General features: G+C 39.6%; 4 protein-coding genes across 4 annotated transcripts; 1 reads left to right on the forward strand and 3 right to left on the reverse strand.

Annotated features, from left to right (window-relative positions):
* Positions 1 to 13,671: 13,671 nt before the first annotated feature.
* On the reverse strand, positions 13,672 to 26,796 carry LOC125374200 (suppressor protein SRP40-like). Its single transcript, XM_048385105.1, has 6 exons — positions 26,635 to 26,796; positions 23,839 to 23,901; positions 23,375 to 23,422; positions 21,247 to 23,039; positions 15,515 to 15,555; positions 13,672 to 15,376 (listed from the first exon to the last, which is right to left on the reverse strand). The coding sequence occupies exons 4-6, from the start codon at positions 21,365 to 21,367 to the stop codon at positions 14,315 to 14,317; spliced, it is 1,224 nt and encodes a 407-aa protein (XP_048241062.1). The 5' UTR covers positions 21,368 to 23,039; positions 23,375 to 23,422; positions 23,839 to 23,901; positions 26,635 to 26,796; the 3' UTR covers positions 13,672 to 14,314.
* A 3,306-nt stretch (positions 26,797 to 30,102) lies between these two features.
* Positions 30,103 to 30,822, forward strand: LOC125374160 (probable inactive 2-oxoglutarate-dependent dioxygenase AOP2). The gene has a single exon (XM_048384989.1). It carries the CDS (start codon positions 30,103 to 30,105, stop codon positions 30,820 to 30,822), a length of 720 nt encoding a protein of 239 aa, XP_048240946.1.
* Positions 30,823 to 38,001: 7,179 nt separating this feature from the next.
* Positions 38,002 to 44,467, reverse strand: LOC124119544. Its single transcript, XM_048385107.1, has 3 exons — positions 44,234 to 44,467; positions 39,073 to 39,195; positions 38,002 to 38,435 (listed from the first exon to the last, which is right to left on the reverse strand). Exons 1-3 carry the CDS (start codon positions 44,262 to 44,264, stop codon positions 38,149 to 38,151), a joined length of 441 nt encoding a protein of 146 aa, XP_048241064.1. The 5' UTR covers positions 44,265 to 44,467; the 3' UTR covers positions 38,002 to 38,148.
* Positions 44,468 to 66,661: 22,194 nt separating this feature from the next.
* LOC124119549 lies at positions 66,662 to 67,845 on the reverse strand. The gene is made up of 2 exons (XM_048385110.1): positions 67,723 to 67,845; positions 66,662 to 67,086 (listed from the first exon to the last, which is right to left on the reverse strand). Exons 1-2 carry the CDS (start codon positions 67,841 to 67,843, stop codon positions 66,845 to 66,847), a joined length of 363 nt encoding a protein of 120 aa, XP_048241067.1. The 5' UTR covers positions 67,844 to 67,845; the 3' UTR covers positions 66,662 to 66,844.
* Positions 67,846 to 72,089: the final 4,244 nt, after the last annotated feature.

Here is a 72,089-nt window from a genome sequence, read left to right on the forward strand (position 1 = left end):
AACTAGTAGAGTGACTTTCTTTCATCAGCGTGGAAGGATTACCCACACATATACCCTTAATCCTTTGTCAAACAGAAAGAAGTCATATAGATATCATATCTAACTGGTACTAAAAGTTCACTATCAATCTCCTCTGATAACAAACTTACATTTAATATCCCCAAGCTACAATACCAAGCATGCTCATGGAGTAATTATGAGAAACCCGAATGATATCCTGTCTACGTGGTCACACCCGGTGATTGTTAAGACATTCAGACAATATGGCAGTCTGTATTCATTTCTTATATCCCAAAAGTCCCCACCAAGCTTCCTTTTATTAACATTGGGATGAGGGGAGATATACATATTGTATTAAATAATACATCAATACATCAATACATCAAAACAGAACAAAAAAGATAGGTCAACAGTGCGGTTGATGGAAAGGGGTTTGCTAAGAAAAGTTATTTAACTCTTTAATACTTAATACGTGTCTCAAAGTATGTATTAAGTCTTACTACTAGTTATTATATATGTGCAAATCCACCCGAACGTCGGATGTACATGGCCGATTTCAAAATAGCTAAATTAGGCACTGTTCAAATTGTTTCCAATAAACCACTGATTAGAAACTCACTTAACCTTTAGAATAGAATCGTTTCTAAATATATTGTAGTTGGGGCATGTGTAAAAATTAATGCAGTGTACCATTGTGACAGCCACAAGAGCATGCATGATGTGTTATCTGAGATGTGTTTTTTAAGCCGATGGAAGTTTAAAGTGACAAAATCTGGTATCATGGCTTAACTGAATATAACATTGTCTAAGTTTAATAATCCTCTTTTTCGGGTGACTATTCCAATTATTAATGGTATCAGGTAGGAATGACTTGTATTCAGTTCTACAACGTATAGCCTGTGAATTGGTTAGATTTCTTTATATGTAATCACTAACAGCAAAGATGTTTTCCATCTTGTAAAAAGGTGTAATGGCTACGTTGGTCTCACTCTACATTTTCACGTGGCTTGTACCTCTTATTGGCCCACAAATAGTCCGTAATCAGTGAGTGGGCGAGGTAAAAATTAACGTCTCATCGGCATTATTTCAGCGTCCGTAATGAATTAATGTGTAGACATTCTAGGATTAATTCTTTTTCTTTGGTACAATTATCCAAAACATGGGAGCAAAATATTGGCAATATATATATGCTTGTTCATGACTTATGTAAAAGGGGTTATTTATCTGAGTGATTGAGTATGGTTCACGGCGGTGGACACCAGAAAGGTATTTAAGACAATTAATCATAGGGCTTACCTCGTTAACTCGCCAATATCATAATCTGACTGAAATATTAATACCAAAGTCCTTTCATTTTAAGATTAGGTTTTGCACTTGGGCACACTTTGACGTGATATTGAACAGTTTTCTTTTTCCCTGGATTAAGTTTTACTTGCATTCATTCATTTGGTAATTTTCTCCAAATTGGCATTAATATTTTATGCAGTAGTATTTGGAACTGTCCATTTTGGGAATAGGGTTGACCCCACCGCAAGCACAGTAAACAGAAATTCCAAGGTGAATAATATGTACTATAGTTTGTTGGCTCGACATGCAAGACTCCATAATTTTAGCTATAAATTCATAGTAATATTAAATTATTTTTTTTTTATAAAGAATTCATTGATGTATTTGACATGAGACGTAGCGACACTCATGTATTTTATAATAATGTACAATTTCAATGCCTTAAATCTGTTGCATTAAACAAATTCTTTGATTTGATGTTGTCATATTGTGACTCAATTTGTGTCTAGTCTTCCAAATGTTCTATTGCGAATACATATAGTGTCAGCGCTCATGATCGCCATATCTATGAATGGATGAAAATATCATCATTAATAAACTTACCTGAGCTAAAAAGTGTTCTGAAGACAAATCGCTGTAAAGCATCTTGCACGGCTTCGTTCACCCTCAAATGTACGAAAGGAAAATCTGCAACTGTGCGTGTTCAATGTTCGTTTGCATTTTTGTGACAGGCGGTCGTTATTTTCATTAAGATTCCACAAATTCATAAATCACAACTGATGTAGCTGCCTTGGTTAACTGGAGTCAGGATATAACTAATTACAAACTCTGTTCTAATTATGCTAATCGAGGAAGTGCATTATACTGGATGACAAACTTAGTAATCCTTTCACACTAATCCTTGTTTACAATGAACGCATGTCAAATGACTAAATAAACATCCTTTTTTATTTTCTTAAGTAGAAGTATCACAATGGGCGGTGAACACAACTGTTTGTAGAATGATAGTTTCAGAAAGGAATACAAATACAAATATACAGAAAGGGGTTTAAAATGCATCCATGTTTCTTTGCATCCACGCATTGTTGTTGTGGATGCGGTTATTTGCTGTCGGAATTGTTTTTGCAATTCAATTAGTTAATTACATATCACATGACAACTGCATGTCACGGGGGCCTGGACATAAATCACGTGGTGCACTATTAGGCCTATAATAACCCCCAACCTTGATTCTGCATCAGCACATTCAGTTCGCTTGCCCGATGGTCAGTCAGTATTCACGGCTGAATTGGAGGCAATTCATCATGCACTCAAACTCATACCGGAACTCCCGGAAGCAAAGGCAGTCGTCCTATCAGACTCGCTAAGTGCACTTCAGGCCATCAGTGGAAGAAACTCAAACTCCAGGCCAAACACAGTCAACAATATTCTATACGAATATACAAAACTATCGGACCAAGGGCAACAGGTGGAGCTGTGTTGGATCCCCTCTCACATAGATATTCATGGAAATGAAAAAGCAGACTCACTGGCGAAGCTAGCTCTAGTCAAAGCGGATATACAGCCTATTCCCTTTAGTAAACTAGAGATAAAAAGCAAAATCAAAGCCTCCATAGCAAAAAGATGGCAAACCCAATGGGACGCAAGTAAGATCGGCAGATGGCTATACAAAATTCAACCCAAGGTCCAACAAAAGCCAAACTCATACTCAAATGAAAGGAAAATTGAAACTGCTATCTCACGCCTCAGACTTGGTCACAAAAAGCACTATGACAAGGTTTGTTCATCTTGCAATCAGGCTGAAACCATTGACCACCTGTTACTAGAATGTCAAGACCATGCCCCAGCCCGGGCTCGGTTAAAACAAGAATTGCAGTTAGATCCGCTATCTGTCATAGATCTCCTAAAGCCAAGAGATGCAATAGCGAAGGCCAAACTAACTCTATTTCTGAGAGATGGACAGCTGCTCGAACGTATATAAACAGAGCAGCCAAGGATAAAAATGAAATCATATCAATATAAGAAAATAGAAATCATATCAATGCAAAAACAGAAATTATGTGAACACCGAACTCACAATAGATATGTGAACCCTTCTCACACACAGGAGTCCCAAAGAGGGACAGGTCAGCCGAAATTGCCTAGGCAGAAGGCGACCTCTTAAACACCTAATGCAACAACAACATCTGCATCAATTCAAAAACTCCTGAATCCTCATCGACTCCTGAACACTTAGATTTTGACGTTGTCATCTTGATCATCAGAACCATCAAAGGCGGCAAAATACAGTAAGCAACTTTTCTCCCACTTTTCAATTCAGATGTAGACAAGTACAACACGTTTAGTAATGATTTAAAAAATTGTACGAGTTTCTTAGTGTCAATAATTAGTAGAACAGACGTAAAACAGACATACGAATGGACACGTTATAGACAACAATCCTATATATTTTAGTAACAATGATTAGTTGGAGTGACCAGTATATATTTGCAAAAAATAGATTTATAAAAGTTCAGCTTATTAAGTACAATACACCCATCAAATAGAGCTGCATGTGTCAGGGACCCAATCTAGATAGCGCCAACATCTAGAACCGCTGCGCCGGAAGTAGGTAACGTTTCTAGCTCTTACGTCGAGTAAAATCAGAAATGATTCGCGTGATACATATATGATGTACATATATGTGAACAGCCTCTCGTTATTAATGCCCTTTATTTGTAGTCATCTTACTATTTGATCGTTTGTGCCACACAAAGCTATAAGTTCCGTAATAAAAATACGGAAAAATGAACAGATTAATCTCATGGACATATATTCAAAAATGGTAGCATAACGAATGAAGTAATGTTTTAATTTCCGTTCCCATAATACTGTTTAGATGAAACAGCAACTTGAATGGGAATAAACAGTGGTAGCTGTCACTAGCCAAAGGATACTAGACTATACAAGAACAGTTTTAGCATCTCACACCGTCCCGACAGGCGCCAACCTCTCAAATATTGCACAACATATATTGATGGCGTAGTATGATATTAATATTACATTGTTTCTTGAATACTGTGCGAAGAATATTTTGTACGATGGCAAGATTCAAAACAAGTATCATTATCTTCTTTGCGAGGAATTTAGAAGTTGGAGTATTGAGAGAGGATAAGATCTGTGGATGAACAACATCACTTGCTTGATAATGGTGTTACAACATACACCTAAGCGTCGCTCCTAACTGTAATAAAGACGTTGTTCATCAATATATCTTATCTCTACTCAGTTTTCATTATCGCTAAAATTAGACAAAACTGTAAAAATGGTTTAACATGTGTGGTAGCACAGCTAGTCCCTGTAAAATTTTCATTTAAAAAAAATAAATAAAAAATCACAGCGCACAGGGAAATTGAGCGAGGCTCAATTCGAACGGTATTCCCATGTTATGTTATGTTTTTCTGAAAATGTACATGAAGCGGATTGGTCAAGAAGTTTATATGAAGACCACTCCGGAATACAATGATTCAAAAATGCATACATGATATTGTAAATATATCTAGATTTTTAGACAGGATAATGCATAGATAATATTCCAACAGTCAGATTAACCAGATTAAACAGATTCCTCTACGCTGGGCAAACACTGGTCTATGTAGAATCATCGTTATCTGGGACTACGGGTTGACGAGCATCTAGATATGTGAAACTGTGAAAGAGTTGTACAATTCTGCCAGCCATGCTTTGTCTTATTCTGTTGGGTGTATGTCTTATGATGTTTTTTATGAAACTCTTTGAAAGTCTTGTTGAGCCGGTAATGATCTATGGCTCTGGTATATGAGGATAAAACATTAATCTAATCCACAATAGAGCCGGTAAATTATTTCTTGGTGTTAGTAACGGTACCTCCATGTATAGCCACTAATGGAGACATGGGTCTCTCCTCCCCGTTTGTTACATTACATGCTAATGTTTTTAGACTACCCCAAGATTTAATAACAGTACTTGTAACGCTTTGATGAAGAAAATGGTTACTATGTAAAAGTTCATGGAGTACTAAAGTTGTTAAAATTGCCTGTAATCTTAATATTTATGATGTTATGAATATTATGACTGCTCCAATGTCCCGAAAGAAGAAAATTGCCCATATTAAAAACGTTCTCGTAAACAAAGATGAACTGAGCTGGAGAACAGAGCTTTGGAACGATAAACATAACGTTAAGGGCAATACATTAAGAACTTTCATGATCGTAACGTTGTTGCTCCTTATGTTTTAAATACAGGGACCACCGTCGCATTTTAGCTAGTTTGAGATCTGGATCGAAACAGGACCATTTACACCCCCCCCCCCCCCTCCCCCCCCCAAACCTTTTAGAAAATAGAATCTGCCCGCACTGTTTTAAAATTGTTCATAAAAGTTTGTCGAAACTGAATTTCACTTTATTAAATGTCCTTTATGATCTTAGAAGTATTTTACTTAGATAATGGTCATCTCTTTTGAAACACGTGACGCATTCATAAAATAACTTCCTCTGTAAGGTTCACACCCAATTGTCAGACATCCCATTTGGCAGGTGACCGAATCATCAGACAGACCAGTCAAGTGTGACCAGTGTATTCGCCTGGTCTAAACTACTAATTACTGTGCTGCTCTGGACTGTGGGCAGAGTAAGCTATTCACCACTCGTTAAGTGATACAGATTAACCGGATTCCTCTTCGCTGGGCAAACACTGGTCTATGTAGAATCATATCGTTATCTGGGACTACGGGTTGACGAGCATCTAGATATGTGAAACTGTGAAAGAGTTGTACAATTCTGCCAGCCATGCTTTGTCTTATTCTGTTGGGTGTATGTCTTATGATGTTTTTTATGAAACTGTATGAAAGTCTTGTTGAGCCGGTAATGATCTATGGCTCTGGTATATGAGGATAAAACATTAATCTAATCCACAATAGAGCCGGTAAATTATTTCTTGGTGTTAGTAACGGTACCTCCATGTATAGCCACTAATGGAGACATGGGTCTCTCCTCCCCGTTTGTTACATTACATGCTAATGTTTTTAGACTACCCCAAGATTTAATAACAGTACTTGTAACGCTTTGATGAAGAAAATGGTTACTATGTAAAAGTTCATGGAGTACTAAAGTTGTTAAAATTGCCTGTAATCTTAATATTTATGATGTTATGAATATGACGACTGCTCCAATGTCCCGAAAGAAGAAATTTGCCCATATTAAAAACATTCTCGTAAACAAAGATGAACTGAGCTGGAGAACAAAGCTTTGGAACGATAAACATAACGTTAAGGGCAGTACATTAAGAACTTTCATGATCGTAACGTTGTTGCTCCTTATGTTTTAAATACAGGGATCACCGTCGCATTTTAGCTAGTTTGAGATCTGGATCGAAACAGGACGATTTACACCCCCCCAAACCTTTTAGAAAATAGAATCTGCCCGCACTGTTTTAAATTGTTCATAAAAGTTTGTCGAAACTGAATTTCACTTTATTAAATGTCCTTTATGATCTTAGAAGTATTTTACTTAGATAATGGTCATCTCTTTTGAAACACGTGACGCATTCATAAAATAACTTCCTCTGTAAGGTTCACACCCAATTGTCAGACATCCCATTTGGCAGGTGACCGAATCATCAGACAGACCAGTCAAGTGTGACCAGTGTATTCGCCTGGTCTAAACTACTAATTACTGTGCTGCTCTCTACTGTGGGCAGAGTAAGCTATTCACCACTCGTTAAGTGATACAGATTAACCAGATTCCTCTACGCTGGGCAAACACTGGTCTATGTAGAATCATATCGTTATCTGGGACTACGGGTTGACGAGCATCTAGATATGTGAAACTGTGAAAGAGTTGTACAATTCTGCCAGCCATGCTTTGTCTTATTCTGTTGGGTGTATGTCTTATGATGTTTTTTTATATTACTGTATGAAAGTCTTGTTGAGCCGGTAATGTTCTATGGCTCTGGTATATGAGGATAAAACGTTAATCTAATCCAAAATAGAGCCGGTAAATTATTTCTTGGTGTTAGTAACGGTACCTCCATGTATAGCCACTAATGGAGACATGGGTCTCTCCTCCCCGTTTGTTACATTACATGCTAATGTTTTTAGACTACCCCAAGATTTAATAACAGTACTTGTAACGCTTTGATGAAGAAAATGGTTACTATGTAAAAGTTCATGGAGTACTAAAGTTGTTAAAATTGCCTGTAATCTTAATATTTATGATGTTATGAATATTATGACTGCTCCAATGTCCCGAAAGAAGAAAATTGCCCATATTAAAAACGTTCTCGTAAACAAAGATGAACTGAGCTGGAGAACAGAGCTTTGGAACGATAAACATAACGTAAGGGCAATACATTAAGAACTTTCATGATCGTAACGTTGTTGCTCCTTATGTTTTAAATACAGGGACCACCGTCGCATTTTAGCTAGTTTGAGATCTGGATCGAAACAGGACGATTTACAACCCCCAAACCTTTTAGAAAATAGAATCTGCCCGCACTGTTTTAAAATTGTTCATAAAAGTTTGTCGAAAATGAATTTCACTTTATTAAATGTTATGTCCTTTATGATCTTAGAAGTATTTCACTTAGATAATGGTCATCTCTTTTGAAACACGTGACGCATTCATAAAATAACTTCCTCTGTAAGGTTCACACCCAATTGTCAGACATCCCATTTGGCAGGTGACCGAATCATCAGACAGACCAGTCAAGTGTGACCAGTGTATTCGCCTGGTCTAAACTACTAATTACTGTGCTGCTCTGGACTGTGGGCAGAGTAAGCTATTCAAACTCGTTAAGTGATACAGATTAACCAGATTCCTCTACGCTGGGCAAACACTGGTCTATGTAGAATCATATCGTTATCTGGGACTACGGGTTGACGAGCATCTAGATATGTGCAACTGTGAAAGAGTTGTACAATTCTGCCAGCCATGCTTTGTCCGATTCTGTTGGGTGTATGTCTTATGATGTTTTTTATGAAACTGTATGAAAGTCTTGTTGAGCCGGTAATGTTCTATGGCTCTGGTATATGAGGATAAAACGTTAATCTAATCCAAAATAGAGCCGGTAAATTATTTCTTGGTGTTAGTAACGGTACCTCCATGTATAGCCACTAATGGAGACATGGGTCTCTCCTCCCCGTTTGTTACATTACATGCTAATGTTTTTAGACTACCCCAAGATTTAATAACAGTACTTGTAACGCTTTGATGAAGAAAATGGTTACTATGTAAAAGTTCATGGAGTACTAAAGTTGTTAAAATTGCCTGTAATCTTAATATTTATGATGTTATGAATATTATGACTGCTCCAATGTCCCGAAAGAAGAAAATTGCCCATATTAAAAACGTTCTCGTAAACAAAGATGAACTGAGCTGGAGAACAGAGCTTTGGAACGATAAACATCAATGTTTAAAACTACTTTCAACTACTTGTTGCTGGCGTACGCATTTTATATTGATCAAACTGTTATTAAGATCTGTAAAACATAACGAAATACAAATTATTTCATAACATCATATAGTTGTCATAATGAAAATAGTATTAAAGCATTATTGTCACATGCAATGATTATACTGTTCGGTATCATTAGTAAACTTTGCAACCACATTATGTGAAACATTCTATAAGAGGTGAGGAAATTGAATGAAGCAGTGGTAAAATCTAACCATATATACAAAATTGTATATTTTGGAAATACCAACTATACAAAATTGTATATTTTGGAAATATCAAATATACAAAATTGTATATTTTGTATATATGGGTATTTTTTCTTGTGTTAGTAATGAATTAGCTACATGTAACTATAGCACATGGAACTCGTGGGATTCAACTCTTTGCAGACATAGTAGAAGTATTAATGTTGTTATTTGCTGATGATGTAATTAACGTTTCTGATACTATCTGTGGTTATATGAACAGCGTCAGATAAATATTCTAGATTCATATGCAGATAAGTGGGGAAGGACTGTTAACAAATGTTGTTGTTTTCAGATATATATTAAAAAGTGTGGCACTAAAGGGGGCACGTTTTAGAGGTTGTTAATACTAACAGATATCCAGATGAGCCTTCATTTGTAGGTATAGTCTAAGTAAATCTGTTGCTTATCTAGCTCTACGTGCCAAAAGATCTTTACTTGAGTTACTTACATCAACTAGAAGCATATCTATTGCTGCCCCAAAAGTGTTCTGCAAGTTACTAGATTATCAGATTAGTCCGATTCTGAAATTTTGGGGATCAATAGATTTAAGAGTATAGAGAAAATCAAGCTACTAGCTTGTTAAAACTTTTTACAGACAGGAAAACAAACACGATATGCTATAGTTTATGGTAAAGGTGGCCGACATCCACCTATTACCTACCATCAATAACAGTTCAGGATAAAACCTTTATAGAGAATATAAAAATGTGTTAGAACCAGAAATGTATCTTTATGCAATTTGCGAATTAAAGCTTCGAAATATTTCACTGAAATTGAGAGGGGGACTATTACGGTTAAGAAATACTGTATTGAAGGTTAGGGCAAAGAAAATCGATATATGCTGTCCTTTATATAATCGAGGTGTAGAGGACGCATATCATTTTCTACTTGTATGTGCTACTTTTGATGCGATTTGAATTAAATATCTATCAAAGACATGTATTACTAAAGTAAATATGCATACATTTAAAACGATAATTGCCAACTGATAAGGAACAAGTACAATCACTATGCCTGTTTTTTATCATGCGTATGAAAGAAGAAAGTATTTGTTAAACACTGTTTAAAATTAGAACTATGTATTTAGTCACTACCATACTCGTAAACTGTTATTTGAATATGGACCTATGGCCTTCACACTGAATAAAGTATGACTGATATACAACATGAACAAATCAATACAAATTACTGCACAGAAGTTACAATGGCAACACACAATAGAGTGGTGGTACATAATATAGAGACTTACAAAATTCAATGGCAATATCAAATGTGGAAACAGTGATCAGTATCAAATTCACAAACATTGGTGACAGCAAAATTCAGTGATGATAATACATTTACCCACCAGCGAAAGTGATCAAGCCTCTGAGAAAGGCCGAGACTGAATACCCAGAGTGAAATGTTATCCTCACTAAAAGCTGGCCTTTATGTGAAGTCAGATGAAATAAGAGATGAAATAGTCACGCCTTCGTCCTCTTATTTCACCCAAACACCCAAACGCCAAGAATATTCTTTTACACTCCACACCAGTCCACGCTGTTCCGGATGTTTACACATCACTCCGGAATATAAATATAGTAACTTCCTCAACGCTACTTAAATATATAGTACTACATTCCTGACAACTAATCATTGTCCAATGCAATGCAATGAGCTTCTACTGAATCTTAACATAAACAATGTAACATCATTACAACACTGTCTAACAATAGTGAGTGAGTGAGTGAGTATGGTTTTATGCCGCTTTTAGCAATATTCCAGCAATATCACGGCGGGGGACACCACAAATGGGCTTCACACATTGTACCCATGTCGGGAATCGAACCCTGGTCTTCGTCGTGACGAGCTAATCTAACAATAAATTACACTGTCATGTAACAATATTCATATGCACACAACATATATGTAGTGATAGTTACTAAATAAAAAAATGCACAATGCAAATTGAAAGCGAAAACAAGAAGAAAAAGTCAACGGTAGCCCCCGCCTTTCTAAGTATGTGCATAATAAAAGCAACAAAATCCTGTGCATAGAATTTAAAATAATCATAGCCTCTGTTCCAAGATGTACAGCAAGAGGGATGGTTTCGACTTTTCAATCGTGAACTTGCCCTTCATGTTGAGCACCAAATCATCAGCTCCAGTTAATGGCGTCTACATTTCTTAAATTGTTAGATACTTCAGAGCATGTACATGTTATTCACATTTAACGGAAAGACACAAATAAGACATCTATTGTACGAATCGACTGTATCATGAGCTTGCGTTTATGAATCACTATCAGATAGTGATGATACGAGGTGTTCTCGAAAACGTGAGCCTATCCTGCCACACCAGTGGCACCCATCACAAACACAAACAAAGGCAAGTCAATGTTAACCTGAAAAGAAAATCGGAAACATAGCGTACAAGTCAAAATAGGGAATTGCATCGGACATAATTTTTTGTCACTGATGCATCAAATTTGGAAATGTCTTCACATGTCGGCCATAAAACCTTTTGAATGCTTTTGGTCAAAGAGCTTCTGAGCAGGAGTCAAAAGACGCTCTTTGAAATCTTCGTAGAAAGAGCATGCTCGATTGTACCTCAAAAGTTGCGAAAGACTGGAGCTGCTGGAATATTGCTCGACATAAAGGGGAAGTGTACCATTGGGACGTCATCCCTGTTGTCATACAGGCTTGTGGAGAGTGTTTTGTCACTCTGAGTCTTTATGCATAGCTCTAAATATGAAACGGGTGAGACTGTCTCAATGGTCTCCGTTATTTCTAGTTCAGGTGGGAAAATAAATGGAAGTGAATTGGTTATTTGATGGTTGTTGAACGATATCAGATCATCGATATACCTGAAGATGAAGTTAAACTTCAGATTCAGAAACTTGGCTAGATTACCTGCCAATCCGAGCAAAAATTCCGATTTGTATGCATAAAGAAACAGATCCAAAAGAAGGGGAGCAAAACTTGTGCCAATTGGGATGCCTCCTTCTTGCCTAGATATCTTACGCCTAACTTTTACTTGGATGTTATCAAAGAGGAAGTCCAGCATTTCACATATTGTTTTCTCAGTAAATATTAGATGTTATTTACTTTCATTTTAGACGAATTGTCCTGAACCTTTGAAGATAGATATGTAACTGTATCTATGATCACGACTTTTAGTAACAAAAGGCTCATAGATCAAGGAAAAACGTCAAGCACATCCTTTGAGTTTTGAGAATCCGTTCCACTTGTTTGAAATACTTTCTGTGAATATAAAGAAAGTCCATCCTTGATTGTATTAAGGATTATGGTTATTCTTTGAGACAGAGATTTTGTGGTACATGTGCTGGACCCAGCAATATATCTCTCTTTCTATGGATATGTTTTGAATTCAGTTCAGTCAAAAGATTTCTTCCTCAGTTCATTGTAGCCTTATATTTAACATCATTTAATATGTCACTTATACCAAGTTCTTTGATCCAACTGTTAATAGAGCGATATACTTATATATAATGGTTATGTTATTTGAGGCCTTGTCAGTGGGAACAACTACAAACTTTTCATGTAGGGAAGTCAGACTTTGGATGACATCTGGATGGGACAAAACGGGTTTATTCAAATTCTCTGTTTCCTCTATTATCAAATCATGACAAATGTATGTCATATATCTCATTATACCAAAACGGTTACTCCTAAAGGTTGTGAGTACATCTGACAATTAACCAAATGATTCCTTATATCCCTTAAATTGTTTCTATACTTCCTATATTTTCAACGACGGGAATAATAATGGTACTTTTTAGTAGAAAGAGCTTTTGATTTGATAGCAATGCTTCATAGTATATTTTCAAAACTCTAAATCCATAGCAAAATAGCAAAATAATTAAGCGATTCCCGAATTGGTGTATGATGCTTGTTTTAACACAGCATTATAAGCAACGTCCCACGCTGTCAGGGGACAATGTAAGAGAATCAACCAAGTCACGCCATGTCTGACCACCCGATCAATTTAGACGCCTCTCTAAGCATGCCAAGATTTACAGGGGACCTATTTTAACCCGCATTTCCAACAGTGTTGTAAAAGGTATACTATCTAATGCGCTTACAAAGAAATATTGAATATTATGAGTTATGCTTCGCAAAATGTAACCCTCATTTGAACCAAAAAATGTAAGTCGAACTTATTGCCCTAGAAACGCAAAAAAAAGAAAACAATCCTGAATATCAAAAGCACCTGTACAGGGATTACCTGATGAGCATAGATAGTTTCACAAGAAATATTGTAAGTTAATGAGTTAAACTACGGACACGAATCCTAGCTTCATTTCAACCCATGTCCAATTTGTTGCCTTGGAAACGCAAAATATACCTGAATACAAAAATCCTGAATTGCAAAGTACAATGCATGACTGATGGGTCATGAAGACAATAATGAATGGTTTATGATTTTTTCTCCCGAAACGACCCCTATATGCCCGTTTCAACCTACGCTCCATTTATTGTCTGGGAACGCATAAACCAACAGAAAGGGAAGCATAAACCAACAGAAAGATAAAGCTTGACTTCACGAAGATAGATTTTTCTGTTCATACCTGTATTACTGAAATTTGTTTGCAGCACGATCGTTACATAAATAATGAACTTTGTAAGAAATACTAACAGTCGAAACATGTGCACAAATTCTCTGTGGATTATTTTTTCAACTAAGACTAGTTAATTATCAAAATCAAAATATTACTCTGAATACTAAGTATTTCTAAAGCCATTGTATTTGGGAGAATCATCTACTGGAAATACATTGCATGTCAGCATTCACTGTATTTAGCCAATCATGTTATCTGAAATACATTCCAAAAATGGCCAAACTCACAGACACTGCAATGACTTCAATACATGTCAACGTTAGAAGCAAATATACATGGACAGCTTTGCAGGGTTGTAACGGTCCTCCATAACTGGCAAATATTATTTAAGCATAACCAAAGAAGGTCAAGGGCCTGGGGGTTTCCATTTAAGAGACACTTACATGAATTTGTTTCGCTCCAATAGTGAAGATCATGTCACATAAGGTATCAAATATACAGCGCTGTCGTCAATTATCTCCAATCACGAATGATCCAGGTTCATCATCTCTGGTGAGAACGTACGTCTTTTTAAAGCAGACTAAATGATTCATTTTGCACAATGCATCTACATGTCAGACATTTTGCTTAATGATTGACTTATGTTTTATGAGATGATGATAAGATTCACACTGTCATTGATAACGTTACGTTAGCTGATATACCAGTTCTCCAGTTTTCCAGTTCTCTATTTTCAAGTAATCCTGTTAAGCCCAGAAAATCCTAGCTAATGTCTGAGAGGGCGCTTCTACATGTACTAACACTCCTCCACCAATGTTACCTAATGCTGAAACTGCATTGGCAACCTGAGCGTTGAATCTTTCCTTTATCGTCCTCCTTGGTTCCTTTTCTTGCCCGCATCTCGTGCCAACCTCTCGTGGCATATCATTGTCGATGTGGATTGGTAAATGTTTGTTGAGTGCTTCACGTTTATCCTTCTCTTTGAATCTCAATGAAGTTATGGATACCTGGTCCTTTGCCTCCCTTCCAGTTATACTTGTTGACACACTTTGCAATTTGCTTGTGTCACTATCATGGTCGCCCAACAGACTGCTTGTGTCATTACCCACGTCGCTGTTGGAAGAAGTTACAGATGTCTGGCTCCATTCTTCTCTGACAATTTTTTTTATTTTCACCTGCAGCCTGCTTGAGTCACTATCGAGGTCGTTCCAAATACTTCTTGTTTCATTACCCAAGCCACTGTCTGCAGAAACTACAGATGCACAGTCTCTTGCTTCCCTGTCAAGAAAACTTGTCAAACGCCGCTGAATGTTTGTGGCCCTGTCAGCAGAAGGTATAGGTGCCTGGTTCCCTGCCTTTCTGTCGGAAATCTGTTTTGTCACAAGCTGTTGAATGCGTGTGTCAATTCTAAAGTCCCTCTCCTCTCTGCCAGCAGTGCTTGTTCTCCCGCTTGACAGTCTGCTTGTATCACTACCATGTGCACTGTCAGTTGTAGCTATAGATGACCCCTCCCGCGCATCGCCGCTAGAAAACCTTGTCATTCTCAATTGGCTGTTTGTGTCAATGCCCAATCCACTGTCAGTTGTAGCTATAGATGACCGTTTCCGCGCTTCTCCGGTAGAAAACCTTGACATTCTTGAATGTCTGTTTGTGTCAATGCCCAATCCACTGTCAACTGTAGCTATTGATGACTGCTCCCGCGCATCTCCGCTAGAAAACATTGTCATTCCCGAATGGCTGTTTGTGTCAATACCCAATCGACTGTCAGCTGTAGCTACAGATGTCCTGGTCCATGACTTCGTTTGCAGCTGCATATAAACATATTAGATATATACACAAGTTGTTATATAGTAATTCACATCATGCTATAAATATGTTGCTTATTGCACTAAAGCTTCTGCTTACTTGATCTTGTTATTTGACATTTCAATGAGAAGGCTATTTACCTGTCTGGAATGCCAATTTTCCTCACTGAGTTGTGCGGCATCTATAATCAAAACATTTCAACACTTAAATGTGTATAGCATGCATCAGATAACATGTTTGTTTTACGAATGTAACATTTTATCCTCCAACAGTGTCTGTAATTATCAAATTAAGAATATTTATTTCAAGTTTCTCTTTAATATCAAACACTGATAAATATAGCAATTTTCTGAAACGACTAAACCACACCACACAAAACATATCTGGTTAGCTTTGGAAGGGTTCATATTGGCTTTTGATATGCAATATCATTCTTCAGAATTACAATTGTGTTCTGTTACTGTCGAATACAGCAAAAATAATGAAAATAGGGGATCTCACATCATCTGACAGAGACTCATGTGAATTAGAGTTGTTCCAATAGTAAAGTGTGCCCAATCATGCCACTTTCCATTTTTATTAAAAATTCCAACAATGTGACGAGCGCATGATTTTATGTTATTTAAAATCGATCTGTGGTAACTTAGTTTTGTCTAATTATATATGAATAAATAATTTGTGATACAAATTCATGTGACACTATTGCAAACCCATTGAATTGATACCTAAACAGAACATTGAAACAGCTGAGAAAACATAAACAGATATTGATGGATTGGTGGTACCTATCATTTGACCTTCAACCCAGACTACTTGGAAACCGTACAACTGGACCGCGTTCCCATAGAACTGCCGTCTTTATTTGACAGGGTGATCGATGACTTCTATCAACAGATTTCAGGCCAGAAGGGAGATCGTATTGGTCTAGGTATCGACCACCCTGTTTTGAACACTCCCATAAGGATTCCCTTTGGTCACTTTAAAGATCTCCATGGGCTAGATATCTTACATGCCGTGGAAACAGTCCAACAAAGCCCCGAACATCGTGGTTGGAGTTAAAGCATTTTTAAAACGCAAAAGGGGCATTGTATGAATCAAGAATGAAGATTAATCTTGTTTGGCAAGGGCCCTTGTGGTGGCACAGCATTATGCTCAGAAGCCCAAACCTCTAACCCAAGAATGGGACACCCAGATAAAGAGACTGACGAGAACGGATCGAGTCAACATTCAAGGCATACGGGCACAGGATTTGTTTTGACGCCTTGGCCTGCCTGAAGGTCCCTGTCTGGGCCTGGACGACCTAGCACGCTTGGGACGCGCCTTGGCCCACATCAATTATCACCTGAAAGTCTACAGTCAAGAGGTGGACCAGAGACTGATGTACAAGTGTGATGAGGCTCCACCCAACGCCACCGTGCTGCATTTTTACCATCATGATCACCACTACGACGTGATCACTTCCATGCCAGCTTTTTATGCGTACATTACTGCGAACGCTGCGACCACCATTACGACCATCCCGATCACCATCCCTGCACCAAGCAATACCGCTGCCACCGTTGCCTCAACTCTAGCTATTGCGGACCCAAGGAAGAGCCCAGGATTCCTTGCTTGACATGTCAACGCTATTCCCAAATCAACAGTGTTAGATCCAACATCTCCAGTCACCGTCAGAGGGAAAACCAAGCGCCTGTCAAACGATTCACAGAGGCCCGACCTGTTTTCAGCTGGTCCGCGTCTTAGAGACCGCATGGTTCATCACGAGTGCTCAGATGAAGAATGTCCCTGCTTAGTGTGTCAAGAACCCATGACCCAAGACCATCGCTGTTACATGACTCCCCTCCGTGAAGCCCACGAGGAAGAGGAGGGCGAGGAAGAGAGAGAAGAGGGGGAAGAGGAAGAATGCTACAACGAAAACCGACTTGACAACATCAAATACGTCTTCTATGATTTTGAATGCATGCAAGATATGGGGGAGCACATCCTTAATTTGTGCGTGGTGCAGTTAGGATGTGGACAATGCATTGGTGAAGCGACCAATGAGTTGTGCAAACACTGTCCATCGAGACAAGAAAGTTATGGTCCCAGCCACAAGATTGTGTTTCGAGGCCCCACCGCGCGACACGATGTGTGTGTTTGGTTGACGACTCTGACTGAAAAACCCAAAAAGAAGAACCAAGAGGAGGAGAAGGGCAGCACACACAAATGAAAACAGGATGGAACCCTCTCAACTCATTCACCAACAAAACGTCAGTGACGTTCATCACCCGAGGAGGAGGAAGTGGAGGGCAAGGGGGAGGATGACATGGAGGTGGACGCGCCCACCCCTTGGAGGAGAAGGGGATGGAGAAGACAAAGATGAAGAACAAGAACACCACCACTGTCCAGAAGGAGGAGCTCATTTATGTGATGGCACATAATGCACGATCTTATGATCTGCACTTAATCCTGAAGGGCCTGTACCCACATCTGGTGAAACTCCCCACCAAGATTCGGAATGGAAACTTATGAATGTTAAGACACGGAGTGACATGGGTGGTAAAGGGAGCGGTGAAGGGAACGGTGAAATGACCGATGAACTGTGGGGTGAAGTGTAGGACGTGATGTATGCGGAGAGAAAGGCCGACGACGTGTACGCCAAGTTACGTGTGAAGGTCGACGGAGTGATGTGCGACATGATACGTTCTAAGATGGGGAAACTGACTGAACCCAAGAAAGTAGCACCGAAGAAGAAGACCCAGAAGAAAAAACAAGCAAACCAGCAGCAGCAGCAACCACCAACCACTACAACAGCACCAGCAGCAGACAACGAAACGGAAGGGACATCCTTTTTAAAAACCTGCAACACCTGCAACACCTGCAAAAAGACGACCACGGAAGAAATTGTCTCTGAAGATCTCTCATCAAGAGGTAAAATGTAAGTACCATGCTATTCTTTGGGATGTGTATGCCGTTATACTGATGACGATGATGATGGTGATGATGATGATGAGTATCACGAATGCATGACTATGATCGTTGGTATACTTAAGGATTCTTTTCTTGTTTGATTGACAGGACACCCATCCTTCCTTCCCCTGATGTCGGTTCAGCGTAGTCCGTGTTAGAACAGTGCTGGGGACAGTCCCCTCGGGAGCCAACCTATTCGCCTAATGCGTCTGTTATGATGACGACCAGTGACGGTGATGATCATGAAGCGCTCAAGCTGACAGCCCTCCCTTCCATGGATCTTGACACACCCATCCTGCTTGATGCTTCTTGGTCACCAGCATCACCGGAGGATGTCTTCTCCACATGTATGCCCATGGTTTGCAACGACGATGACAACGTTGACGACGAACTCATGGGGAAGCTCAACTCACTCCCCTACAACGTGAATGTAGTGTCTGCCGACACAACAACATGTTAAGATACATAAGCTGCAACAGTGGTCAAGTGATGTGTCATGTCTGTTTCAGGGAGGCCCAACTCATCTCAACTCAACATCTCAACTCCAATAGGGTGCCGAACCGAGGGTAGAGGCTGAGTTGAGATGTCGTCTACGTTGTCTGTCTGTTTGTCTGTCATGTAAAGAATAAAAAGAAATAATAGACAAAAGAGAAAGGCCATGCTTGACAGATCAGCTGCCTGGTGTCAGTCACCCAGTACACAGGACATGTCAGTGATATGCAAGACGCCACCGAGTCCACATCGTTGTTCAGACTGTGGTAAGACATTTTCTAGAAGAGATGCCTTACTTCGTCATAAAAAACACGTCCATGGCTTATCACCAACACCATCAGCCATGAGACCAGAGACATCACCGTCGCCTCCGCTGCTGCCGCAGTATATGGTGGAAAGACGGTCTATGAATACCATGCCACCATCCAGAGTTGTCCCCGATACCGAGTGGGTGTCTGAAAAGGCGAGAGAAGAAGCAAGAAAACACACACTCTTTATGGACGACAAACTCTTTATTGATGACACATGGCGACTCAGTGACATTCTGGAGGGACCTTCTCCTTCTTACAACTTGTGTCATCCTTCTCATCCTAACTATGATTCATTTCAAGAACGTCTGAGGCCTTTTCAAACGTGGCCTATCACCAACAGATGACCCAGACCCCTTATGACATGGCCATGGCTGGTAATTTCTATCAAGGATGAGGTGACCGTGTTATCCGTTATTACTACGGCGGGACACTCTGCCAATGGTAAGCCACAGACAAACCCTGGAAAGAACATCTGAAGCACGCCAAAGTCCCCTGAGAATACTTGTGTGTGTTTTGTCCTGATGGAGAAGTGAACGAAAAATACAGACATTTGTTGTCCGAAGAAGCACGGAAGAGAAGAGTCAAGTGTCTTGTTCACTCCTAGTGACAAAGTTTCCTTTTTTCCAAAGTTTACAGACGTTCATACCCTAGTGGTCACCCTAAGGTATGAACGAACCAATCAGGGCGCTGCGTGGTGAAGCAGTCAGGAAGCAGGGTGTCAGTCCCTTTTCTATAAATCAAGAGCGAAACCACTCACAAACTGCATTGTTTGAAATCAATCATGTCGTCTCAATACAGCTGCATGAAGTGCCAGACCGACAGTCACAGTTTCCTGTACTGCCCTGAAGTGACATGTACCAAGTGCCACACTCAAGGTCACCGCCACTATGTCTGTCCGAAGATAAGCAGTCAAGATAAGCAGAAGTCTCCCCAGGGCCCATGTTACAACTGTCAAGTCGTGGGTCATTTCGATGCAGATTGCCCAGAACCCAGTCGAAAGAAAACTTCAGCAGTGCCGTCCATGTCGACACCAGTGACACCAGTGACACAAGTGACGCAAGTGCTTCATCTCATAGTAGCCATGCATATCAATGTCCGTGCCCTAAAAGAATGCATCGCACAACTCCATGCGGGCATCACACCACGTCTAGGGAAAAGATAACGGGACAGAAGCCCCTGAAGAAAGCACCCTTCAAAGCGTCGGCAACGTCATCAGTTAGAAGAGGAGGAAGAGGTGGAGGAGGAAGAAGATAGATCATCTGAGCAAAGTGACTAACGCATGGGGCATGCTGCTCCACTGTTTTTCAAGTTTCCAATCGTTTCCAGTTTCCAATTTTTTCCAGTGTTCCAATGTTCCCACATTTTCCTGCCGTTTCCAGTTTTTTTCCCATAGATCCTTTTCAGGGCCTCCCATCTCTCCCGACAGAACGCATTCATCTATTGCTTTGACTACCCTCAAACCAACCTCCTCCTCCTCCCTCCCTCCCTCCCTCCCTCCCTCCCTCCTCCCTCCTCCCTACAACCACCACCACTTTTTTTTTAAATAAGAAAAAAAATGAGCTTAAAGGGTTTTACGTGCGCTTCTTTTAATTTTGATATTTTGATATTTTACAAGCGCTTCTTATGGTCGCCTTCACACCGGAAACGGATGTGCTGCCCTCTTGGAGGTGCGCACGCCTCCCGGAAACGGACATGCCGCCATCTTGGATGCGCGCGCCACCGGCAACGGAAGTACCGCCATCTTGGATGCGCATGCATGGCCCACCATGCCCCACGTGACCAAACCGAAACCGGAAGTGACCCTCACACATGCGCAGACCCATTTCTGGCCTCATATGTGGCTACATTTCTTACCTAGCTGAGTTTGTGTTGTTGTGCCCCGACATTGTCGCTGCTAAGAGATTAAAAATTCGTGCCACTTATGAAGATCTTGTGTCTCTCACCAGCATACAGCATGAGCAAAAGTGATATTTCTTATTAAAAAACATTTTTTTAAAAGAACTTTGAAATGAAAATTAAGTAGGTAACTATCGGTTTTGCAGAAGTAGCTACATCATGACTACCAAAGGACCATGAATGACTAGTGTAAATGTAACTACACTGGCAATACTGCCAAATACCTTGTAGGTCAGGGACCTTGGGTACTGATTGTGCGGTGCCAGTGATGTAGCATATCATGTCATCTTCCGATGATTCATAAGGTGTAGAGCCAGTTGATGTTCCAGTGTCACTGTCGGACATGGTTGGTTGAAATACTGTACTCAAATGTCAAACGTTGGTCTACAGGATTTGGTAGTGTAGTCTAGAATGTGATACGATTCATTCACTTCAGCCATATTTAGCTCATCACTATCCCTAACATTATTCCAACTTCTTGGAAATATGTTCCCTCGATGATTCTTGTGTTACATCAAGCTCAAAACCAGTGTAATCTGGAGTCTTAGTAGTATATCATTCTTTTGATGTCTTAGTGATTCACTAACACCCGAGTAGTATGACCCATCAATAACCTTGGACATAGACGTTATATTGTCCTTTAGTATCAAAGTGTTCCCTTTGTAGTTAGTCAATTTTGTAGCATCTCTCTTAATGATTGTGACTTGTTCTATGGTGTGCTTGAATGTTTTTCATATCATATCATCTTCCGATGATTCATATAGTGTAGAGCCGTTTGATGTTCAGCGTCACTGCCGGACATGGTTCAAAATTTTACAAATTCACTACAACTGACAGATTCGTAGTATCAAGAACATTTCGTGCAGCTACTCTTGGAGAGTTTGGGTATAAACATGGGAGTGTATGATTCGTGATCTTTGAAGCCATTTACAACGATCCATTCGACACACTGTAGACATCTTTGGCTCACCACTTTCTATGAGGTATGTTCTGGGTCCAAGTTTGTCATAGAACACAACTCCGTGGCAATACCGAATGGCAACTTCCAAAACAACTAACCCAACATCCTTCCCTGGCAGCGTGTGGAATATGATGTTGATCAAGTCCTTTGGCCCCTCTTTAAATGTTCCTTCATGATCCAAGACACAGATGTCAGATTCCAACTTCTTGTAAATATGTTGTCTCAATGATTCTTGTGTGATATCTAGCTTAAAACCAGTGTAAGCTGGTATCTTAGTGGTATATCCTTCTTTTGTTTTTTGATTGGATTCACTGACACCCAAAAAGTATGAACCCCCACCAACAACCTTGGACATCGACGCAATGTTGTCCTTTAATTTCAAATTATTCCATATGTAGTCAGTCAATTCTCCAGCATCTCTCTTAATTCTTGCGACTTCTGTGTTTTCCTTGAATGTTTTCAGTTGTATATGCCGATTCTCTTGCAGTTCTTGGACATTACCTGGTAGTTTTGCAGTAGTGCAGCGTCGTGTCTGACAGTTTGTTTTTCTCAGGTGCACCTTTATGTTTAATGAGTTGATGGTAAGATTCTCACTGTCATTTGTCGCTTTAGTATTGAAATCAACAGTACATACACTGTCAACTTTCTTAACTTCTATCAGAACAAAGTCACTGACATCTTCAAATGTGTTAATCTCACACAAACATTTACGTTCATAGACGTCAGTATAAAGTTCGCCACTTTCAAGTAACCCTGTTAGCTCTTTTCTGATAGCCTCGTCAAAGTATTCCAGACACCTGTCTCCCGGTGAGGTCCCTTCTACGTGTACTAACAACACTCCTCCGCCACTGTTACGTAATGCTGACACTGCTTTGGCAACTTTAGATATGAATCTTTTCTTTCCTGTTCTCCTAAGATCCTTTTTTTGTCTACTTCTTGTGCCACCCTCCCTTAGAATATCATATGTTGTGTGAATGGGTAACAGTTTGTTGACTGGTTCACATTCCTCCTTTTCTATGAATCTCTCCCGGACATGAGTACATCTGGAACACACACCTGTAATAGAAAACAAGTCCCTTCTTGGTATTTTATCTGATATTGGGTTGTATGGAAAGTTACATTTTTGTGTCGTGTGGTCTTATCAATGAATATGTGTTCCACTCCACGTTTTATATCAAAGACAATATAATACATTCTCTTGTTGTATTTAAACCAACTGCCATCATAACATAAAAAATCATGAATAAGATCTTTTGATTTAACTTGATTTCACTACCCCACATATGTATAAGTAACTTCTCTGTCTTGCAGTTTATACAACTATATTTTTGTAACACAGACTGCAACAAAAAATTCAACACCCTGTCAAAACGATTGTTTGGGTCTTTTACCTTTGGTGAAATCTTCACAAGGATTATCAAGAACGCCGTTCGTAGGATCTGAAAATATAAAAGAACTATTTGTTGTAATGAGTTAAACTGCAATTCCAATTCCATCTGACAATATGTTTTAGTAGAATGGTTGCGCTAAGATGCCATGTGGTAAATTATGTGTTTGATTTGGAATTTACCAAAAACCTTTCAAATTTTTAAACGTTCATCTGATGATCTGTGTGTAATGATCTCATCAAGATATACAAGGCATACTGTCATATAATAAACTGGCATTGGAACATGCTTACTCGATCTGACCGGGACAGAATGTAATCCTTGATGTCAACATGTGGCTTCAAACATTTCCTATGACAAACTAAACCCGAACTCTTTGGTAATGTCCAACGTGATCAAGAGTCAGTTAAGTAATTCTCATATTTTTTAGACATTAACTCTAATATGCCATGATAAACATTACCAACCTTCACCACTTGTAGACAAATTCATCACTCCACATCATCTTGTTTTCAACATCAAGGTGAATCCTGTTGCATATATAGTAACATTCAGATATAAAATTGTATACGGTCGGATAAATGACTTATGTAAACATGTTATGAAAAGACTGAAACGCAGTTTGCAAACATGCCAAAAATTATATTTAAACAAATATTAATGTCAGTCAATGTTAGGACAAGGAGCTTTCAGACAGAGGGATAACTAGATGAGTGAGTACGAGGGAACGTGTGGAATGGAGGGTCAAATACATAAATATAATATATATGTCTATGAATAAGATCACAATGGGCAATGGCTATGACCTCAAGTCAGTTATAGCAATAGCTTGAAAGGGACTTTGAATAATGTGGTACCAAACCAACAGAGGGTGCCTGAGAAAGCTTGAGGCTACGTATATTTATGTAATAAACATATATTTAGTCTGAAATAAAACATCTTTAAAGATATTCAAGAAGACATCAACTCGACTTTCAGGTCGTGATTCACAGATACAATATGCATACTAATGCACAGCTCATAATTTGGATGTTTGCGTGTTTGGTCAGAGCATGATGATCACACATGTTTGTTTAATGTTAACAGAACACAATGATTGTTTAGCTGTCAGGTGCTCATAAGTGCATTTTATTTAACCGTTATTAAGGCTTACACAATGCCACAGCTTGCTGAAAATCAACGTCAACACAGTTGATATGCTGTAAACAGCTGGCGCAAAACGGAGTTGCCAGACATTTTAATGTCAATCGAAACAAAATATGATCTCTTTGGAGATGCTATTTATAACAGTGCAACACTTATGAGTTGCCACGGACTGGTCGTCTACTTGTGACTTGTGACTTGAACAAAACAACCGTATTAGTGCGTTACTCAACGTTGTCAGTTTAAGGTGGATGTTTAATGATATGGGATGGCATCACTCATGGGAGAACATAACTCATCATGGTTAATGGCAATTCGAATGACGTACGCTATCAGGATGACATCGTTCGAGAACCCTTTGTGCAACTGCAGGAACGTAACATCACAATGCTGCTGGATAATGCCCTTGCACGTATTGTTATAACGTTTTCAGGCAACATAACATTGTTGTTTCTGGAGACATCTCCCCTATTTAACATGAGATGGGATGAGAAGGAACGAAGCCTGCGACAGGATCAGAACCAACCCGTAACGCAAGCGAAGGTACGCCAATCTTTTAACATTTGGAACAACAACACCAAAGCTGCCGCTGCCTCGCCTGTATCAATGCAAAAGGAATTTACCGATATACTGACATTGCAAATTGAGTTGTTCCACAAGCTCTCTTTCAGGGCTTGTCTCTCTGTCTCTTGTTACCAGGAATGGATTATGCATTTGTAATGATAAAACTTTTTTCAGACGAATGACCAACTATTTTGTTGATAGTTTAATAGCATAACTATAACATCACCTTATATGAAGCTCTGCTACTTATTTCACTTGAAGTTTTTTTCACTGTTTATTCACTTATTTAAATTGTTTATTTTTAATTGTTTTTGTACACTTGGATAGTTCGGTTAGTGTCAGCTGTAATTGTAAATTCATTTCACTTTCTTGTCAAATGGTCTTTTGTTGTACACCCTACGAGGGGTGGCTGAAACGTTCTGAGTCTAACTATGAAGGATGCATACTGTTAGAATGTATGAAGTAACTTCATAAGAAAATCACATCATCATCCAATCCCTTATGATCGTCTGTCAGTTGCAAGGTGAGGTGAAGTAGGCCTTAAAACCGTTTTCAAGATTATTGCACTTATATAGTGACCTGCATGTATGTCTTCGAATAACAAATGTCTTTCATATATTCACATCATTTATAGTATTTCGAACCCAACTCCATCCAGTATTTTTTCATGTGGCACAACACATTTCAAAACCTTTCCTATTTTGATAACTGATCCTGTATTCAAATGGTCTTCTATTTCATGGAATGTGCCGTTTGTGGATTGATTTACGCTGGACACATACAACAGAACAAACGAATTGAATAAAAGACGTTGGCGGTCTTTCTAACCAATGAACGTCCTACATCAATATTTTGAGTCTGTTTCCGGCATCTCAAAGACGCCTCCGCAGCCATAGTTACAATACAGAGGGGCGGTCGGGTAGCCTAGTGGTTAAAGCGTTCGCTCGTCACGCCGAAGACCCGGGTTCGATTCCCGACATGGGTACAATGTGTGAAGCCCATTTCAGGTGTCCCCCGCCGCGATATTGCTGAAATATTGCTAAAAGCGGGGTAAAACCAAACTCACTCACTCACTGCAATACAGAACGAAGACCAAATGAAGGCTGCAGTTTTAATACCTTGTCCCAAGCATTTCATTTGTAATTTACTCTGTTTACTGAGTTAAGGATGACTTCCGGGACTTCAGTCCACCAGCAGAAAACATCATAAATGTTGCATTAGTGAAATTAAAATTGACTTGCCTTATTGCAACAAAGGTAGTTTGACCTGAAATTGGAACAGGAATTCCAATGATTTGAATAAAATATGTTGAAATGTTTACAGATCTGAGACCACATGTTGGAAATAAGTTTAACCTTTATAAATATCGTAAAATCCCGGAACATAGATCTTGATTTCCATTACAAAAAGACATAGATTAAATGTCATTACATTTTAAAAAAAGTAATCGCCATATAATTATTTAAGATATTTCAGATTATAAGCTGATGAATCGTCAATACCTGTCATTAAAATCATACATACATAGACGCACTTGTATATTTTGTTCTACTTACCCCACACTTTTTGAAAACTATTACTTTGTTAAAGCCGTCTTCTTACACAGTGGTTTTTCATATTCTGACTCGCACATTCAAACAGAGCACATTCGAACACAGGCTATTTTCTAAGACGTACGGGGGAGAAACTGCGTTGGACATATAGGCGGTCGTTACAGTAGGTAGTCTGTGTTTGTTTGGCTTAGAAACCACACGTAATATCGAATTTATATAAAGCTCTTTGCCGATAAGCTGGCATACTTCAATTCAGTGCAGGGGTAAAAGCGTTGATAGCATGCAATAAAAAATCGTATCGTAAAACTCTCTAGGAGGGATCACTTGAACCAGATTTCGTTCTTTACACAGTGTGGTATAATTTTTATATCCGATATGAGAATAACTAGAATATTAGACGCGGGGTTATAAATTACTTCTCCTCACTAGAAGCATATTTCTGCCCCACCTCCCCCCTCAACAATATTACTATGCTACATATACGCCTCGCACTACTCACTCACTAATACACGTATTTATATTTCAAAATACTTTATATATGAATGTATCTAGTGTTACCTATTTAATTAATTAAGCCTATTTAATCACTTGCAGTGTTTTCTGTATATGTATTTCTTCATACAGTTTGACACGGTTATCTCCAGAACCTAGTCTCAGGTCCAAACCACCTTTACCTGGAAGTTGGTTCATTTTGTGAAGCGGAAATATGCATTTAACATAGCTGTGACGAAATCTCTTATATATGCTACCTTTCGTCACCCAATCATGTAACACCGCAGTACAAGTACATTGCAATATGAACCAATTGTTCAACCTGTTCTGTAATTACATTTGTGTCTAAATCTGAATGTACTCTTCCAAAAAAAACGCAAAACGGATATTTATGGCCATAATAGCAAAATTAGTGTCAGTGACAAATTTCCCGGATCAAAATGATCACAACAAGGGCATGCAAACCATTAATCGGGAAAAACGTACGATTCGGAAAAACGCACCCAGTGCTTTCACAACAGGGCCATAGAGCTGCACGCACTGCGCATGCAGGAGCTCTATGAACGGTATCAAAGCGTAGGGTTTCTGATTGCCTGGCAACAGTGATAGTTCAACAACATGCTCAGATTGACAGAAGTGCAAAGCAACAACGTTAAAGGCCGCTTGCAGGCAGGGAAATCCCGTTCAGCTGTAGCCAGGGTTTTTAAATGTAGCGCCCAGCACCATCACAAGGCTATGGGATCGGTTTCACCAGCATGGGTCAACACGTGATCGGCCAAAGTCGGGACGACCAAGAGAAACAACCCCCGCCCAAGATCGCCTTTCATCCTCAGATGACGTTTACACAGGACATGTGTTGACACTGTTCTCAAAAGTATATTGTTCTGTCGCAAAATAGTTCTTTGTTTGCGTTTATGTGTTGTTTCGGTTGTTGTCAGTGATGTATAGGAACTTTTTCACGCTAGTATACATACAGATGTATGACGCGAAGGAAAGAGATGTTAGAGAAAGGAAGAATCACTCGCGAGGGTTCACACCATTCGTTATAATTGTGGATGACTGTTATATGTAGGCTTGAAACTAAAAACAGAGACAATGTATGTCAATGCATTGCGAAAAATTCTGACAAATATTAGAGCAAACAAAATATCATTGTCAGTTTCGTTGAAGATTTCGAGCTAAGCCCTACAGTATCGGACCTGGCAAACTAGTGTGTTACAACGTCATTTGCGTCCTGGCATCGAACTCTCTGAATCATACGTACATGTGTATTTCACTATATTGCCTCATAACGTAGAGTTGCATCGATCGTCATTATTGGGACATTTCATTCGCGAATTTTACGAACGTGAGTTACTCTCATTCAACATACATCTAAGGAGCATAAGAACTATTTCAGTATATGGGATCTCGATCCAGCACAATCAACCTTTTGGGGTATTAACAAAACATGTCAACAGCTCTAATCGTTACATTATAGCTTTCATAAAACCTTTGAAATATGCAACAGTAAAACAACTGTTTTCGAGAACAACTGACTTTATAAGTCGGACAGACGGAGCCAGGTGTGGTCTCGTTTCACCACTACGGGGTACGCGGGAGGTAGGTCATATTGACATGAATACACCTCAGCCCACGACACCCATACAGGTTATCTTCAGTGCTACTCACGACGTGAAGCTTAAACTTGATTGTACATGTATCTGATTCGCTTGTTATATCATACTAAGACACCCGATTCCAAGCAACACAACAATCCTTTGTTTACATTTGCGACGTTATCAATATCAATTACATGACTGAAAGCTTGGCAGTGTCAGGAGGTCGGTTACCCAGTTTGTATGCCCGTCTTGGGGCTACCCTCAACTTCAGGGTCGAAAGTACCCTGGTCAAATAATGGGATCTGCAGGTTATCCCTCCGACAAAATGTTTCAGGGCCATTATATATTAAGAAGAAATTAGAATTTATATTCGACATGGAACTTTTGACCTGCATCCTCGTGAAACAGGGATTGGAAGAGTTGTTGTGCATAACTCACTGATAACTTTAATGTGCTTTAGTTATTGAGACTCTTAAGTGAGAGAATTTTTTTTAATGTATTCATTTCTCACTTGTATCCACACCGTTAAAGGTTACAAATACTAAAAATCAATCACCTCGCTACATTCACTGGAGTAATATCTACAATTTGACAACTACATTCGTCCACGTCAGATATCGATTTTATTAACATTCCCGAATCGGCCTGCAGATAAGTAACATGTACTTTTTATGGTAGCAAGGATTTAACATTGACACTGTTATTGATTGACTTGTATCGCTTGTGTTGTTTAAGGTTAACATGCCTGTTGTTTTTACAGTAAAGACATAACATGGACTCTCTGAAAGAAGCTAAAATGTATTCGTAAAACTGTGCTATGGCATATCCGCTGGGCCTTTCATTGCATATCATTTCTTGATTAGAATTTGTATTTCTCAATCACAGATTTGAGAAAAAAACGTAATATTCGTATCAACAAAATGGATATCACAATCATTACATATCAATTTTCATTAATATTTTATCGAACGATTTGGATATAGTTTTTTTTAAACATTTTGGTAACCTAAGGGGTTGAAGTATCACGGAAACGTATGACGTCATCCAATTCGTTTATGACGTCAAAGCATTCCAGAAAGACATTATGTCTGTCTTATAACTGTATACGAGAGGACATAGTTCCTCCTAACCGGAAGTCTGAATATTGGCAATATTCATCGAGATGTTAGAATGTTCTGTGTATGAATCGAAGCTCAGGAGAAGCTGTTTTTATGACGATATGCTACTTTTTTGTATATCTTAGTTAAACTAACACTATACATTAATGAGAAACATATACCATATTGGATCAGTGTATCAGTGAATATAAGCAGTGTATGGAAATGTCAACTTGAATGTCGATGTGGATGTCAACGTGGATGTCAACATGAATGTCGTAATGGATGCCAACGTGGATGTCAACATGAATGTCGTAATTGATGTTAATGTGGATGCCAACGTGGATGTCAACATAGATGTCAGCATGGATGTCAACGTTGATGTCAACATGAATGTCGTAATGGATGCCAACGTAGATGTCAGCATGGATGTCAATGCGGATGTCTTAATGGATGTGAACGTGGATGTCAACATGAATGTCGTCATGGATGCCAACGTGGATGTCAACATAGATGTCAGAATGGATGTCAACGTTGATGTCAACATGAATCTCGAAATGGATGTCAATGTAGATGTCAACAGGAATGTCAGCGTGGATGTCGTAATGGATCTTAATGTGGATGTCAACGCGGATGTCAACGTGGATGTGAACGTGGCCATCAACATGATTGTCGTAATGGATGCCGACGTGGATGTCAGCATGGATGTCAATGCGGATGTCAACGTTGATGTCAACGTGGATGTCAACATGAATGTCTTAATGGATGCCAACGTGGATGTCAACATAGATGTCAGCATGGATGTCAACGTTGATGTCAACATGAATGTCGTAATGGATGCCAACGTAGATGTCAGCATGGATGTCAATGCGGATGTCCTAATGGATGTCAACGTGGATGTCAACATGAATGTCGTAATGGATGCCAACGTGGATGTCAACATACATGTCAGCATGGATGTCAACGTGTATGTCAACATGAATGTCGCAATGGATGTGTGAGTGGATGTCAACAGGAATGTCAGCGTGGATGTCGTAATGGATGTCAACGTGGATGTCGACGCGGATGTCAACGTAGATGTCAACGTGGCCAACAACATGAATGTCGTAATGGATGCCGACGTGGATGTCAACGTGGAAGTCAGCATGGATGTCAATGTGGATGTCAACATGAACGTTGAAATGGATGCCAACGTGGATGTCAACGTGGATGTCAGCATGGATGTCAACGTGGATGTCAACATGAATGTCGTAATGGATGCCAACGTAGATGTCAACGTGGATGTCGACATGAATGTCGAAATGGATGTCAATGTGGATGTCAACAGGAATGTCAGCGTGGATGTCGTAATGGCTGTCAACGTCAACAAGAAAACAGCTCGACGTATGGATGGATTGTGTGCATATATCTCCAGCTGAATACAACGAACAATTAAGTATCCGACCATGTAGTTTATATTAAATGTAATTTGGCATCATACATTTAAGGGCTGTGTATTTCTTTTGGCTTCGCTGGGGGTATGATACGAAAAAACCAATGCCCAAAAAGTGTGAATCCGCCAACAAGTACACAACCAATCCTTATAATGAAATATCACAACAAAACATATTTTCTCAGCAGTATTTTAATGACAAACAATCATATAAGACAAAACACATACATGATGGCATAATTTGTGGAGTGACATTAATCGGGTAACTGCTTAAATCCTTTACATAAAGTTGCACGCTGATCAACGCAAATTAACATGAAACAAAGTTCGTCGTGCCTGTCAGTCAAGGTATATATGCAAAGGGAAACAACTCCGAACTACAATATGATTTGTTTGTTTGTTTGTTTGTTGTTTAACGCCGCACTCAGCAATATTCCAGCCATATGGCGGCGGTCTGTAAATAATCGAGTCTGGACCAGGCAATCCAGTGATTCATATCATGAGCATCGATCCACGCAATCTGGATCGATGACATGCATCAACCAAGTCAGCCAGCCTTACTTCCCGATCCCGTCAGTCGCCTTTTACGACAAGCATAGTCGCCTTTCTAGGCAAGCATGGGTTGCTGAAGACCTATTCTACCCCGGAATCTTCACGGGTCGAAATACTATATGAACTAATATTGGCTGTCCCTGAGTTATGAAAAAGGTCACAGTAATTACTATAGCTTGCATGCACCTCCCATGTTTTAAGGCATGTTGTTTCTTCAGCACATACTCGGGTGGCAATACTTTTAGGCCATCGACTCCACAAAGATATAGCTCTTATGGTGAGTAACATTTAAGGATTGACTGTGTATTTTGTTCGGTTCATTGAGGTATGAATCGAAAAACCGATGTGCAAACTGTATGAATCCGCGTAGCGGATTCTTACAAAAGTGTGCACATCGGTTTTTCGATTCATACCTCAATGAACCGAACAAAATATACAGTCAATGCTTATAATTAAATTCGACAACGTTAAACATGTTTCATCTACAATAGTTTAACCCAAAACAGTTGCATATATCAAAACAGACAAAAATGACGACATTGATAAACATTCCAGGCGTAGGAATATATACAGTGGCGTGACATGAATCAGGTGATCGTTTAATTTATGCACATAACTTGACACGCCTACACATTCAGTAGCCAATCAACGGAAAGTGGGATTAAAACAATGTTCATTAGACCTGTCAATTAAGGCAAGAGGCGAAAAGAACTGCAACAGTCAGACTGTAACGAAACGGAAAAAAATATGTCGACCGAGAGAAGGCGGCTGTTTCAAATAACATGGTCATTTACTGCTGATTCAAACATTACTTCCCTGATTACGGTAAAACACAGTTGGAGAAATGCTAGTTAGAAATGAAACCCGAAGACATGAAAGTTGAAGCGTGACGAGCGGGAAATTAATAGGCGAGAGAGCCTGCACGTTTGCTGCTTCATTCGTTTTCGGCCTTCGGTTTCAAAGGGTTGTTTGGAAAATGAATATGCATGAAAGTCGCTAAATTGTCCTGTGCATGACGATACACGTGAGCAGAAAGGGAATTCCCTCGACTGTAATATTGGGATTCCCCGACTTTCCGAGGTAATAAAAGTAGTGCGCCGCGGTGGGCGTGGCTTAATTTTTTACATTCATTGGGAAATGAATGCAATAACACGTGACCAATTCAGCTAATCAGAATGCAGGAATTTGCATGAACACAACGAAAATTTAATTATTTCTGACGTGAAATCTGTCATGCGTTCTTCGCGTTTTAGGAGTGTCCATTACAATCAAACAGTGTAACAAATGAATGACCATGTTTAAACGTAAAGCAGATTATCTATGCTTTTGAAACCGACCCTGTCGTGTGCGCCATTTTGTCACTACAATGATATTAGCTAATTAAGGGAGGATGCTCATAGCTATGGTGTCGATAGTCTGAACAATTGCACGTAGCTAACAATGACCTAAGTGTACCGTCACTTCGTGAACAAGTGGATGGCGAATGTGAACACACACAAATTTCTTCATTATTATGTATTAAAGGTCTCTCCATAGGACAATCATGCAGATCAGCAATGGGGCATCTCAAGTATGACACAACTAATTGGGGATCATGTCACAAAATATTATGACACAACTAGTTTGTGAACAATATTCATATACATTGTACCGAGTGAAAACTGTAAAAATATAAACTGACTAAACTAAAGAAACTTAACCAACTCAAAATATAAATTTCAGACAAAGTATAATTTTTTTTCCGATGAAGTCTATCGAAAACACATAACTTAAATACAACAATAGTGTTTGCAGAAAATGTTAATCGTCTGTTACATGTTTGCGAGATAACACGCGAAAAGGTGAAAAACACGTGCACCACGGACAACTGAAAATGCACGCGCGGGTAAAGGTATAAAACGATTGCAACGGCAAGTCAGACATCCACAGTGATAAAAAAACACCAAAGAAATGCCACGACTTACAGTCGAACAACGTGAACGAGCCTTGGGTATGGTACAGATGGGAGCCACCCAAGCCCATATTGCACGAACCTTCGGTTGCTCCCGTGTTGCTGTTACCAACTTGATGCAACGTTACAGACAGGCAGGGCGGACCGCTGACAGACCAAGAACAGGCAGACCCAGGGTGACCACGCCCCATGATGACCGGTACATGTGAAATCTCTTCCTGACAGTGACGTCATCGGCGACAAATGGTTTAGGTCACAGGGTTAGTCGACAGACAGTGGCCAGGAAACTCAGGGCTCATGGAATCAGGGCTTTAAGACCATACAGAGGACAGCTATTGACAGCGCAACATCGTCGTCTGCGATTGAGATGGGCCCAGACTGTACGACGTTGGCGACGACGTGACTGGCAGAGGGTTGTCTTCACTGACGAAAGTCGATTCTGTATGTTTAGGGCTGATGGAAGACAACGTGTTTACCGCCGAAGGGGTGAACGAACGGCGGCGTGTTGCGTGCAGGAGGTCGGACCATATGGTGGAGGGAGTGTCATGGTGTGGGGAGGGATCTGTGGGCAGGAGAGGACACCGCTGGTCATCGTTGACGGAAACTTGACAGCTCAGCGGTACATGGATAACATTCTTCGTCCAGTTGTCCTACCATTTCTCCAACAGCAGCCACGTGGTGTCATTTATCAGCATGACAACGCTAGAGCCCATACAGCCAGAATTATCACTATAACTTCCTCGCAGCCAACAACGTCAACGTCCTGTCGTGGCCTGCGTCAAATCCCACGTGACCTCATCAGACGACTGACTTTTTTCTTTGCGTCGAAGAGTTTTTGCGTGTATTGAGGCATTTGGTAGTCACACACGCTACTAATGGCTTGTTGTTGAACGTGAGCGATTGTTTATGTACTCTGACTATTGTCCATGATTCTGAAAGCTCGAGTTTTGTACCACACCCAACTATGGGGGGCTCTGACGTCATTCTCGGTCGCGGTATGATTGTCATTTTCAGTGTTGATTATGTTGATATATTGATCTTCTCAATACACTTTACTTCATGCATGTATGTTTTGTTGTTTTTGAGTTGGAGTGATTTCAAACTCTGGTAAAGTTTCTTTTGGACGTCAGTTTATATCAATAATTGGTAAATATTTTCCCAACATTTCAGTTTCGTGATTTTTTTATTTGGTTAGTATACACCTACTGTGTGGCGTTATGCCAAATGTTTAGATAATTCTGAGTTGATACAACTTTTTTAAACGAGTATCATCTGCGTATGCACGTGCATGTTACCATATATATAATATAGGCCGTGGGCTAGGTATGACCCACGAGCACCCCCCCTCCTCCCCCCACCACATCCAAACCCCACTTAAACATACTAAACATGATTTTGAATGTTAACAAGAAAAAAGTTGGGCCGAACTTGTTGTTGCAGCCTTTCAAAGTAGGGTACCCTATATCGCGTTTTCGCCCGGTTTTGCCGTATATCACTTGGGGGTATGATTACGTTTTGGGTTGTCATCTCACCAGTGATCCACTGATCTTCAAGTGTGATATACCACTGGAATCCATATATAAATACCTCTCAAATGAGGTATCAATAATTGGTATTGAGTGAATATGGACTAACCAATGGCAAATCGAACGTCATATATCCCGACAAAACTATTTTTTTCTCGCAGAAACCTTTAATCCGGTATATGTTCTAGGTACGTGTGCCTGTTTCCACTATAATCGTCTAACACGTGTTCCAGTACATCTCTTGAAGTACTTACTTAACATGTGATGTTACCAGGTGAAAATCTTTTGCACAATTTGGAACAAATTTACTCTTATAATGTCAGAGTAGGATACCTAATATTGCATTCTCGGCTTAGCTACATCGGAACAACGCTTGGATGTATGCTCAGGATTTGGCTTGTCATCTTCGGTGTTATTCACCGACCTTGATGTGTTATATACCATAGGAAACCATATATAAACACCATAATTTGATGTAGGCTGATTATTGATCTACTTTTGGACAATCATATAGAATACCTCTTGACAACTCTGATATCACTCACTTTTTTATGCACATAAGAGGTACACAGTATAATGCTCGAGTTGATTTCAGAACTTTGAATGAAATGGACCTATGTGTAACATATTCAAGATGGCAACTATAAAGCTGTGCAACAAAACTGATCATAATGTAAATGTTATTTATTTCAGTAAATATACAAATCAATTTCTTGGACGCAGGCTTGATATTTTTGACAAATTTTGCCATTTCAAGTTGAGTTTCAGATGTTTTAGTACAGGTACTAGTTAAGGTGAACTTGCAGGGGGCACCACCGAAGGTAAAAGACGAATTCACTTACTAACAATTAATTCATACATCACTTAGCTACCTAAGTTTCCAATTTACAGAAAATGTCCAAATGCGAATCATCCAAATCGTATATGAATGGCTTGAAATGAACAGGGACCATGCATTCTCAGAAATAAATTATATTCCAATTACATACTTAAGATTCTCTTACAGAATACCCAAGTTAATATATATGGAAATGTCCAACCTTGTAACAATGTCATCACCATGATTATGTGTCTTTTGAGGTTGAACTGTTGTGACTGAAACCAACATCTTATACAACCAGGAACAACTCGAAGACAGCTTTGACATCTCAACCTAAACGGAAACGTATCCCCAGTGATCCAGAGCCAGTGTGCATCGTACATGTACCTGGCTTGAAGTATGGCCTACTACAACAGCATTTTAAAACCTTTTTCTATTACCCGTCACCCCTACAATAGAAATGATGGCATGTTCGATTTCCAAGAAATGACCTCTCTCACAAATTTCCGAGAAACGACAGCCAGTCCACAGTGTTCAACAGTGTGCAACAGTTTGATAGAAATTAAAACATCTCTCTTTGGATTAAGTTAGGAGTGTTATTTGTCAACTTCGTTTGAAAAACTATATGTTTTGAACACTTATTATGAACTACTCACGACTTTGGTGTTTTTTAATCTTGAACTTAAGTAATATTTGTTACATATATAACTACCTGTGACCACTTTTCGGAATGTTCTAAGATCGCGGACCTGTGCACCTGTGTTATTAAGCATTGCAAGAGAGCGCTGTTTTCAAGCCTTGTTGCCGTCATGGTAGAATGGAGATAAACCTACTGTGTTTTGAAATTTGATGTAGTCCGACTGTAGAATAGATACCTCTTTATTATAATTTTGACACTCGCGAGAGGTTCAAAATTATAACAAAGAGGTTTCTATTCTACAGTGGGACTACATCAAATTTCAAAACATGGTAGGTTTATCTCCTAAATAAACCAAGACCAGCTTTCGTGTGAAGATCACCCCGTATTCACTGTCAGGACCACATCAAATGCTTGACCTCATCACTGCTTCGTGACTATACTATTATTACTGACTTTTGCTATCACCACAGTATTTTTGTATTTGATACTGACCACTGCCATGATATTATGTATTGCCATTGAATATTGTACTACCACTCTATTGTGTTCTACTGCCATTGTAATTGCTGTGCAGTAATTTGTGTTGATTTGTGAAACCAATCAATTCTGTTAATTGTGTACAAGTTATTTTACGTACATATTTCTGGGTTAACATAATGTTTCAATTTGGAAGTCGACACATAACACTTGCAAACATTCACTTTAGAATTCCGTCAGCATCCTCGTGTATACGTGGATCTCGGATATGCAGTGCCTCAATATATACCCACGATCGACCAGACACTATTTTTATTATCTCATTGAGATGTGACGGTTCATAATGCTAAAACTGCAAATGAATATTTTTATAGTTGTATGATAGTAGTAGGATGTACATCCACCCCTGAAGCCTCTAGCAGGGTCCCTTGTGACAGTCGACTGAAGAAGAATGGTGACCTTGTTTATTTAGGGTCATCGTGCTGCGACGGCGTGGTCATGCTGTCAACCACTAGTATGTCTGTCCCAGGCTATGTACGTGCCGTCATGTGGTAACATGAATATTGTTTGAGTGCGGCGCAAAACGGCATTCACTCACTCAGTTCAAACCTTTCACTCATTCCATCATTTTTACTCAGATGAGAGAGCGGCTTTAAAATCCTACACGATTACGAAGACATCGATAACACTTTCTGTTTGCTTTTTGTCTTGTTTGTGATAAATAGTTTCTTTAAGTAAAACAAAATATATTTTAAACACTAAATACAAATTCTAATACAGAATTGGTTTAGTCACTTTATTTACTATACAGCCTTATATTTGAAAACAACAACAGAGATCCCTTTCTTACAAATTGAAACCTATTGATCAAATGTTAAAGATTCAGACAACAGATTTATGACATTCTTCCACAGCGAATGGAAGCGTTTTTACGGGAGCCAGTCGCTTTCCTCGCTGTCCTCGCTGTCCTCGTCCCGTACTTTAATAACCGTAAATCTGTACTTGCGAAGATCGATGTCCCCTTTATGGATGAGTATGTCACGTGTTTTGTGTTTCACAAGCTTCAAACTCGATATTGGGAGGAGGATCTTGATGGCATAATCTACCCTCCCGATATCCATCAGGTTCTCCCAGAATCCGGCACGGGTGTCGTAATTGTTCTTGGCCAACTCTTGTTTTGAGAAGAGGTCTGGGTCCATGGTCGTCCCATATACTCCTACGATGCAATATATACAACTTTGGTAGAGAGAAATAGATACTGTTTGTTTACTTGTTGTTTAACACAACATTCATCAATATTCAAGCTGTACGTCGGCGGATGTAAATCATTCTAATCTGGACCTGATAATCTAGTGATGGACATCATGAGCACCAATCTACGCAATTGGGATACGATGACATACATCAACCAAGTCAGTGAGCCTGACCACCCTTTCCCGATAGTCGCCTCTTACGACAAGCATGGCATGCTGAAGACTAATTCTAACCCGGATCTTCACGGGGGTCTGGTGTAGTTAATCAGCTAACCTTAAGTAAGCATATGTCACCATTTGCCTGAGTCAAGTAGAGAGAATCAATGATTTAATTCACATATCTATGGAGGTGTCTGTGAATATACGATAACTTGTAATATAATAGTCAGTCTCAACAAATGTGTCGCCTTTCATCAAGAACATGATATACTTCTCAAAAGAAGTTAAGGATCACCTGATTCTTTCATATTAGAATAGTTAATCTCTTATGCCATGACAGATTAACATTACCAATAAGAAAGAATCGGGTGATCCTTCACTTCTTTTGAGTAGTATATATTCATAGAAAACATTCCTTCAAAACATTGCTTACTAACTTACCTTCACCGAAGAGGACATCCCTACCCTTTGGATTACGGCGACTTGCCTTGATACACATACTTTGCACAATAGCGTTTTTCCCATACTCATCCGTGTAGTGGAAAAACACTGTATAGTTCATACCTAAGAGAAAAATAAATAAAAGTGAAAATAGTTGCATATTTGATATTGAACAATAACATGATAATTCTTACCGAAACAGTCACACATTGTAGGTACGCTAATAATGACAAGGTTAACATTTACCTTTAATTCAATTATTTATATATTATTTATTCGTTTAGTTTTGGCCTCGATATCGAACTACACCAGTTGCATACCACAAGACCAAATAGCGTCCATTCCAATTTGGAATGAACGTTGGAATGCTTTTGAAAGATCGCTCATTCCAAACTTTCCGAAGCTTGGAAGGATCGATCTTTCCAGAAAATCCAAAATAGGAATGGCAACATTTCCAGACATATTTCCAACACAGGAAATGTTTGGAATGACTTGGAATGGTTTGGAATGGTTTGGAAATATGGTTAGAAGGAACAAGTTAAAATATGTTTTATCAGTAATTTGAACAATAAAAAGACTGTGAATTATTTATTGAGTTTAAACTATATATAATAAATAATAAATTTATCTCAAACATTCACTACTTGTCTGTCTAGCGAGGGGCTTTTACAGTCGCATTCTCCCTAACGTGAGAGAGAGACCCGCACTTGACTCAAAAAGACACTTACTTTCTTTCTTATATTGGAGATTTAAGGTGCACTTTCCGACTGCAAGCGTATGTCGCACACGGTCCCGGCCAGGCCATTTAATGTGTTTCCAAAAAGGGGAAAAGTAAGTTTGTGCAACCCAGGAGGGGGGGCTTTAGGGGTTGCTTATATAGTAATTTTGAGATTTGGAAAGAATGCCAAGAGTGGGTGGGGGACGAACTAAGGGAGCTGTTGGGTGGTTGTTAGATAAGGTAGTTTTGGTTTTATTATTTTATTTGGGGTTTAAATGCGACTAATTAGTCCTGTTTTAATTAGGTATAAACCTAAGGCTTTGCATTTTTCTAATTTATTTTGTGGATTTAGGATTGATTCTAGTGTAAGTCCGGTTTTAAGATTTAGGGTGGTCTGTAGTGTTGTTTGGTGTGTTTGGTAGTGTGTGCAGTGAATGAGTACGTGTTTGCAATGTGGGCAGTTTCCTGTTGTCTGTAGATTAGCTATTTTACGGTGATTATTTAGTTTGGTGTGGATTGTTTGTAGTTTAGTAATTATTCTGTCGATTTTTTTGGATGGGTGTAGTATTTTTGGTTTATTTAGGTTTTTTTGAGTACTTTCCTGACTTGGCTATTTAAGTTTTGGTATATATTTGGCCATTTTTTGTTGATTTTTTGTTTAGTAAGACTTTTGATTTCTGATTTTGAGCTGGGTAAGTTTAAGCTTATTTCTGGGAGTTTAAGGGATAATATTGCTGCTTTATCTGCCTTTTCATTTCCAAAGATTCCTACGTGGGCGGGGGTCCAAATGAACTCTATTTGTTTACCTGCCCTAGTTAAGTTGTTTGAGCTATTGAATATTTGATTTATTAGTTTGGGGTGGTTTTTAGAGTTTTTATTTTTGAGGGCCTGTAGTCCACTGAGGGAGTCGGTTAGGATGAGGATTTTTTGTTGCTTTTTAGATTGCTGATTGTGTAGTGCTGAGACAACTAATAGGTCTCAAGATTAAGTATTCGGCTAGATGGCAGCTGGCATTTAATTACAAAACAGACAGTCGTCTAGACGGCTCACATGTAAGTGCGCCGACATGTGCCTAAGATCATAAAATGGACAATCTTTGGTAACATCTAATTTATTGTTGTCTCACGCCAGAGGTGTGAATAATTCTGTTCATTGAACAATTGGAATTCAGGAAGTTATCAATAATTTTTTTACTTAACATAAGATAAGAACAGTTGTTTACAACATAATATTATGATGTCAGGACGTACTACAGTCAAAACCATATATTTTAAAATCAATGTAATGACAGACTATGATTTCCAAGTCCCGATTAGCAAATCAATGAGGTATCAGTTTCACTACATGTGCACAGATCGCCTATACTTATATATATATTTTGCATAACTATTCTCCAGTTAAAGTCATATCCTCTTATCAAAAAATCTGTGAGAGTGATCATCATTAACGAAACTCATTCTCGTCAAAGAATACAGAACAAATGAAGAATCAGATGCATACATTTATTGCCATGCTTCATTCATCACGAAGTAGATTTACATACATTTGTGAATAGCACTTAAACTGTGATAATGAATTTTACCATTGTCCATATTATATTATAAATATTAACCATAATATGGATTTCCGAATATATAAACGACTCCAACGTTGATATTTCAGACATAAACAAAGTCAGCTGTCTTTTAACGTTCAGGGGAAAAGGGTTTGCTTTCACAATTGAACATTTGTTTTCACCAAAGGACAATCAAATCAAGCCAAAAACACGAAAAATACACATATATGGTTAGCCACCATCATTATACAGCGAGGGGGGAATTCGTCTGCTCTAACTGCCTTCACAAAAACATTCCAGCCCTTAATTACCGAGTCAGCTGTGACGTAGTAGCATTACATTCGCTGGGTTTGCAGCGTATAAGATGTGTAATCTGTGGAGTGACTAAAGTAATATTACGTCTGAAATCTTACTTGCATGGTTGTTTTAATAGAAACCTTACGGTTTAAAAACACAATTGTTCTTATATAATGTTTTTAGGTTTGGTTTATAAATACAAGAGAAGATATTTATACATATAAAACTGGTCGAAAATACAGCTGAACAATAGAAAAATATAAATAGGAGTTGTGAATAGTGACAGATTTTAATTACATCACCGTGTCAATAATTATTGATTGATTCCGTCAAACAACTGTCAAACCATTCATTGCCATGTACGTACATGTACACCGGAAGTCGGCGCTGTCGGAGGCTCCAGGTAAATAAACATCGTGTGTTTTTACGGGAGATCAGACGAACCGTGAACCAGGGGCATGCGACGTAATTACACCTAAAGGTGGTAGAACCAGGGTATTGTCTCTTGGACTGGCTAATTGACCGTACGTATAATTGGTAAATATATTCGTTTTGACACCCGTGTTTCATGCGCATCCCGGCTCATAAGCAGAATACAGACAAATGAGGCCCCGTGATCAGCGGAGCGTGAACAACATGGATGCCGCCTTTTGGCCGTACCGAACAGTCAAGCTGCGATCTCGGAACTTAATCCAATTGCAAGCGGAGACAAGATTACTTCCTTTACCCAAACATGATCGTTGCTCAGAAATGTTCAAATCTATCTTCAGTAAATCATGAAATTATTGCGAGCATGACATTTATGCGAAAAATGCGATCGTCAGTCCCTCTGATTATTTTAATATGTTTCATTTCATCATGATAAAAAAGTGATTCACTTATAAGGTTACCACGTTGAAAATGGAAACGATCGTTAACAAAAACAACAAAATGTATTCTCTCATCTCTCAGCCTAACAGTGATATAACTGCAAATTAAACAATCAAGTGCGCTGAAGTATAACACATGGTGGGTGGAGGACCAGGGGCACTTTGAGTTTGACAGGTGTCATCAACTGGTCAAGTAACATCACGGTTTGTATATTCACGTTGATTGGACAGTCTAGACTGGCGGCAACTAATCATGACGGCGTCTTCAGAACAGAACAGAACTTTATTTCTCCCAGGTTTATGTTTAGTGGATAACGGAAAATTTTGTTTAAGTGATAGCACATTTGTAATTCAATCTAATATACTTTCCTTGATTGATTATATGGCTGCGGTCGAAGATCCGGATGTATTTAAATATGCTCAGTATATACACAGGGTTTATTGTTATACTATTAGGATTAATAAATACAATTGAGTCTATATACCCTTAATCATAAAGTTAGTCACTACTTTCACATTTTCATTTGTATGATTTCGGTTATGATTAAATTGACAAAATAAGAAATCATTCTGTGTATATGTGTATTATATATTGTACCCCAATACATAATTAAATTGTGTATAAATAAGGACACTAGGTTAATTACTGTCATTTATTATTTGATAAACATATTCACATTTAGTTGCGTGATATGTCACAGAGGTAAAGCTAATTCATAACAACTAGTTGTCCCATTTATTTGGCTTCTATCTTTTATATGAAACAAATGCTATAACATGGAGTGATAAACTTCATTAGCAATAGACGTAGCATATTATTGTCCGCATGAACAGTCTACTCTGTTCCAGATATGTTTATTCATTTTGTCAGCATTTAAATCGTTGCATTCCTGGCTTAATGATTCATTTGACGAAATCTTGTTCCCTGTTTTGAATTACCGTCAGATAGTTCCAGAACAATTATAAAATTTCCAGCCCTTTGTGTTTCGCATAATTCCGAGATAATTCGAAGTTCATATTCTTGTACGAACACTTATCAAAATTCATTTATACCTAGTACTATTATGTACATGTGTATATTAGTTCAAATTATAATAATGAGGCCCTCTATATACTCTAAACGGTCTTTGTTCTACGACAACTGTAAGTCGGTATGGGAAAACAAAATATTTGTTTAATTGTTCAAAGTTCATAGTCAATGTCATATGATTATAGACAAGGAAGATAAGAAATTAAATATAAAGAGTAGCCACTTTAAATGACAGAAATTATTTGAGTGACATTTGCTCATGATTTGGTCTTTTTGTGGTACATAGTGCCAAAATACTCTTAATTATTTACTTTCATGTCATTACTAATCTCACATAAGGTCAAAAGTTGTACAACGTTTAACAGATATGATTATGATATGTTGTATCCAAACATTTCCAAACAAATCCAAACAAATCCAAGCTTGGAAATATGACCTTGCCAAATATTGGAATGTTCATATTTCCAATTGGAATGGTGGTATTTCCAAGTTTTGGATTTTTTGGAATGGATGATATTTTGTCCAGTGTACACAACGCAATTGCCAGCTCAACTAGGCGTGTCGAATTGAGAAACAAGCCAGGCTACCATATGTTGGTAGACCCAGTCTACGATAACCAATCACAACATTGATCTCCCGCTGCCCCTCAAAATACAACTTGTAACTACTTATCGAGTATAAGTAACGCTTACCTGAAAGACTGACGCACGGGTTTTGGTACATTTTAGCTGTATACGCAACAGCCCTCCTAACTTCGCAGAACGATGAAGAAATGAATCGTGAGGAAAGGGGTGCGTCACGTCATGTGATCAAGGTTATCCGATACCTACTTTTCGTTCTATTTACAAGTCCACGAAGCAAGCATTCTCCGAGAATGATGAATTGTGAGCTGCGAGGGATAAGTGATGTCACGTTGACATGATGCACCCGGTTGCTTCATAGTGTAATATGATCTTCACTCGACCTGTGTGTTCAGTTTCGCATGGGTTGTGTTTCTAACTTCAATAGACAATTAAAAACAGATCTGTATAAGTCGAGAGTTTTCTGAACATATTTCGCTTGGACAAACATGGATCGTTGATATTTCAAAATCCCATTCATGTAAAGCTGGGGGCATTTCTAAAATATATAGTGACACACACAGTGAAAACAAACCTCATCGCTTACACAGACAACTCGGACTGTAGGGGTTTAAAACAAAGTGCATGCTGGGTAACTATTTGCCCATCTTGAACCTCAACTGCCTCAGCATCCCATTAACACGACCTCAGCTTCGTTATGATAATAATCTGCCTTTAATAACAATGTTCTTTACGTATTACAGGTATTGTAAACAGCTCTTGGTGTGTGCTGCATTTAAACTTAAACTTTGAAATTAGAGTGTATCGGGGTTTGAGGCTTACACTCTATAGGAGTTGATACACTGCTTCTTTTTAATAACTATGATAAAGTGCCGAGGACACGCTTCTTTATGTAATTCAAACAAATTTCGGCCAAATCCAACTCATTTCATTGGTGAAAAAGGCACCAAGCCACAGAGGTCTACGAGTACAGATATGGCTACTGATCCCGCTAGACTCCCTGCTAGTGCCCTCGCAAACTTGTTTCGCAATTAATGTCGCCAAAGTTGACAAACTTGTAAAATGCCTTAGCTACGACACAGTTAGACACTGATTTTCAATATATTAGACCGTTCTTTTGATAATGAAAGCAATTATCCAAGTAAATTCTCCAGATTCCCAATGGTTAATTCTGACTCGATCGCCGAATGACAAGGGTGACGCCATGTTTGTTTGCAAACAGTGAAAGTAGTCCCTACTTGACCTTTTGATATTTGCATCTCTATTCTCATATGACGCCAGCAGATATCGTTTTAATCCGTTGGCTTTAGCCTGCCGAGAAGCCTACCCATTATATGTGTGCTTGTACTTTTCCTTGTATTTCAAGAGAAACCTGATTTGAGTGATAGGACAAAATATACTGAACAATAAAGTGAGGATCCTTAAAAAGTTTTTTTGTACCGTACACATTCAAAGAAACCCAGTCTTCACTGCAAAAATAAAAAAAATCTCCAAAATATTGATGATGCCCAATTTTATGTCTTCACTGTGTATACATTACACAGGACATGGTTCCATGGCTGCTATCCCGCTGAAGGGAAGTCACCGGACACTAGGTATACCCAGCTGTCTATGAAGGCAGAATAAGTGATGAGTTCGTGTATCCCGGAGGATCGTTTCATGTAGAATGTGTTGTAAGGTAATCACAGTTTATTTCAAACCCATCGGGAATCGGGGCAGAGCAGGTTCTGCTTCATCCCATAATTGCCCTTAGAGCAAAATGAGGATCGGGTGGTCATCTGGCTGACTGTCGTCGTAACCCGACGGCGTGATTCGTTGCTCATGCTATCAGCCACATGCTGTTCTGGCCCAGATGCGATTATGTACAGGCCACTGTGACACACATGGAACATTGCTGTCTCTAGCGTACAACAACATTCACTCACTGATTGAGTGTTGCTAAGAATGTCAACACATTGTAGACGACGACATGTGCATGGTGTAGTCCCCCTTCAACACACCTTGTAGACGATGCCATGTACACGATGTAGTCCCCCTTCAACACACCTTGTAGACGACGACATGTACACAATGTAGTCTCCCTTTAATACAAATTGTAGCCGACGCCATGAATTTTATAAAAACTATGACATGAAATAGAAAAATCACTGCAATTGTATTGCATTAACAATGAAGTGTGTGTCGACAACAATGGTAGATAGAAGTGTTAAGTACAGTCAGGTTTGGCTGGTGGAATGTAGCCCACGGTGAACAATTGCAGGCAGTTCCCACGACCTCTCGTCGTATACGATGTACAAAAGCCTCTTGTTGAATCACCGGCTGTATCTATTACGCAATATTTAAATGTCGACCAGCCTCTCTCGCTAGTGAGTAATTCGACACTAGTTCGTGGTTGGGAGTAGAATATATACTGGGCCGAAGTAAGGCATTAAGTAAGATTAAACTTGATTAAACTAATACATTTAGTGGCATTGTTACATCTACTCCCAACTGCGAACCAGTGTCGAATGACTGACTAGCGAGAGGCTTATATATATATATATATATCGGCCAGTAACAATCCCACTAAATGCATTAATTGAGACTAGTAACATTCTAAATGTTTTAGTTCGGTCCAGTATCAATCTCACTAAATGCATTGGTTTGGTTCAGTAAATATCTCATTAAATGCATGTTTCCTCTCTTAAAGGCTGGAAAGGTAGCAGCTTATTTCTTGGGAATTTTGTCATTTTCCACTTTGAATATCACCTGAGACTAAATCTTAAATGTTATGGTGTGGCTGGTTCAGAACTAACACACAATCTGCACTTTCCACAGAAGCCACAATGAACACACTTTCAGTACTCACATGTCACAGAACGGTTAATGAGGGATGGTTGTAGTCAAGAAACACCTGCTGACAACATTTCTGCTTTACAATATGTTGACTTGTTCTAACATATGACATAGTGAAGATGTGAATAATTTTTTTTTTCTATTTTTTTTTCCACCTTATTGGACTAATCATTTCCCGTGCTGTCTGTGATAAATAGCTTTTCATAGTTCCGTCATTTAAATTGTCACTATGATTCGAGTGTGCATCCATTCATACGTGCGTGCGTACGTGCGTGGTGACGGACACACACACACAATCACACGCACGTGCACGCACGTACTCACGCACGTACGCACGCATACACAGACATACATAAGTACATAATACATACAGACACACACACACGCATGGGCGCACATACACAGACATACATACATACAAGCATACAAACATTTATCCCGCAATATGCCAAGGACAGGCATGGGCCACTGAGCCGTGGATGCCCGTGCCTATAATAAAGCCAGAAGATGAGATTAAATGGGTTAAATGGCCGAGGGTGTGCAGGTACTAGTGGGCTACTAAGCTGCTAATTGTGTATACTAATATGCTACCGTTGCCATGGCCACTAGCGTGGCCAACGGCGATTCGCAGCTAGCGCTGCTGGCCTGAGACTGCTACCGCTGTCCGGCCCCCACGGTAGCATATTTAAAAACTACCATTGCTTGGCAACTACCACGCTGCCAAAAGCAGCTACCGCTGCTGGCCTCAGTCAAACTACCACTGCCCGGCCCAAGGTAGCCAGCCAAAGCAGATCCCACTGCCTGGCCCAATTAGCAAAACCATTGTGCGACTACTGCCTTGGACCCAACTGTCAGCTACCGCTTGACAAGACGACTTCCGCCGCCGGGCCCATATACGTGGCAATTATTTGCCCCAACGTATGTTATTTCACGATTCCCCAGCTGAAAAGTCGGGAAAGACCAGGTTCCCACTGAGTAGCAGGTAACCCCAGAAAGGTTCCCGCTGAAAAGCAGGTAGCCTTAATTAAGCACGAGTATTAATTTGGAAGGAAGTTAATTTGTTACTAGCAGTGTAGCCCACAAGAACCCCGCACACCTCAACATAGTTTATTGTTGAGACAGGTATTTGCACATATACATATATACAGCTATTAAGAAGTCATGTTTATTTACATATATCAGAATCGTTTAAAAGGTATGTACATATATACAAGCGCCCTGAAAACCTATTTTACATATGTACAGGTTTATTTACATATATACAATCTGCTCTGCTGGTACCTGTAATAGAAAAAAAGAAAAGAAAAAAACAGAACGCTGAAGAAATGAAGTGATTAGCATTCCAGGTGAAGAGGACACATCCGACTGAAAAGGAAAGAAAAGGAGTGGCAAGCTGGGTGGGTGGGTGGGAAAGTGATTAGATACAGCGAAACACGTGTGTACTTGAAGAGGGACGGTGCGCGAATGATGGGCTGTAACAAAGGCGGGATGATGCTTGTGCGGGATTATTGCCCGGGCACGGTGGAGAGTGGTGACCCGTGGGTGATTGAGTTACAAGGGTTGATTGGGTTACGGACGTAAGTAGCCAGTGGTTTATATTTGAGCGATAAAGTGATTTAGTAGTTAGTACTAAATGTAGTTATCCCGCGATATGCCAAGGAAAGGCATGGGCCACTGAGCCGTGGATACCCGTGCCTATAATAAAAACAGAAGATGAGATTGGGTTAAATGGCCGAGGGTGTGCAGGTACCTTGGCTACTAAGCTGCTAATTGTGTATACCAAAATGCTACCGTTGCCATGGCCACTAACTTGGCCAACGGAGATTCGCAGCTAGCGCTGCTGGCCTGAGACTGCTACCGCTGTCCGGCCCCCACGGTAGCATATTTAAAAACTACCATTGCTTTGCAACTACCACGCTGCCAAAAGCAGCTTCCGCTGCTGGCTTCAGTCAGACTACCGCTGCCCAGCCCAAGGTAGCCGGCCAAAGCAGATCCCAATGCCTGGCCCCTTTAGCAAAACCATTGTGCGACACACCGCCGCGGACCCAACTGTCAGCTACTGCTGGACATGACGACTTCCACCGCCGGGCCCATATACGTGGCAATTGTTTGCCCCAACGTATGTTAATTAAGGATTCCCCGGCTGCAAAGTCGGGAAAGACCAGGTTCCCACTGAGAAGCAGCTATCCCCGGAAATGTTCCCACTGAAAAGCAGGTAGCCTTAAGCACGAGTATTAAGTTGGAAGCAAGTTAATTTGTTACTAGCAGTGTAGCCCACAAGAACCCCGCCACAAAGCAGCATTGAGGATACGATGATCTTGGTGTCAGGAAGCTGATATAGGGGAGTGGTGAGTGACTGACAGATACGCGAAAAAGTTTACAACCTGATCCAGCGGGACTGGCCACACCTCTTGTAGCTGGTTTGTGGACCGGAACTGGTGCAAGGCATTGATGCCTGTTTGGTAAGTGGCCCATGTATTTGTAGACAGAGATTGTTGTAGGAGTCTGCCGGCTTACTGCCTCAGATCAGCCATATGTTGCACGGGATAGGTATGGGGTTTTGGTCCGCGGCTGGTGCTGCCTCTCGGAAGCGTTTGAGCTGAAACCTCTAGAGAGGATCGGCAATAGTGTTAGCAGTGAAACATACATACTTTGCCTTAAACATAATATTATATCGGAGGTACTGCAGGATAAGGCGACGGAGTAGGCTCATCACTCTGGGGGCCTTGGTAGACTGTTTGTTGATTATTGCTACGACGGCTTGGCTGTCACAGTAAAAGAGGACCTTTTTGTTTGAAAGTTGCTTGCCCAAAAGTTGGATGGCCAGTGTGACGGGGAACAGCTCCAGGAGCGTCAAGTCCCGTGTATTTCCATCCGTCACCCACTGGGTTGGCCATGCGCTGTTAAACCATTTGCCCTGCATGTAGGCCCAAAAGCCGGCACCACCTGCTGTGTCTGAAAACAGCTGGAGGAAATCGCTGTCTACCCATAGTTGGTCCTGAAACACTGAAATGCCGTAATAACTCATAAGAAATGTTAACCACATTTGTAGGTCTTCCTTGACCCAGCTGGTAATCCTAATGTGGTGAAATGGTTGCTTACCTTTGCTAAGCAGATCGATAAGCCTTCGGCTGAATGCCCTTTCCATTGGCATAGCCCTGCACATAAAGTTAAGCTTGCCTATGAGGGACTGAAGGGCCCTTTTTGTGACCTTGATGTTACCTGTTGACAGGATGTCTTGGATTTCCCTTGTTGCCTCCTTGATCTTGGACTCTGGGATTCTGATCTGCATTGCGTTGGTGTCGATTTCCAGCCCTAAGAATGTCAGTTAAGTCGTGGGGCCCACCATCTTGTCGTGTGCAATAGGGACCCCAAGCTGTTCTAGTCTATTCACGCATCCGTTGAGGTTGTCTGAGCAGTGGCTGGTGCCTGCTGTGCCCCCGGTTAGGAAGTCATCCAGGTAATGCATGATCTGACACGTTGGAAGATGTGATTGCATGCACCATTCCAAGAAGGTACTAAACGTTTCAAATATAGCGCAAGATATGGAACAGCCAAATGGTAAGCATTTATCCAAATAGAACTCACCTTCGAATCTGATGCCTAGCAGCTCGAAATCGGATGGGTGGACTGGTATAATTCTAAAGGCCGACTGGATGTCGAATTTTGCTAGTAGTGCTCCCTTTCCCAGTTGTTGAATCATATGAGTAGCTTCATCAAATCTGGCATACACAACGGAACAGGCCTCTGTGTCTATGAAGTCATTGATAGATTTACCCCTGGGATGGGGTAGATGGTGAATTAAACGGAATTCCTCCGCATGCTTACCCAGATGCTGACCAAAGCCTGGCTGCTTCTTGGGCACCAGGCCTATTGGGGATACTTGGAGGTTGTCCAGGTGGGTGTCCTTGAAGGGGCCCGCCATCCTGCACGTGCTTGGGGACGGACACACACACACAATCACACGCACACACGTACTCACGCACGTACGCACGCATACACACATACATAAGTACATAATACATACAGACACACACACACACGCATGCGCGCACATACACAGACATACATACATACAAGCATACATACATTTAGTAAACTAAGGGTATAACGAACTCAAAGTTACCACTAATTTTAGTTCGTTATAACCGTTGTTCATTATAAGCATATATACAACATATATACAGCAATAATATATAGAATATTGACATAACATACATACATATCCTTGACCAAAGTAACGCTACCAAATCTTTCACACACACACACACATAAAATATATGACTATATTATAATAAGTATATGTCATTATTTACATATTTTAATTTCTTTTTTCTTCAATTATGTGATTGTGATACTGATTATTTTCATAATATGATTTTGATACTGATTATTTTCAAAAAGATAATAACCTCTGAGAGTGCGTCTGATCATAGATGACATAATTTTGAGTTGTTGAGGTTTCTTGATCCATGATGAATCATGAGTAGGATTCTACGAAACACTGATAGTGGCCTCTTGAAATGGAAGATGGGAAATGATTTTTATTGAATAAGGGTTACAGACATATTGTCTGTCATGGTGATGTCTCTCTGTCAAAGATTATGGCTTTGCCCACGAAATACTCTGTACTGATGTTGATGGCCATATTACGGTCGAGATTGGGGCTGAGTTATTTTTGTTCAAGCAGATGGAGGCTGAGTTTCTTATTTACACACAATAAGAAGCTGTTTTCCTTGCAAAGACTGATTAGAAATAAAAATTAAAGTTGCCAGCTAAGGCGCCGATATTTTGAAAAATTAAGACATTATAAAATCTGCCTTGTACCACATTTACTGGTGGATTCACTGGTACCTTTTGACATTTTTATGTCTAATATTTGAATTTATTACATGAGAATAATGTTGATCACATAACTTTACACATATCAAGCAATATGTATCATCCCGTCACAATGTGGGTTCCCCCTCAGTTAGAAGAAATCCTAAGTTTAGGCTGTACATATCTGGAAGCGGAATTGAGAAGCAAGGGTAACAAACAAGAAGTAAATGCCTCTTGTTGACATTTGGGTACACACCTAAGTGATAAGCACTTGAGCAGCGGTCTAGCAACACACATCTTACAGGGTGTAACCAAATCAGCAAACAGGATAACGAATGGCACATGTAGCAATAGATGACGTCTTCGACATCAACAGTGTCACTTCCCAACAGAATCTTAATTGTAATCTGTAGGGATGCCTGATGAATATGTGGATTCCAAATGCTGTTGTAGTTACAGGATGATGACAGGGATGAAGTAACCATGATGTCAGTTGATGCGTAGTTTGAATGTTGATGCCATTTCATGATGAGGAGGTTATTAAGCTAGAAGGCCAAAACGGTGATGCTGGTCCACTGGATCTGGATGTTTGAGTGTTGCTCTATATGGTCCCTGATGGAGAGGTTTGAGCAACTGTATGCAGTGGACAAGTCTCTGTGAAAATATTGTTTGCGTTTGTTGTCAGAATATTCCTTTTTCACTATTTGCTTCAGATAAGCCTCAAATCCTTACTCTGTCCATAAACCATGCAACAAACAGAGTGACTGTCACTGAACATGATAGTATCACACTGAGGTGTACAGTTGACAGCAATCCACTCACGACCGTAAAACTGTTGAAGGGAAGAAAACAGCTGACGGCCACATTCAACTCAGAGACGGTGGAATATAAGTGGACAGCGGACTGTAGACACAGCAGGAAATACTCTTGTACAGCTGAAAACAGTATTGAAGAACCTGCAAGAAGATATTTGGAACTTTTTGTAAGATTTCAGAAAAAGAAATAATGTAATAATTACCACTGATTGTTTTAAACAGTAATGTTTGTCACTAGATACTCGCAATAAATATAGAGGAAAAAGATAAGAATATATGAATATCTTCAACGAAAACGTTCCCGTACAATTCTAAAAAATACCATATGACGAGTGTAATATATACAAAAATACATTCAAATACTATACATTCAGAACAATCAGCTTAAGTTATACTTTCGTCGAATTAATTCGTTCGGTTTTATTTGTTATCCACACAATTATCTTGTTTACATAACAAGGTTTGCCCAGACCTGATGACATGTCGTCTCCAAAACGCAAATACGTATCATCACATGGTGGCAATGTCATACTTTCAATGACCATCCTGTCCTATCCTCGCCCAAGTATCGCCTGGAACAGACCAGAGAGACATCACCAGAATAGCCTTACATCCAGAGAGATCAGTACCTCGGCTGTGACAGTGACATCCACTCTACAATTGAGAAATTTACAGCCAGAAGACTTTGGGATGTACCAGCTTCACGCAAACAAAGCCTTATGCCAGATAGTGGAAACTTTTACACTCGTATCACAAGGTGAAACATATTAAAAGACAAGTTGTCATACATAATAAATAAATTTGTGGTACAGCTTTCCAGATAAACATATTAAACGTTGAACATATTAAAAGTCACAATTAAACTTCAATGAATAATTTGTCCTTATTTCAAACGATAGGTCCTCCCCTACTGATGTCACAGTATATGTTATGGATTTGACCTCGCTGCACATTTCCTGGAAACAGGAATTTAATGGAGGATCGGCTCAGATCTTCACTGTTGAGTACAGCAAAGACAATGAACACTGGCTTAAGTCAGTGCCCTCTGTTGAGGGCAGGACAGAATCACGATTAAAAGGCCTGCCAATATATTTGATGTTGTGACCTCCTCGCAAAGTCAATATTTTTTAATGAGCACTTTACAGGCGTATGCATCAATGAAATCTTATTTTGAAACGTCAAAGAAATAATATAGATTAGAATTATTATAATAATAACTAGGTAAACAAAACCACATATTGATTATTCACCATTGAATATTCTTAACAAAAATGTGTTTGCCTATTTTATTCTTCTCAACAAAGTAAATATTACGTTTTGTTTTGATTCAACAAGAACATAAATGCATATTTATATGCGTGGTTAAGTCTGAAAGGATGCTATTTAAAAAACAACATCTGTATGATTTTTTTGTTTTAGATACGGTGGTGATAGAAGGCATTTCTATCTGTGTGCTGATACTGATGGCTGTTGCAGTCATCATCGTCTTATCCACGAAGTCCCGGGCGTGTAGTAAAGAAAACAAGTAGGTAAACTGTACCACAAAGTATGTAATGACTGGGACTGCATATTCAAAGAACTTTTTGCAATCTGAAAAAAACTGAAAAGTATATTCTAGGCACATGATGATTCCTTCGTATTCGTTTCTTCTCATGTATATATATATATATATATATATATATATATATATATATATATATATATATATATAGATATATATATATATATATATTTCTATATATATATTATTTTCCAATGGCGTTACATAATGTAGATATGTATTGTTATCATATGTTCCTAATTGACTTTTTTTGTGTGATTTTACTTGTTTTTCAGGATGGGATAAAAACACTCACACTTATCCTACCAGTACTATTAATGATAACCCGTGTTAAGATGCAAATTCATAAGCAATCATAAGAATATAGTTCATGCATTTATTTTAAACTATTTTTTCTATGGATTGTCAATAACGCGATGGCAGATTTCTAATTAGGGTGGAATACTCGTGTTTGACTTGGTATTTATATTGTACACATGAACAAAAGAACATCTCCCCACACATTCAATAAATTGGTTCTTTGCAGACATGGCCTTCCATCTCATGAAACACAAGAGACGAAGAGTTGTCTCCCTTTGAAGTCGTTACTGTGCAGTTAGGTTGTTACGGGTATCAAGATATCATCGATATCACATGACACTGTTATGACAACGCCACAATCATTAATGCTTGTCTTGCACAAGCACACCTCCCCCCTCCTGTGCAAGGTGTGCAGAGTTATTCCCCTTTTTCTGTTACTTTTTATGAACTTTTGCGCCATTTATAATCATTTTTAAAGAAACGATAATGTAACATAACAATCATCATGTTATGTTTGAAGCAACAGATATCATAAATTGGGCGAGTCGTTTGAAACATGCCTTAGAATAACCAGGAATGGCTTGAACTCGCTCAAATATATCAATTTAATGTGCATATGATTAAATACAATATTATAATTCATAATACGAGTATTCAATATTATATTCCTAGTTATTCAATTGGCGTCTACACTCAATTTGTAATTCAAAACGAAACTTAAAATTCATATTAAGTTCAAAATGCAGACTACATCAGTGTACCCTTACCACTGATCCGTCGTTCAGTGTTACAAAACAACGCACTATCAACGAGCAACGAGCAGGGTTAGAATTGATCTTCAGCAACCCAAGTGTCACAAGAGGCAACAATACTTGGCGTAAAAGGCTGTGACTTGAACTGAGGCGACTTACAGTTTGGCTCGGTGACTTGGTTGATGCATGTCATCGTATCACAATTACTTAGATCGATGATCATGATGTCAATGACTGGATTGTCTGGTCCAGACTCGAATATTTACAGATCGCCGTCATATAGCTGGAATATTCCTGATTGCGGCGTTAAACAACAAATATGCAAACATAACATACAGATGTAAGTCGTTGCATCTATAAATGTGATAACTACAATTAAGACATGTCGATTCCCTCATACATCATTCATACTTGGCTTCATGAAATTACAAGCAATAGCAAAGAACTACACATAAGGATTCAGAAATAACAGTATAGGACTAAAGAATGTATCTATATATTAAAAAGACTTGAGAATACTTTTTAAGTGTCGTACTCGTCCTTAGAAACAACTTATTCATATGATACCCGACGATCAGCGTTAGAATGGACCCTCAGCAACCCAGTTGTCACAAGAGGCTACATGCTTGTCGTAGAAGGCGACTGACGGTGACTTGAACTAAGGTGACTAACGGTCAGGCTCGGTGACTTAATTGTTGCATGTCATCGTATCACAATAACGTAGATCGATGATCATGATGCCAATCACTGGATTGTCTGGTCCAGACTCGATTATTCACAGACCGATGTCATACAGCTGAGTGCGGCGTTAAACAACAAACATGTGCACTTGCCTACATGAAATTCCAAGTAATAGATATGATCTCCACCGAAGGATTCAGAAATAACAGTATGGGACAAAAGAATGTATCTATAAATGAAAAAGCCTTGAAAATACTTTTTAAGTCTGTCTAAAGTTGTCCTTAGAAAAAACGATCCTATGACATGAAAATAAATCTGATGATCATTATCAACACACAACATAAACTAACAGTAAAAAGTTACAAAACATCAAGTAAAATTTGATTTCAGATTATTTCATTCTGAAATTAAATTATGCATCTTTCATTATATTAATGAAGATATCTCCTCGTGATTTACAATTTGCTCGTGCATGTTCATGCACAAATTGGATGTTTGCTAGTGTGTTGGAAACATGACACTCACACACGTGTATTTTTTAATGCAAATAGCACACAGTGGCATCCCAAATCATGGCAGAACACAACTCATCATTGTTATGGCAATGAGTTGTTAGATGACGCCTCTTTAAGGGTGTGTCGTACTGTCTCTCTTTACCAGGTATTAGTTTGGTCTATTAGTTGTTAGATGTACCCTCTTTAAGGGTGTGTCGTACTGTCTCCCTTTACCAGGTATTGGTTCGGTCCATGAGTTGTTAGATGACGCCTCTTTAAGGGTGTGTCGTACTGTCTCTCTTTACCAGGTATTGGTTTGGTCGATGAGTTGTTAGATGACGCCTCTTTAAGGGTGTGTCGGACTGTCTCTCTTTACCAGGTATTGGTTTGATCTATGAGTTGTTAGATGTCCCCCCTTTAAGGGTGTCGGACTGTCTCCCTTTACCAGGTATTGGTTTGGTCGATGAGTTGTTAGATGATGCCTCTTTAAGGGTGTGTCGGACTGTCTCCCTTTACCAGGTATGGGTTTGGTCGATGAGTTGTTAGATGTCCCCTCTTTAAGGGTGTCGCACTGTCTCCCTTACCAGGTATAGGTTTGGTCGACGGATTTGTGATGACAAAACATTGATCAGACGAATGACCACACAATAAGTTGTTATGTCAAATAACATAACATTTACGCCACTTTATATGAAACCCATTTATTTATTTCCGTTATTATATATTAGAAGGAATCAGAAAGGTACACATGCGCTTCCTGAGTTCATGACTAAACTGCATTACAACGTGTTTTGACGTTGTTCCTGATACATTATTTACACTAACATAGGAAAACATTGGACGTATATGTTAAAGTGAGGTGGTGAGGTGAAATTGGGTTTAACGTCGCGTCCAAGATTATTGCCTTTATATAGCGACGTGCATGCACGTGTGTGTGGCTGCTTGTACTAGACCGGGCTGATCCTGATTTATAGTTCTAGCCCACTGAGATACCATGCCGCAGTTTAAGATGAATACCCCACTCAGACACAGTATACTGACTCCGAGCCCACCAGTCCTTGTTTTAACCCTTTAATTCCGAGCGCCAGATAGGGTAACAACAAGTACCATCTTTTAACGTCTTTTGGTATGACGCGGCCGGGTATCGAACCCCGGACCTTCCGCTCTCCGGGCGGACGCTCTACCACTAGACCACGGAGGCGGTCGATTGGTACTTTGACTCATTTAATGCATTTTGTGAGATTGTTACTGTATAAATTAAAGAGGCATATAACAATAAGATGTTATCTCGAGTGTGAAGTTTTCCTGAGCAGGTTCAAATTATGTTTCAAAACGTTTCAACAAAGATATTCATATGTTTCACACTTTAAGATTCCAAGAGTTGTGTCCCTTGAAAAGTTAAATTGCGCAGAAAGGTCATTCATAGCATCGATTTGTCGATCGGTATTTCCTGACACTGTTATGACAACACATTAATAAACGTGTTGCTCTCATATGCACATCTTGCGCCCATTCTTTCTGAATAACAAGGTATTTAGAGTTATTTCCCTTTAAATGTAACCCAGTATTGTTACTGTATGGGGTTAAACTCTTTTCTCAATCAATAAGATATGTTACCACAATGATTAGTTGTTAATGTTAATATTAGGAATTGTGGTTGGATAGACTTATGGTTAGAGTTGTGGACCGACAGGCTAAAATTCCGGGTTCGAATACTGTCACGCAAGAAGCCATTTTTTGGTGTCCTCCATTGTGCGTTAAACTCATTACTGTACTGGGTTCATATTCAATGTATTGTAAAAGTTTGTACATGGAGGATGTGAGCAATGGAACTATACGGATTCATATAAACTAGCAGGAAAAGAAACGCCACCAAATAAATAATGGTCGTCAGTTTTCAACAAATTTGTCAGATAGCACAACAACAATTGGGAACACAAAGCTGAAATGCAACTTGTCTGTTCCCTGTGAACATGTGCACGTGCTTCACGTGATTTGTGAGAAAAGAGAATTAAATCACTCAAAAATGCAAAATGTGCACAAAGTTACCCGTATGAAATTCTAGTATGAAACATAAGCAGGATTGTACTCTCTCATCGCATGGAACCGTTTATAACAACGAACATGCCTCGACTGACCGCGGAGCAGAGGGAGAGAGACATCTGTATGTTGCAAATGGGAGCTACGCAGGAGCACGTTGCCAGGATCATGGGCTGCTTCAAGTGCACTATCGCCAGACTTGTCACATGTCACAGGCAAACTGTCAGTACTGCAGACAGCCCGAGGAGTGGAAGACCCAAGGCCACGACCCCGGAGGAAGACCGGTATTTACGGGTGCTTCACCTAATGTTCAGATTCCTACTGTGACGTCATCATCCGCAAACAGCCTTGGACATCCAGTCAGCAGAAGGACCGTTGCTAGACGACTCCGCCTGTATGGCCTCCGTCCCTATCGCCCTTTCAAGGTCATGACGTTAACGTTTCTACACCGACGTTACAAACTGAGATGGTCCAGGACTGTACCGCAGTGGCAGCAGAGAAATTGGCGAAGAGTACTCTTCAGCGACGAGAGTAGGTGCCAGCTCTTCAAGTCTGATGGGCGGGTTCGAATCTACAGACGACGTGGTGAACGGACGTTGTTGCAAACAAGAAGTGGAGGCTTAAGGAGGTGGTAGTTTCATGGTCTGGGGTGGCATCTGTGGGGACCAGAAGACAGAACTGGTCATCATCGACGGAAATCTCACTGCACGTCGTTACATTGATGAGGTTTTCCGACTTTTTGAACGCCAACAACGTGACCGTATTACAGTGGATAGCCAGATCAGCGTACCTGTCGTCCATAGAGCACCTCTAGGACCAACTTGGACGCAGGATTCGGAAACGTCAACAGTCGCCATAGACAAGGGATGCCTTGGTAATTGCCCTGCAGGAAGAATGGCGTAGGATCCATAATCAGTATGTCAGGAAACACGTGTACTCAGTTTGACGTCGTGTTAGGGCCTGCATCGTTGCTGGAGGGGGTCAGATCCGGTACTGAGCCATGTTGGTAGCACGGGACTTTAAAAGATATCGACATCGATTCTGCGGGTGTGATCGAATACTGGACAGTGCATCCAGCATGATAAACGTGTCTGCAGAACTTTAAGTACATGGTTCTTGATCTTGTCATTTTCAAATACCGTTTTTGAATAATTGTTTTTTTAATAATAAAACATCAACTGTTACTTACTTCTTTTTGTTTTAGACCAGAACATTGTTTGGTGGCGTTTCTTTTGCCAGTTAGTTTATTAATTGCAGTGCATTCTGATATATGCATGTTCTCATACACTTCCTGTGTTGCCACAAGATGATACACCCTCATAACACACACATCCCTATACATCTCATGGGTGCCACATAAGTATACACTTTGTTGTGTGCATGTTCTAGTACACCTCATGTGTGCCACATGATGATACACCCTGATGTGTGCATGTTCTGATACACCTCGTGGATGCCACATAACGATACACCCTAATGTGTGCATGTTATAATACACCTCCTGGGTGCCACATGATGATACACCCTGATGTGTGCATGTTCTAATACACCTCCTAGGTGCCACATGATGATACACTCTAATACATGTATGTTCTTATACAATGCGTGGACGTCACATGGCGGTACACCCTAATACGTGTATGTTCTAATACACTGCGTGGACGTCACATGGCGATACACCCTGATGTGTGCATCTCTTAATACACCTCCTGTGTGCCACATGACGATACACCCTGATGTGTGCATGTCTTAAAACACCTCCTGTGTGCCACATGACGATACGCCCTGATGTGTGCATGTTCTAGTACACCTCCTGTGTTCCACATGATAATACACCCTGATGTGTGCATGTTCTTATACACCTCCTAGGTGCCACATGATGATACACCCTAATACGTGAATGTTCTGATACACCTCCTAGGTGCCACATGACGATACACCCTGATGTGTGAATGTTCTAGTACACCTCCTGTGTTCCACATGATAATACACCCTGATGTGTGCATGTTCTTATACACCTCCTAGGTGCCACATGACGATACACCCTGATGTGTGCATGTTCTTATACACCTCCTAGGTGCCACATGACGATACACCCTGATGTCTGCATGTTCTTATACACCTCCTGTGTGCCACATGACGATACACCCTGATGTGTGCATGTTCTTATACACCTCCTAGGTGCCACATGACGACACACCCTGATGTGTGCATGTTCTTATACACGTCATGGGCAAATTTCTCTCCGTTGCTCAACATCCATGTTTATTTTGCAAATTCATATAAAAGTTTGTCTACAGGTATCATGACTTATAATTCAACTCATTTTTATCTAAAAATGCAACTAATTTATAGCGTTATGAAAATATGTCGCCAATGAGCGAAATCATTTTTGCCCAATGAATGCATTCAAAGTGTTCATTGGGGCAGGACACCAAAAGGGATATTGCTTTATTTTGTTTTCCTCTGACATGTTTCCATGATATCTATTGTGTAAAGGTGTAACTATAATTTTCATCAGGCATTATTCAACTTTTTCAACATCCAGTTACAAGTCATATTTATCTTTTGATTTTGCGCGTTCGGTTACAAATTCAATTCAGAGCGGATAAATCTACAAGTAACCTAGCTCTACATTGAAAACACGGTATGTTTATCTCCTAAATATCGTCTTAAGAATCATCCACACAAGTAAGAGGCTCTGAGTGGACCTGTTGCTCAGCAGTAGCTGGACCTGTCCCGACCAATAAACTCAATATTGCCTTATATCACACTCTACCTCTCTGTGATGATTTTCCGACATTGCAACGTGACTTGAATGTTTTATGTAGTAGAGGAGAAGCGCACGTACATCCCCAAATCGAGAATCCTGAACTGTTCAACTGTCGCCCAACGAGTATCAACTGCACGTGCATGTTATGTGAAAACATACCAAAAGGATTATTGCTTTATTTTATTTTTCCTCTGACACGTTTGATTGCATTACCAACGTTAACAAAATGTGATCGAATAACGACCGAATGAATGAAGTGAAAATAGTGCCACAAAGGCCTGGTGTGGAAGGTGATATATGCACACTGTACGAGTATCAGAAATTTGTGCACACTGTACGAGTATCAGAAATTTGTGCACACTGTACGAGTATCAGAAATATGTGCACACTGTACGAGTATCAGAAATATGTGCACACTGTACGAGTATCAAAAATGTGTGCACACTGTACGAGTATCAGAAATATGTGCAAACTGTACGAGTATCAGAAATATGTGCACACTGTACGAGTATCAAAAATGTGTGCACACTGTACGAGTATCAGAAATATGTGCACCGGTAGATGTTAACCTCGGGCTAATAAAGAAGACTTTTTCTGGTCGACACACTTTATTTGCATGGCGGCATTAAACAACAAGCAAAGAAATAGACAATACAGAGGATATGTGCAATGTTGTGGAAATCTGAATGTGTTGAGCACAATTCTATCCAGAAGCAATTTGTGTTAACATGTAATGAAACTGTTTGTACCACCTTGTCACGACTGTAAGTGCTAATTATGAGTCAGTGAGGATGGTTTTACGTCTCTTTTAGCAATATTCCGGCAATATTGCAGCGTTGGACACCAGAAATGGGCTTCAAACATTGTACCCATGTCGGGATTCGAACAGGGGTCTTCGGCGTGACGAGCGAACGCTTTAACCACTAGGCTACCCGACAGACCCACTTATCATGACATTGTGCATATCAACTGTGAGCGAGTATGGTTTTACGCCGCTTTTAGCAATATTCCAGCAATATCACGGCTGGGGACTCCAGAAATGGGCTTCACACATTGTACCCATGTTGGGATTCGAACAGGGGTCTTCGGCTTGACGAGCGAACGCTTTAACCACTAGGCCTATGTAAGTGTAACAGAGCACAGTGTTACGTTTGTCTAAATATACTACGTACAGTAAAGGAACCAATTATGAGAAACAGTGTGTCATCTAAATTCAAATTCCAAGGGCATAACATCCGTGCATCCATGCCACTTCTGCCTCTTGTCATTTTCTACCATGACATTGTTGAATGCTTGATTCTGAGGGGAAACACCCTTTAAATAGGTCAAGCCTTTTCACCAAAAAATCGTGCGTATGTATACATCGATAGCCCACATATCTATCCAAGATGGCTGCCGATAACCCATCATTCGATCTCGGATCGATTACAGATGTTTTCGGTGACGATTTTGACTTGCAAGAGGTTAACCATGACTGGTTTGACGATGAGATGTTAATGGATGAGATGGGAACACCTAACGAAAGTATATCGTTTGCATACAAATTGTAACGTTTATAGGAACTGGTTCGGTAATTCTCACACTTTATGCATGACAAAATATTGTTACCAATTTTCGGAATATGTATTTACTGTCAATTAGGGCCTGGCACTGCTCCGACAGAAGCGACAGAGCCTACACTGACTAGCGAGGGAATGACGTCTGCCGCTACTAGTGACTCTCGCCACTTCGTCACTCTCGATGCTGATGAGATCGAGTCCATAGTAATGAACTCGAAGGCACAAGGCACCAATAAATACACTAGTTGGGCGATTAAGATATTCAAACGTAAGGAATAATTATATTAAATAATTATATTTAGATGTCCTACTTATGAAAAAACAAAGAAAATATGGAAATGTGACGAGTTGACATTGAATTGAATATGCACAATATTTCTTGATATTTACAATTTCAGAAATACAAATAAATTGATTATGTAACCATTGGAGTTATTACTTACCTACTTTACAAGTCCTCCGGTAACAGAATATTCATTTCTATGTCCAGAATGGCTTGCTTTGCGAGACAAATCGCCAAGTTTTGAGACCCTTTCACCTCAAGAATTAAACAACACATTGAAAGTTTTCTACGCTGAGGTCCGAAATTCCAATGGACAGTATTATTCGAAGTCTTCCTTTGTCGGCATTAGATCTGCGATTCATAGCCATCTCCCTCAACCACGGTATGAGCGTTCATTTAACATGCTGCAGGATCAAAAGTTTGTCAGTGCGAACAATGTCTTTATGGGGATGCTTCGAAAAATTAAGAAACTTGGGTTGGATGTATCTACTCACTATGAGCCTATTTCGGAGGGGGATTTAGTGAAAATCAGGTCGAAGCAATCAGTAGACAATCCAGTTAGCCTTCAAAAGAGGGTCTGGTTTTATCTGACATTAGGATTTGGCAGGCGGGGGGCTGAAAATCAACGTGAGCTCACTCGCAATTCTTTCCGTGTCGAGGTCGACGACGTAGGGTGCGAGTTTATCACTAGCACACTCAGTAAGTTGACAAAAAAAACACCGTGGCGATCTTCGTGATTCGAACGAACCAAAACCACGCATATATGCCACTGGTACCCCTTCCTGTCCCGTTGCTTCTTTCAAACAGTATGTTCCAAATTGCATCCAGAAAACACTGCTCTCTTCCAAAGACCACGAAAACACACAAACACGTCTCCTGACATTCACTGGTACACCGCACAGGCACTTGGCCACAACAGTTTGTCTCAAATGATGAAATCAATTTCAGAAGAGGTAAAGATAAGCAAAATATACACTTATCAGTGTGTCAGTGCCACAACGGTCACACTACTTTCTCATGCTGGGGTGGAATGCCCCGAAATAATGGAATTGACAGGGCACAGAAATTGTGATTCTTCTTCGGCTCAAAAAGGGGTATTCAGCCATTCTCCAGGGTGGTAGGAACATCACACCAGCAGGGAAAGTTAGTCAACATGTTAATGTTGAACAGCATCACACTGTGCATCAGTACTGGGTTGTCTTCTGGTTTCCTGCAATTCTTTAACAGCACTGTTACTGTTAACAATTTCTTTGGCAGCCATAACTGAGAGTGCAGTGCAGATCTAGTGACAACCGGGACAGGTTAGGATGGTTCTCAATTCAATAAAGTTTGTTGAGAAAATAATAATTGTTCATTTTTTAAAAACTTTTTCTGAAACCCACGAACAGGTTATTTCATTATTGAAACAACCGGCAATGAAAGTTAATTATAACATAATAAAATGTGTTTGAAGACATTTTATTCATGACAACATGGTGTTTACAAACCTTTTTCTGATCGACATCCATTGCAATCTCCGTCAACCACCACCGTTAGAATTTCGCAGGAGGGGATTTGAAAGTGCATCAGAAAACACCCCCCTTCGAAAGTCCATGAAAACAATGTCCCAACTGAAGTGACAGCTTATCAAACTTGATGAAATTCATTTCAGAACACGAACAATTATGAAATTCATACACGACCTATTATTTCTGGGACACAAATGTCTAATTTCTGGATCCGTGAAATCTTGAAATTGACAGGTTACACCATGCAGATTCCTCGTTTCAAAATATCCGGCTCGTCTGCAGCCTAAACAGCGGCTGTTCAATCATACTCAGTTCCATTAGTAATCATATGGATGTACCCGCAGGCTCGATCAATCCCAGTAAATCTACAGGTAAATGTTGAACCACATCATAGATCGGGATGGTCATCTTGCTTCTTTTAACTAGATCTAGTTAATGTAAACACATGATTGTCAGCCATTGACAGCTGGGAGGTGTGAGTAACCGTGATTTAGGTCAAGTTCTGCCACATCCAAGTTCGGGGTGGAGAGGCATTTACTTTGATGTTATTGTTGTTTACTGGGGGTAATTGCTATTGAATGTTAATTCATAAAGTTTGCTGTAGAATATATTCGTTTAGCATTTTAAAACCGTTTTCTATTACCCGTCACCCCTACAATAAAAATGATGGCATGTTCGATTTCCAAGAAATGACCTCTCTCACAAATTTCCGAGAAACGACAGCCAGTCCACAGTGTTCAACAGTGTGCAACAGTTTGATAGAAATTAAAACATCTCTCTTTGGATTAAGTTAGGAGTGTTATTTGTCAACTTCGTTTGAAAAACTATGTGTTTTGAACACTTATTATGAACAACTCACGACTTTGGTGTTTTTTAATCTTGAACTTTAGTAATAATTGTTACATATATAACTACCTGTGACCACTTTTCAGAATGTTCTAAGATCGCGGACCTGTGCACCTGTGTTATTACGCGTTGCAAGAGAGCGCCATTTTCAAAGCCTTGTTGCCGTCATGGTAGAATGGAGATAAGCCTACTGTGTTTTGAAATTTGATGTAGTCCGACTGTAGAATAGAAACCTCTTTATTATTATTTTAGCTTTAGCGCGAGGTTCCAAATTATAATAAAGAGGTTTCTATTCTACAGTGGGATTACATCAAATTTCAAAACACAGTAGGTTTATCTCCTAAATAAACCAAGACCGGCTTTCGTGTGAACATCACCCCGTATTCCCTGTCGGGACCATCTCAAATACTTGACCACATCGCTGCTCCGTGACTTTACTATTATCACTGACTTTTGCTATCACCACTGTATTTTGTATTTGATACTGACCACTTCCATGATAGTATGTATTGCCATTGGATATTGTACTACCACTCTATTGTGTTCTACGGCCATTGTTATTGCTGTGCAGTAATTTGTGTTGATTTGTGAAACCAATCAATTCTGTTAATTGTATACCATTTATTGGTTGTTTGTTGGTTTCACACTAAGTTATTGTACGTACAAATTTCTGGGTTAACATAACGTTTCAATTTGGAAGTCGACATGTAACACTTGCAAACATCATCGTCGTGTATATGTGGATCTCGGATATGCAGTGCCTCAATATATACCAACGATCGACCAGACACTATTTTTATTATCTCATTGAGACGTCACGGTTCATAATGCTAAAACTGCAAATGAATATTTTTATAGTTGTATAATAGTAGTAGGATGTACATCCACCCCTGAAGCCTGTAGCAGGGTCCCTTGTGACAGTCGACTGAAGAAGAATGGATAGTTACAATGGCCGTGGTGACCTTGTTTATTTAGGGTCATCGTGCCCCGATGGCGTGGTCATGCTGTCAACCACTAGTCCGTCTGTCCCAGGCTATGTACGTGCCGTCATGTGGTAACATGAATATTGTTTGAGTGCGGCCCAAAACGGCATTCACTCACTCACTTCAAACCTTTCACTCATTCCATCATTTTTACTCAGATGAGACAGCGGCTTTAAAATCCCACATCGATCACATGTTCTGTTTGCTTTTTGTCTTGTTTGTGATAAATAGTTTCTTTAAGTAAAACAAAATATATTTTAAACACTAAATACAAATTCTAATACAGAATGGGTTTAGTTGCTTTATTTACTATACAGTCTAAACAACAAAAGAGATCCCTTTCTTACAAATTGAAACCTATTGATGTAATGTTAAAGATTCAACCAACATATTTATGGCATTCTTCGACAGCGAATGGAAGCGTTATTACGGGAGTCAGTCGCTGTCCTCGTTGTCCTCTCTGTCCTCGTCCTATACTTTAATAACCCTATATGTGTACTTGCGAAGATCGATATCCCCTTTGTGGATGAGTATGTCACGTGTTTCGTGTTTCACAGGGGTCAAACTCGATGTTGGGAGGAAGATCTCGATGGCATAATCTACCCTCCCGATATCCATCAGGCTCTCCCAAAATCTGGGACGGTTGTCGTAGTTGTTCTTGGCCACCTCTTGTTTTGAGTAGTTGTCTGGGTCCATGGTCGTCCCATACACTCCTACAATGCAATATATACAGCTTTGGTAGAGAGAAATAGATACTGTTTGTTTACTTGTTGTTTAACACAACATTCATCAATATTCAAGCTGTACGACGGCGGATGTAAATCATTCTAGTCTGGACCTAGTAATCTAGTGATGGACATCATGAGCACCAATCTACGCAATTGGGATACGATGACATACATCAACCAAGTCAGCGAGCCTGACCACCCTTTCCCGGTAGTCGCCTCTTACGACAAGCCTGGCATGCTGAAGACTAATTCTAACCCGGATCTTCACGGGGGTCTGGTGTAGTTAATCAGCTGACCTTAAGTAAGCATATGTCACCATTTGCTTGAGTTAAGTAGAGAGAATCCATGATTTTATTCACATATCTATGGAGGTGTCTGTGAATATACGATAACTTGTAATATAACTGTCAGTCTCAACAAATGTGTCGCCTTTCACAAGAACATGATATACTACTCAAAAGAAGTTAAGGATCACCTGATTCTTTCATATTAGAATAGTTAATCTCTCATGCCATGACAGATAAACATTACCAATATGAAAGAATCGGGTGATCCTTAACTTCTTTTGAGTTGTATGTATTCATAGAAAACATTCCTTCAAAACATTGCTTACTTACTTACCTTCACCGAAGGCGACATCGTTACCCATGGGATTATGGCGACTTGCCTTGATACACATACTTTGCACAATATTGTTTTTCCCAGACTCATTAGTGTAGTGGTAAAAGACTGTATTGCTCATACCTAAGGCAAAAATAAATAAAAGTGAAAATAGTTGCATATTTTATATTGAACAATAACATGATAATTCTTACCGAAACAGTCACACATTGTAGGTACGCTAATAATGACAAGGTTAACATTTGCCTTTAATTCAATTATTTATATATTATTTATTTGTTTAGTTTTGGCCTCGATATCGAAATACAACAGTATCAGACACAACGCGATTACCAGCTCAACTGGGTGTGTCGAATTGATAGGCAAGCCAGGCTACTGTATGTTGGTAGACAGGTACCCAGTCTAACAAATCACACTCTTGATGTCCATGTGTTCTCTATACGGAAATGCAATTTAAATATCAGGCATAATTAAAGTATTAATTACAAGAGACAAAGCATATACTCTTCAGGAAATTTTACAATACAAACTCTGATATTGTTATGAATATTAGTATGTATCTGGGGACGTCGATAAAGGGCTACACGCATGCGTTCTTCACATGTGGGAAACCATACACAGGTTTTTGAAAACAAGAAAACCTTGATCTCACGCTGCTTCTCAAAATACAGTAGATACAACTAGTAACTACTTATCGAGTAATAGTAACGCTCATAGTAGCCCATCTTGAACCTCAACTGCCCCATCATCCCATTTAACACGTCCTCAGCTTCGTAATGATAATAATCTGCCTTTAATAACAATGTTAAAGTATCGAGTACACGCTTCTTTACGTATTACAGGCATTGTAAACAGGTCTTGGTGTGTGCTGTATTTAAACTTAAGCTTTGAAATTTGAGTGTATCGGGGTTTGAGGCTTACACTCTACACACTTAAGTATATATAAGGGAAGCTACTCTAACCCTAGTCTATGAGACATCACGGCCACGGTCAGACATTGTTGACAGTCTGTCCTGTCATAACGTTACGAAGTGCAATCAGATGTACACACAGCGACAAAAAGAAACAAGGTAACAATACAAACATATTTCGGCCAAATCCAATTCGTTTAATTTGTGGAAAAGGTTCCAAGCCACAGATGTCTACGAGCACAGATATGGCTACTGATCCCACTAGATCCCCTGCTAGTGCCCTCGCAAAATTGTTTCGCAATTTATGTCTCCAAAGTTGCCCAAACTTGTAAAATGCCATTCGTCACCAATCGCCCCTTTCCGTAACCTGCAAGAAGACCCCCTATCGATGAATGTTATGTGCTAAAATACGACAAACCAATCAGAATGCGCGTATGAGTTCGAGTTCTTTGTCAAATAATCCCTCAGAAATATTTTTTGGCTTTACAGAAGTCCTGCACCTAAAAAATATACCCAAGACACAGTTAAATATGTTCAATCATACTGTATAAGTCCGCTCATCCCGATGTGCATTAAATTGTATCTGAAATATATATAACATATGGGGAAATATATGTGAACCATTAAGCAACGAGTTGACAATTGTTTTAGGTATGCCCGTTTGCGCTAAGACGGAACCCAGTCGCAAAAATGGCCATGAGAGGGGCACGAGTCGATATTCGACTTGTCCCAGAATAACACGAGTTGGTCACGAATGGTAAAATGCCTTAGCTACGTCACAGTTAGACAATGATTTTCAGTATATTAGACTGTTCTTTTGATAATGAAAGCAATAATCCCAGTAGTTTCTCCAGATTCCCGATGGTTAATTTTGACTCCATCTCCGAATTGCAAGGTAGACGCCATGTTTGTTTGTAAAGAGTGAAAGTAGTCCCTACTTGACCTTTGATATTTGCATATGCGCATATGATCCCGCATATGACCCCGCAACAGATATCGTTTTTATCTGTTGGCTTTAGCCTGCCGAGAAACCTACCGATTGTATGTGTGCGTGTACTATTCGTTGCATTTGAAGACACATCTGATTTGATTGATAGGACAAAATATACTGAACAATAAAGTGAGGATCCTGAAATAGTTTTTTATACCGTACACATTTCAAGAAGCTCAGTCTTCATTGCAAAAATCAATATTCTCCCAAATATTGATGATGCCCAACTTTTTGTCTTCACAGTATATCAATTACACAGAACATGGTTCCATGGCGGCTATGCTGCTATCCTGCTGAAGGGAACTCACCGGACATTAGGTATACCAAGCTGTCTATGAAGGCAGAATAAGAGATGAGTTCGTGTATCCCGGAGGATCGTTTCAAGGGATTGTGTTGTAAGGTAATCACAGTTTATTCAAACCCATCGGGAATTCGGGCAGAGCAGGTTCCGCTTCATCCCATGATTGCCCTTAGAGCAAAATGAGGATCAGGTGGTCATCTGGCTGACTGTCGTCGTAACCCGACGGCGTGATTCGTTGCTCATGCTATCAGCCACATGCTGTTCTGGCCCAGATGCGATTATGTACAGGCCACTGTGACACAGATGGAACATTGCTGTCTCTATAGCGTACAACAACATTCACTCACTAATTCTGATCCTTACTAAATGTAGAAGAAAGTGATCTACAGCAGCCGTAGCATCACTTTAATTGTGCAGCATCTCTCAACTGGAATACCCACTTTAATGACACCCCTCATCACACATTGTAGACGACGCCATGTGCACGATGTAGTCGACCCTCAACACAAATTGTAGACGACGCCATGTACATGATGTAGTCCCCCTTCAACACATAGTAGACGACGCCATGTACACGATGTAGTCGGTCTTCAACACACATTGTAGACGACGCCATGTACACGATGTAGTCGTCCTTCAACACACATTGTAGACGACGCCATGTACACGATGTAGTCGTCCTTCAACACACATTGTAGACGACGACATGTACACGATGTAGTCGTCCTTCAACACACATTGTAGACGACGCCATGTACACGATGTAGTCGTCCTTCAACACACATTGTAGACGACGCCATGTTCACGATGTAGTCGTCCTTCAGCACACCTTGTAGACGACGACATGTACACGATGTAGTCGTCCTTCAACACACATTGTAGACGACGCCATGTACATGATGTAGTCGCCCTTAAGCACACATTGTAGACGACGCCATGAATTGTATAAAAACTATGAAATGATGAAATTGAAAAATCACTGTACTTGTATTTCATCAACAAGGAAGAGCGTGTGTCAAGGATGGCTGGTGACAGTAACAGTCCCAACAAAAGCATTGTTTGGCCCAGGTACAACCCCACTCAATGCCTAACGTCGATCAAGTTACAAATTCACTAGATGCTTTAATTTGGTCTAGTAACAATCCCACTAAATGTATTAGTTTGGTCTAGTTACAATCTCACTAAATGTATTTCTTTTGACCAGTTACAATGTCACTAAATGCATTAATTTTGTCTAGTAACAATCTCACTAAAGGCATTAGTTGGGTCTAGTTACAATCTCACTAAATGTATTAGTATGGTCTAATTACATTCTCAATAAATGCATTAGTTTTGGCCAGTAACAATCCCACTAAATGCATTAATGTAGACGACTAACATTCGTACTAAATGTTTTAGTTCGGTCCAGTATCAATCTCACTAAATGCATTAGTTTGGTTCAGTAAAAATCCCATTAAATACAATACTTCGCACAAATTACAATCAAACAAATTGCATTAGTTTTGTCCAGTAACAATGCTGCTAAATGCATTTGTTTGGTACAGTAACAATAACATTCTCACTAAATGCGATAGTCTGGGCTAGTTACAATCTCTCCACATAAATAAGTTTGCCACAGTAACAATCTCACTAAATGCATTAGTTTTGACCAGTTACAATGTCAAGTATCAAAGTATCAATCTGAATTACTTTGCAAACTCACTTAATCCATTTGGTCGGTCCAGTTACAATCCCATTAAATGCACTTGTCTAGGACAGTAACAATCCCACTAAATGCATTAGTTTCGTTCAATACTGATCCTACTAAATGCATTGGTTTGGGCCAGTAACATTCCCACTAAATGCATTAGTTTGTTTCAGGTACAATCCCAAAAAAGTTTTAGTGCTGGCTTAGTAACAATCTCGCTGAATGCCACTAGTTCGGTCCAGTAGCAATCTCACTAAATGCATTAGTTTGGTTTAGTTAAAATCTCATAAAATGCATTACTTTGCACAAGATGCAATCTAACAAAACGCATGAATTTTGTCCAGTAACAATGCTACTAAATGCATTCGTTTAGGGCTGTAATAATCTAACTAAATGCATTAGTTTGCTACTGTAATAAACCGACCAAATGCATTTGTTTGGTAAAGTTTAATTTGCTCTAGTAACAATCCCACACGA

The sequence above is a fragment of the Haliotis rufescens genome, unplaced genomic scaffold (assembly GCF_023055435.1).
Source record: "Haliotis rufescens isolate VD_foot unplaced genomic scaffold, xgHalRufe1.0.p SCAF_53, whole genome shotgun sequence".
In the NCBI taxonomy this organism is placed as follows: Eukaryota; Metazoa; Mollusca; class Gastropoda; order Lepetellida; family Haliotidae; genus Haliotis; species Haliotis rufescens.

What these genes read in the sequence shown, in the direction of transcription:
- LOC125374200 (XM_048385105.1), bottom strand. Translation starts at nt 21,367, where the DNA reads ATGTCCGACAGTGACACTGGAACATCAACTGGCTCTACACCTTATGAA. An exon ending in CAAGGTCCCTGACCTACAAG is followed by an intron (nt 15,556 to 21,246) that starts GTATTTGGCAGT and finishes TTTTGATTATAG; the next exon opens with ATGCCGCACAACTCAGTGAG. An exon ending in AAAATTGGCATTCCAGACAG is followed by an intron (nt 15,377 to 15,514) that starts GTAAATAGCCTT and finishes GTTTATATGCAG; the next exon opens with CTGCAAACGAAGTCATGGAC.
- LOC125374160 (XM_048384989.1), top strand. Translation starts at nt 30,103, where the DNA reads ATGGATGCCAACGTGGATGTCAACATGAATGTCGTAATTGATGTTAAT.
- LOC124119544 (XM_048385107.1), bottom strand. Translation starts at nt 44,264, where the DNA reads ATGTACCAAAACCCGTGCGTCAGTCTTTCAG. An exon ending in CCCGTGCGTCAGTCTTTCAG is followed by an intron (nt 39,196 to 44,233) that starts GTAAGCGTTACT and finishes TTTTTCTCTTAG; the next exon opens with GTATGAACTATACAGTGTTT. An exon ending in GGATGTCCTCTTCGGTGAAG is followed by an intron (nt 38,436 to 39,072) that starts GTAAGTTAGTAA and finishes ATTGCATCGTAG; the next exon opens with GAGTATATGGGACGACCATG.
- LOC124119549 (XM_048385110.1), bottom strand. Translation starts at nt 67,843, where the DNA reads ATGAGCAATACAGTCTTTTACCACTACACTAATGAGTCTGGGAAAAAC. An exon ending in CGATGTCGCCTTCGGTGAAG is followed by an intron (nt 67,087 to 67,722) that starts GTAAGTAAGTAA and finishes ATTGCATTGTAG; the next exon opens with GAGTGTATGGGACGACCATG.